Here is a 72089-nt window from a genome sequence, read left to right on the forward strand (position 1 = left end):
AGTAGCCCTTCGTTTTAGATATGATAAGTTACTTAGACCAGTTACATTTACTGATGCACGAATGGTGCAAATTTTGGATGTCCATCCTGTACAAAAAGTGAGAATTGAAGAGGTGACCGAGGGACCAGATCATGAACATCAGACTCGGGCAAATTTTCTGACAAGCGCTCAAAGGGAACATCAAGTGGCAGTGCTTGCATTGCAAACAAAAAGAGAAAATGTTCGTGCATTCCACGCTATGAATTGGGAGGCGCTTCAATTTTTGTTACCAGAGTTCTATGTACCCTTTAATATTAGAGAGCAAAGATGTTATTTCTCGATTCATGCTGAAGGAGATAAACATTTTGTTTGATCCTAAAACTGAAGTCAACGACAAAGTGCTCAGATGTGTTCTAAGGTATACTCTTTTCTCTGTCCTCCCACAATTTTTCATTCTTGGCTCTTAAAGTTTATGCCTCACTCTTGATATGTTTCCTTGTGAAGTTTTGTTATTTCGTAATTGCCCGAGGATGTACAGCATCGAGTGTTCCAGATTGATTCACTGGTCTCAACATTGTTGCTAGTAGAGTCAGTTCCGTACCTCGATGTGCTGAACTGATTTCGGGAGGTCCAGCTAGACGATGCTCGAGTATTTTTTTTGGCATATCATGAAAAGTGAGTTTGTCTCTCTATCTCTCTTGCATGATGTTTATACGAATCACCATACATGAGTTATATAGTGCTTCCTTTGTGGATTGAAACTAATAGAAATCTATTTGGATGTGATGCAGTTCAATTGGAGTCTTGTACTAGTCGATGTGCAAGACAATGTCATTTACCTTGCAAATTCGACATCTGGTGTCCATGGCAATGTTTTGCTGTAAGTTAAAATCATTATGATACATATTATTGTTTGAGTTAGAAGTCCGGATTGATCAGGATAATGATTGGTCTTTGTTTACAGTGGTGTCAGGAAACTAATGGTAGCTTATGATAGCCTGAGCATGGACATCGACACCCTGGATCGATCGACCATTCGAAGGGTTAGTGTCCCAAAACAAGAAGATGGTTACAGCTGTGGGTGGAGGGTTGCACTTAATGCATTGTTGCTGCTATGGAGCATTTTTCAGCTCCCTTCAGAGGATGTAAGCATTTTTCAGCTCTCCCATACGCATGCGTACTCTTGTTTATCTTCTTGTATATTGTCATGTTGATCTTATTTATGCCTTGATGAATTGTGATGGCTGTTTCCATCAATGTCTCGCTACGTGGACCTACACGTCCAAACGTTTAGGGAGGAAACGATTGCGAAATTGATCGAGTTTGCTGAAGTTATGCCTCAAGACGGCCCAGTGGACTTCATCCCGCCCAATCCACGAGGGGGGATAGGCCCCCCTAAGCCTCTTACATGGGCTCCGTACTTGGGAGAAGAGCCATGGCTCCATCCTGAAGCCGATACCTATGGGTTCCAGTAATAAATAGTTTTTTCCTTCTTCCAACAAATGTACGTTTGTAAATATGCAGCTACACATGTACATTTATATTTTTTTGCACATATTTAGTGTTATTGGAGAGAGAACATCAATTTTAAATGCACTTTTAATTTGAAAATCAGAGGATCAAATTTGCTATTGTGTTCCTTCACTGCTTGTTTTTTTACTTTAAGCCTTTTTTGTGTACATAAAAATTCAATTGGGAAATTTTTTGCCTTCATTACATTGTTTTAAACAATAAAGCATTACAAAAGCAATGTTCTGAATAGATAAGTTTATTGCATATGGAAAATACATTGTTCCCGTATACATGGTCACATCATATATCTTCTAGTGCCTCCAATTCATGTGGGGCTGCAACATCTTTACAAATGATCTGATGCTCTCTTCTTTTACTTAGCTTCCGACCATCGAGCTTGAAGCAAAATTGATATGGAGGATTCTGAATAGCTACTTCTATTTCCTTCCTAACATATTCGAGAGTCCAATTCTCTTCCACTTCTAATGTCAATGATGGGTGACCCTGTCGAATCATAACTATATCTATCAAGCAAGAGTGGCTGCCATCTCTTGTATCTTGGTCCATGCTTTCCCAGTTGTTGTTGATCCATCGCCACCTTCTATAAGTAAATGACATGCACAGATGTTGCCTGGCAATATAGTATCTGATTCCAAAATATCATTAGGATAATTTTTTGAGTATACTCAAAAAAGCATTGTAACTGTTTCACAAAAATACATTTGAATGTTATAACACTCATCGAAATGCAATGTCAGAGGTGTTCAATCGACATTCGATCAAATCATCTCCCTTTGATGATTTCACTCTCCAACCTTTGTCAAACAAATGATCAAACCAGGCTTTATCTATATCTTTGCACACAAAAGTTGTTCTAGTTTTTCTCAATTGTTTACAATCAGAAAATAAATCAACAAAGCATGCAATTGGAACAAACAAACTTAAGTGGACATTTCTTGCACCAATGCTAGGCTTCATATAGCACATTTAATATCATTAAACATTTTGGTCTTGTATGACTCTATCACTTCTGTATCAAGCAATGGCCACTCAGGACTATCAAGTGCGGGCAACAGAATACGTTTCAACTTTCCATGTCGACTCGATTAAGTGGGCAAGGTATAAAATGAGTCATAGAAATATGTTCTACTTCTTGCGAGATCACTTGGTGCACGACCTTCATATTGAAGTTCCCCCACCTCACCATGTACGACATTCAAGAATCCCGTCAAGCATTGTGTAGGCTCCCACTCCTGAATATTGGATGGGTACAAATCTGTGCAAGGCAGAAAAATGTATATCAATCACCTTATTTGCAACATTGAAATACAAAACACAAGCACTTACAATGTGGTCTGTGTCTTGGAAGTCCTTCCAATGGTCCCATGATCTCTTTTTGCATGAATACATGCTGGATCAACACTTCTTTAACAGTTTTCCCTCCTAGTGCCATCTTAAAGTCAAGGATCCTTCCTTTCCAATGTTTGGCCAAGTCTTCAGATGCCTTTCCCTTCACTCGGTAGTGGCCACGTTTTCCTGGCTGCATAGTGACCCAAGAGTACTTCCTGTATACTTGGGGAATCCATTCTTCGTTCTCATCTTTTATGTTATACAACACAATAGATGAGATACTGCTCCTTGCTTGTTTCAGTCCACTTTCAGGTGCCATGAGAGATTAACAGACGTATGAGAAAGAAGAAGTAGCAGCTAACCACTTTTGTGGATCAAGGAGGGAAGAAGAAATGAGGGACGGTGTGTTCTTTTGGGTGCCAAAGATGTTTCGAGATTCAAAAGTGGAACCAAGTTGAGGGAATAACCACAGGAGAATGTGTATCTATCTATTCCAAGCATTCAAGCATTAGTTCTAGGGGTGGTGGAAAGAATTTTTTAGTGCTCCACGTCTAACACAGGAATGTGGAAAACATTCTTTTATTGTGTTAGGTGTGCTAACAAAAAAACGGTTTTAAATATTTTAAGACAAGGTGATGGTTGTTTTAATATTTCATGAAGATAAGAGTTTCTCCACGTTTTAGGTGGGTTTGTAGAGAGGTCCCACCACCGGTGAATATCGTTCGTAGATTTCATGTCACTCAATCTATGTGTCTATTATTATATTATTATTGAAACAACCCTCTTTTGAGTCCAGAATTTTTCTAATATGTGATGAGATAAGATGTGAATCAGATAGATGATTGGATGAATAGATGTGATGTGAATAGAGGTGAAGAGATGTGAGGTGAATAGATGTGATGAGATAAGATGTGAATCAGATAGATGATTGGATAAATGTGATGTGAATAGAAGTGATGAGAATATGAGGAGAATATGAGGTGAATAGATGTGATGAGATAACATGTGAATCAAATAGAGGATGATTGGATGGATGGATGTGATGTGAATAGAAGTGATGAGAATATGAGGTGAATAGATGTGATGAGATAAGATGTGAATCAGATAGATGATGATTGGATGGATGGATGTGATGTGAATTAGAAAGATGTGAATGAATGGATGGATGGGTGTGATGTTAAAAGAGGTGATGAGATGAGAGGTAAATAGATGTGATGAGATGTGATGTGAATTAGATAGATGTGAATGGATGGATGGATGTGATGTGAATAGAGGTGATGAGATGTGAGGTGAATAGATATAAGATGTGATGTGAATCAGATAGATGGGAATGAATGAATGGATGGATGTGATGTGAATAGAGATGATGAGAATGTGAGGTGAATAGATGTGATGAGATATGATGTGAATCACATAGATAGGAATGAATGGATGGATGGATATGATGTGAATAGAGGTGATGAGATGTGAGGTGAATAGATGTGATGAGATGTGATGTGAATCAGATAAATATGAATGAATGGATGAGATGTGATGTCATGTGAATCAGAATGTAAATGAATGATATGAGATGTGAGTGAATGTGTATATGAAGAATGGATGTGAATGAGTATGTGAAAGAATAGATAAGGCTGTGTATGTGAAGAATGGATGTGAATGTGTATGAGAAGAATGGATGTGAATGAGTATGTGAAAGAATGGATATGGATTTATGTGAAAGAATGGATATAGATATGTATGTGAAAGAATGTGCTGCTGTGATGTAAAGAGATGAGATGTGACATGAATATATGTGGATGTGAAGTGATAGATATGAATGAATGATTGGATGGATGTGGATGAATGAGATATGATGTGTATAAATGAGATATGATGTGGATAGTAGTGATGTAATATAATGGTGAGATGAGAATGAATGTGATGGATATGAATGAATGTGATGTGATGAGATGTGAATCGGGATAGATGTGAATGAATGAGATGTGAGGTAAAATGAATGAGATGTGATGTGATTGAATGTGATGTGGTCTGAATGGATGAGATGTGAGTGAATGTGATGTGGTCTAAATGGATGAGATGTGAATGAATGTGATGTGATGAGATGTGGTTATGGGTAGATGCGAGTAGATGAGATCTGATGAGGATAAATTGAGGAAAGATGTGATGAGATGAAAATGATGTGATTGGATGAGAATAGGAATACTTATGAAATGGTTGTGGAATTAATTAATGTGGTTTGATATGGAGTAATGTGGAAAGATGAGAGTTCGTTATAGAAACTGTATTTTTAATAAATTACTTTTTTATGTCAAGAATGCTGGAGAAGCATTTTGACCATCTTGTGAATGAGGTCGTGGGGAGACCTACTTTGATAAAGTGGCAACAGCTGACGGAGAGTCATTGGAGGACGTCTCACGTATAGCAAGGTCGAGGTCTTAACCAACCTCGGCTCGATTTAAATGGTGAGCTTCTGGTACAGTGGATGAGGGACCAAGGAAGCGGCCTATGAGTGAAGCGCTAGGTCACCTGCAAAGGATCCTAGAGGGTGCTCTGGGTCACCGACGATACACACACGTGTGTCGTGGTGGAAGATATTGGAACAAGGAGTAAGAGTTGTTTTCTGAATTCGGACATGGATCTGGTTGATTGACCTTGCTAGTCCTCAATGGATGAGTCCATGGATCTGGTTGATTGACCTTGCTAGTCCTCAATGGATGAGTCCATGGCTCTTTTATATGGATCCGCTGGTTGATCTTGCTGATCTTCAATAGAGATTCCATTTTTTATATGTGATTATACTGCCGGTTACTACTATGAGCTAGGAACTATCGAAAAGGCGCTTGAGTGGATAGGTGGTGAGCATTCTGGTTGGCCAATGATGCCATAGGTACATCGATGAAGGAATGATTGGAAATAAGGATTCAACCGGAGATTTTGAGGATTATGATCAGTGACACAATGGTTTCATTAAAAGATTGTTTTTTTTAAGATAGTTGATTCTGTGAAAAAGGTAATTTCATATTGGGTGTGTAAGTGGTGTGACTAGTTTTAAGTTTGCATGAATATCTGGCTAGGGGGCCTGGGAACTTTTTTCCCTGGTACCCGAGAAAAAGCCTAACCAAATTCTTAATTGGATCTCATCACTACAGTGGTTGGACGGTTGGCTAACCCACAGGACTGGATGGGGTTAGGCTGGACTAATAGATCCCTAAATTGAGACTCTCAATTCTGTTGTGGCACGATAGATGAATTAAATCCCGGACAAAAATTGTTCTATGGAAAAGAATCAATGTCTGTGCCTCTCAATGAGGAAAAAAACGCTCGTCTCTATGATCCAAGTGCAATCTTTTTCCTGATCTAACTATGGGACCTACGAGTTCAGTCAGATCAGTTCAATTAGTAAAGGCTTTTGACTACGTTAAAGAAAACTTTATCCTAGAGAAATTGCTCGTGCTTTTTGGGCAAGATCGAGTTCGGTTTTGGAAGAACTGATGGATTAGTCTCTTGTCCGGATATCCGTGGACGAGGCCCCGAGTGTGGGACCCTACCCCGCGCAAGAAGTGTTACTTCCGTTGCTAGCACCCTTGATTTCATTACGCGATGGGGACAGGGATCTTACAGCTGGTATTAGAGCGAATTGGCTAATGAAGATCAACCGAGAAGCCAAAAATGTCAAAAATTTATGAAGCAGTAAAAGATTGTAATTGCGTGATAAAATTCATTCATACTGAAATTTATAAATTAGTAATTGGGTCTTCAAATGGAAGTACCGCAATTGCATGGAATCCGTGACTTACTTGAGACCTAGACATGATGGTATTTACCTTATAATTCCAAGGATCATGACTACCCATATATACCGAGGGTATAACTACAACTCTTTACTGGCAGTATATACGAGTAAATTTAAGACTTGAAATTATAAGCATAAATGCTAACCAGATGATGAATTCGAATGTGGTTGATATGATTTTTTAACTCTGGTTGAGAACTCATGAGTTGATTTGGATTATGATTGAAAAATAATGATTCCTAAATTTTGATTGAAATGTAATAAGCTAAGCAAAACCATAACGAGAATGAATGGGACGAGTCCCTATGATGATGTTCATAACTAGAATGATGTTAATGACTTCAACAAATCACTATGAGATTAGTGGATTGTGTTGATAGATTGCTGCTATTAACACTTGACCTGGTAGATCAAGTTAAGGGATGTCAAATTAAAAATCTATATAATTGAAAATTCCCATGGAGGACTGTTCAAATAGAAAGTTCAGTCTAATGGACCATTATTATGATAAGGATTTGAATTTTATAATCTGAGTGAATTATTATCTAATGATGAGTTCTATATAAGGGATCTTTATCCCATGATTCTGTTGGGTTCACCAGACTATAAGGAACCCCAGAATCAGTTGGATCTTAAGGAAAAGAGTTATCCGCTAATTTTTCGAGATGAGGACATCTAGCATTTTTTAAGTGCGGTAGGATGTAAGATTCCTCCCTCCAGCTTTTGAGGTGTACAAGTGGAAGAACCTCCCCTTTTGATCTAATAATTATTTCCCTCTCTAAAATAAAAGAAAGATCCTGTTTTACCTTGTTTTGGCCTAGAGAGAGAAAATGTCTAGAAGGAGGTAATTCAAAATTGAGATATTTTTGGATATAAAAATCCTCCTAGTGTTTAAAATGATTTTCCCTGAAACAAAAATTCAAAAATAACCTTCCAATGTGCAATTGGAATTAATTGAAAATAGGTAAAAAGGACCTTATCTTGAGGGTCCAAATTTTCTGAAAATTTTGGATTAAGGTTCGTATGGACCAATAAAATTAATCCAAATATAGGGAGGAGATAAATTGAAGAATAAAATAAAATCCCCCAAAAATGAGGAAATACTCACATAAGATGAAGAGTTGACTAAGGACAAGGTTTATTAGTTAAAAAAGAAGAGATATTTAGAGGAAATGTTACATTTTTGACACCTCAGTGTGGGGAATTCACCTCATGAAGGAGGCACCTATTTCACATGTGTGGATGAGTTTTAAACCCACAAATAATGAGATATTTTCATCTCTCCTCTCTCCTGTTTCAACTAGATCCAAAAAGTAGGCTAAACTGACCTAAAAATGGTCAAAAAGTGACCAAACTGATCTGGAAAATTCTAGAAACAGTGTGCTTGGTTAGAGGCTCACTTTTTCCTATAAATAGAAGCCTCTCCCTTTGTAAAAGCTTAATGGTGTTTATGCACTGTTACTCGGCTTCTGTCTTGAGCCATTTAACATTGAATTTCTTGATAATTCAATTGTTTTTTGAAGTACCACCCCAATCATGCAGAAAGGTGGAACCAACAAGACTTGCCAGAGCAAGAAAGAAATAAGAAGAGCCTAGTAAGACTATGGGAGGACCTTATCAAGATGAAGCTAAACATTACATTAGACCAATTTTGCTCGTACCAAACTATAGGAAGTTGGTACCTCAAGAGGAGCTAGCAACATCATAGAACTAGAAGCCACAATAGTTGACTACACCAATGTGGAGAAGGTGGTAGACTATGACACCAAATTGTGACACAACAGTTCTCAAAGTCATGGTCAAGCTAAGAGGACAAACCATACCACGTCATTTTGGATTGAGGATCCAATGTGAATATACTATCAAAAAGCTTAGCCAAGAGAATAGGCAGAATGTTAATACAACCAACAACACCATCCCAGGTGAATATACTATATCAAAAATCCTATCCAAGAGAATAGGCATAATGTCAATACAGCCAACAACACCATCCCAGGTGAATATATTATCAAAAAGCTTAGATAAGAGAATAGGCATAATGGCAATATAGCCAACAACACCATCCTGACTAAAGATGGCAGATTAAAGAAGAGTCCAACTCTTGGGAATTGTGAGAGGAGAGAAGATAGAAATAGCAAGATGTGCCTTCCCTATGGTGTTTGTGGTGCTCAAAATGGAAGAGAAATCTAGAGCCTTCCCAATGTTATTATAAGAAGACCATGGCTAAGGAGTGGAAAGATTAAGCGTAATTGGGAGACAAATTGGGTCACCATTCAAAAGGGCAAGAAGAAGATTAGAGTCTCTATCAAGACCAATGATGACAGACTGAACTCGACAACTAGACCTCTCTATGCTAAAGGATCAAAATCCCTAGAAGGATTACAGGATAATGAAGAGGAGCTGATCTTGAGGGAAAATCTGGATCTATTGTCACTATTTGAGGTGAATGTGGAAAGAATCATTCGATCATTCAAAAATATAATCCTCAGATACTGACAATCTAGCTGTTGGGCACAGGGAGATGAAAGCAACATGAAATCATAGGTTCAAAAAGAGAATCCCAAAGATCCACTTCAGAAGAAAAAAGGTTGGCAGTCTTGAAAGAAGAAAAAGAAGGCAGAAAGTATCACTTGAGAGTTGAGGAGGATGAACTCATTGAAATCAATTTGGGTAATAATAATGAGCCCAAAACTATCAGGGTAAGTCCAAAGATAAGTTAGGAACTAAAAGATAAATTGACACGACTGCTCAAAATATACAAGGATATTTTTTCCTGGGACTACATAGACATGAAGGCCATTGATCCAAGCTTTTATCAGCACAAGATCAACCTTAACGAAGACATATCAAATAGAATAGGTATAGAATGAACCCAAACTATGAAAGATAAGTAAAGAAATAAATGGACAAGCTTCTCAATATAGGGTTTATTTATCCCATTGGCAAAGCCTGGTGGCTATCACCCATTGTGATAATACCAAAAAAGAATGGGAAGCTAAGAGTCTGTCTTGAGTATAGAAAATTAAATGCAGCCAAATATAGATCCCTCTCCGCTACCATTTATTGACTCACACTTCTAGATGTAGTATCATGACATTAAATGTACTCCTTGTTAGATGGATTACTAAGTTAGGTGGCTCCAAAAGATCAGGAAAAGGCTTCATTCATCATAGAATGGTGGGCATTTCCATCAAATGCAATTAATTTTCTGGCCTCAAGAATGCACCAACTTTTTAATGGATGGTAGAAGAAATCTTTGACAAATATCTCACCACATTTATGAGGGTGTTTGTTGATAACTTCAGTCTGTTTCGAAAGAAGTCTAAGCATTTGCATCACCTCATTCTATGTCTAGAAAAATGTAAAAAAGTAAGGCTAAGTCTAAATCCAGCAAAGTGTACATTTGTAGTAACCAATATGCCATGTGATGTTGGCTTTAATTGGCTTGGCAGTGGATCCAAATAAGGTGGAGGTAATTGTGAAGCTACAAGCACCAAGGAACATCAAGAAACTTGCCAGATTTCTAGGCCAAATCAAGTGGCATAGCAAGTTCCTAAGATTTTTAGCAGATGTTACAACACCACTATATTTCCTAATTGTAAAGAATACAAAGTATACCTAGTTTGGAGGATGTTAGGAAGCATTCATTTGCACCCATCCCATAGTAACCCAAATTTGAGCTACTCTTTCATGTATTTGTGGATGCATTAGATGGCCTGGGAGTGCATTGATGCAAGAAGAATTCCAAAATTTGAAGAAGATGGCATCTGCACCCATCGTGTATTTGTATTTGTATTTGTGAATGCATTAGATGGCCATTGGGAGTGCATTGATGCAAGAAGAATTTTGGAATTTGAAGAAGATAGAGGCATCTACACCAAAATTTAAGCTAATCTTTCATATATTTGTGGATGTAGGAAGCATTTTGGAATTTGAAAAAGATGTTGGCATCTCCACCCACCATCGTGTAGTAGCCCAACTTTGAGCTAATCTTTCATACATTTTGTGGATACATCAGATGGTCATTGGGAGTAGGAATGCATCGATGTAGGAAGCACAAAACGATTAGTTCTAGACAATGTATTACACAAGAAGAAGACTTGCAAAAGGTCAAGATAAACTACTCCACCATAGAGAAGGAAGCATTAGGGATTATCTACTCCATCAAGAAGTTCAAGAAGAAGACTTGCAAAAGGTCAAGATAAACTACTCCACCATAGAGAAGGAAGCATTAGGGATTATCTACTCCATCAAAAAGTTCAAGCATTACCTATTGGGAAATCTGTTTGAATTTTGTGTGGATCACAAGTCACTTTTGTACCCAGACATTTGTACCCAGACAAGACAAATTTACTAGGGAAATTGACAAGGCGGATGTTGGTATGATGAGATGCTGCAATTCCTAACATATCTCTCTTTTTCTTTTAAAGGATGGAGATCACATGAAAAATCTATTCTTGAGGAACAAATCATTCATCGGGATAGAAAGGCAGCTGTACAAAATGGGCATAGACCAAATATGAAGAAGATGTGTCCCAGATCATGAACAACAAGTTGTCCTAGCTGCAGTACATCAAGGTGTAGGAAGTGGAGGTCACTTCTCTGGAGACATAACAAGAAAACACGTCTTTCAAGCTAGCCTATATGGTGGTCCTGCACTTAAGGATGCTCACAAATTTGTAAAAGATTGTGACATGTGTCATAGAATAGGACAACTCAATGTAATAGACATGATGTCTCACCAACCCGTATTGCCTCTAGAACCATTCTTGAAGTGGAGATTGGACTTTGTGGGACCATTTAAACCTATAGACCAAAAAATAGGAAGGAAGTGCATCTTAGTGGAAAAATATTATTGCACCAAATGGATGGAGGCAAAGGCAATGAGGGATTACAAGGAAAAATTAGTTACTAAGTTCCTATATGAGGTTATCATGACAAGGTTTGGGTGCCTAGTTGAGCTACTAAGTGATCAAGGAACCCACTTCCTAAATGAGGTGATTAGAAAGCTGGTGAAATAACATAAGGTCATGGATAAAAAGTCACAGTATACTATCCACATGCAAATGGCTAATTCGAGTCAACCAATAGGATCCTAAAAGGAATTTTGATCAAAATAATGAATGAGAACATGATTGATTGGGACAAGAAACTTCACTTTGCATTATGGGCTTTCTAGATAGCCTACAGGAACATAACTTGCCTCACATCTTTCAGCATGGTGTATTGTCTAGAGGTAGTGGTACCCATTAAATTCTTATTGCCAGGTCTTAGGTTAGCTATCACACAGATAGGTTAAGTCTAGAAGACTCGTAGAACCACACAATTCAATAATTTACTAGAACTGGATGAAGAAAGCCTACTTAGTGCACATGGACCCATGAGATAGTACAAAAGAGAAGGAAGCTATAGGAGGCGGACATGAACAACAAGTTCATAGTCTTTGGAGAAGAAGGTGCTATCCCATTATTCAACTTCATAATCTTTGGAGAAGGAGATGTAATCCTATAATTCAAGAATGGGGCTACAAGCTAAAAATGAGGTGAACTAGACCATATAAAATCTAGATGAAGTTAGGGACTAGAACCTTTGAGCTAGAAAAATTGGATGGGGTAGTTGAAAAGAGAGTAGAGGGGAACACATGAGACACATGTAATCAGTCATTGCTCTCATTCCATCAACATACACCAAGTTAGAGAAGCTCCATAGGTTTCCTTCACTCCTCACTACAAAACACATCACTCTACATAATGATAAGTTCACATTGAAATAAATCTAATGCTAATGTCCATACACTTATCTAGTTGGGCATGGCCATTATTGTCTATGCACACACCCTGCACACACTACTAGACTAGTGTCCACACTGCTATCCACACCAGTTCTTGATGAGCTTGCATTCTCAACACTCTCCCTCAAGCTCAGCATGTCCATCTCATATGTACTCTAAGTCTATCTCCAAGTACTTAAACTTCTCTTTACCAAGTGGTTTGATAAAGATATCTGTAACCTGCTCTTCAGTCTTCATATATGTCAAATCTATCTATCCATCGAACACTTTCTCCCTGATAAAATGAAAGTATACCTCTATGTGTTTGGTCCTTGCATAATAAACCGGATTACTAGCCAACAATATATAGCTCATGTTATCAACAGGTGTATGACAATAGCTCCATCATGATGCTTTTCCAAATCACCAAATAGCTTTTTAAGCCATACACGACACATGCAGCCATAGCTGCTTCTGTATACTCTGCCTCTGTACTAGATAGAGAAACTTTGGGTTACTTCTTGTTGCTGCAACTCACTGCATCACTTCCCATGCTAATACATACCCACTAGTAGACCTCCTGTCTCATAAGCACTACCTACCCAATTTGCATTTGCGTATAAATACACCATCACATCCTTTCCATGCTCATAGAATTTTTACCATAGTGGGTAGTGGCCTTTACATATCTCATGATCCTCCTAATAGCATCCAAATGTGGCTTCTTGGGACTTTGTTTAAACTAACTGACTATTTCCACTGTATAGTATAAATCCATTGTAGTAATGTCAAGTAAACCAAGCTCCTAACCATCTTCCTATACATAGTAGCATTATCCAACTCATCACCAAGATCAGCCCTTAGCTTTATATTTTTCTCCAATGGTATCGTCATAGGCTTGCATCCAGTTATGTCATAATTTGCCAATATGTCCAAGGCATTTTGCCTTTGCACCAACCAAATACCATGTGATGTCCTTATAACCTCAATGCCAAGAAAGAATCCCAATTCTTCCAAGTCCTTCATGTCAAATTGGCTGCTTAATGCTACATTCACATTGGTAATATCATTCCCACAATCACTTGTGAGTGACTATCAAGTCATCCACATAAATGACAATCACTACCATACTATGATCTATCTTCTTCACATATAGTCAAGAGTTTGAATTTTCCACATGAAGTCCAATGCTCACAAGATATCTAATAATCCTATCACTACATACTCATGGTGCTTGCTTTAGCCCATATAATGCTTTCTTTAATCTACATACATATGTGGAAAAGTTTGCGTGTACATAAGCCTCTGGCTATTCCATAAACACTTCCTCTTATAGCTTTCTATTCAAGAATGCATTCTTAATATTCACTTGATGAAATTTCTAGTCTTTAGACATAGCCAATGAAATCATAGATCTTACTATAATGGTTTTAGGCCACTGGGCTAAATGTCTCATCATAATCAAGACCATGTGTCTGTGTATACATAACCTTTAGCGACCAACCTTGCCTTATACCTTTACACAGATCCATCTAATTTGCATTGGACTTTGTAAACCCATTTACATCCAATCACATTCTTTCCTTTTAGTAACTCAACCAGATCCCATGTATTTTTACGTGCCGCCAAACTCATCCCCATAGCTGTGTCCCATACTTCTTTTTCAATGGCCTCATCAAAACAAGAAGGCTCCACATGCTTAACCATAGATGTCATTTATGCATAATGTATAGCATGCCCACTATATATGAATCTCTGTATTGGATATCTCACTCTTTGTGACCTCCTCAATGGTTGTGGGTCACTATGAGCTCCATGAGCTCTAGCATGTGGTGGTACATACTTGTTATTCTTCACACCTGAAGTTCTTATAACTGGGATTCCCAACCCATCATCAAGACTCTCTAAACTCGATTAATCATAACCTGCATTCCCAATACCAATGCCTTCAACTTTCTTTTTATCTTTGTCAAACGCACTATTCTCAATCTTCCTGACCATGGGCTCATATTATCACTAGTAGACGTCTCATGTGGGCCAGCCATACTAGTGGACTTCTCCAAGGATAAATATACATCCTTATTTGCATCAATGTCATCAATTATGAAATTCTCTCTTTGATTATACACAAGTTGGCCGTCTATAAAACAAATATCACATCTCTACTAATGAGAACCTATTTTTTCACTAGGTTGTAGCATTTATATGCTTTTCTATCCCTACGCATACCCAATGAACACACATTTTTTAGCTTCTAGGTTTAACTTCCTCCTCTTCTCATCTAGCACAGGCACATAAGCAATGCATCCAAAAAATTTCAAATGTCCAATGTCGAGCCTAAAATATGTCATCCTCATCTTAGGAGTACTCTCATGTATGGTAGTGCTGTGTTGAAATATGTGCAATTGTGTATTTGTGTATCTATATGAGTATGTGTGAACATCCATAAAAAGGGTGTACACACTCATTTATATGGTTGTGTTTATGTGTGTGAACCACCTCTTATGGGTAGAAAAGTGTGCTTTTAATAAAGGTCAAAGGGTTTGGTATGTGGAAATGCATATATAGAGAAAGTCTTGTACTTCATATTATTAATCAACAATATCATATTGAATTGAATTGTGCAATATTATCTCCCTCAACTCATTATCAATCGCTCTTTCTCTCTCCCTCACTGTCTCGAGACTGCTTCTACGTAGCTATGGATTTCATCTTCGAGCCTCCATAGGCCTACACACAAACCCTAATCCTAGAGGCTCTAATCTTCAATTGTTACCAGCGGTTGGAGCCAACGAATTCAACATAGCGGCCACCTTGCAAAATCGGCTCTCCGTCAGTGGTTCTTCTGTTCGCCGTTTTTGTATTCTGTTCGCAATTTTTTCTTCTTCAAGGTTTTATAAGCCTTAATCAAAGACTTTAATAAGGCTTGCTATAAGGCTTAATTAAAACCCCTGACAACACACCTCGCATTTTTAATCTATTTGCACAGTCGCTTGCAACCGGCTCCTTCATACTGTTCGCCGAACAACTCTTACGATTACCTTGAACAAGAGCAACAACAACAACGTCTTCAACTATTGGTGTCTCAAGTGTTGTTGGTGTACCCACTATTGGTGTCTCAAGTGTTGTTGGTGACGTCCGTCGACACACTGATTCAACCCACGCAACTGTGCCTCAACTCCACCTCAGCCAGCCAGCGCCCTACTCAGCATTCGCCTCTGCAGCGCCTGCACAGTGCGCCCATCGCCATAACCAGCAGCGCTGCACCATCACTGCCTGTGCGCTCTAGCTCCTTGCCTGTGGACCAGACCACCCTAGCCTTGAGACAAAACCCCTCCTTTCACTGTAAATCCATACAACCCCAATCGGAAGGCAAGCGTCTGCAGTCACCTCATCTATCGGTGGGTACAAGTATTTTTTTTGTTTTGTTTTGTTTTGCAAATGCATATTCTGCTCCCCCCCTCACGTTCTCTTCTTACCTTTTACTGTCTGACACATACGTTCTAGGTATGGGTGGAGTATAGCTACCATGTTCTGGTCCCTGGAATGCACTTTGGGAATAAGAAACCCTTTTGCGTTCATTCTACCAACATTCTGTGGTTCTCATTCTCTTCTGCTAGATGCTTTTATTGCCCTAAACTTGAGCAGGAGGAGAAGGATGCAAGAATTATGGTTGAAAGAATCTATGACAAGAAGTTTGGCACTTCTAGTAGGGTTAAGGAGGATGAATTGAAAGAGATTAATTTGGGTACAGAGGCTAACCCAAAAATGGTAAAGGTAAGTGTCCATGTTGAAGGAGAATTTTTGAAGGAGTTGTTACAATTGTTGCAAGACTACATGGATGTATTTGCTTGGGAGTATTCTCAGGTGAAAGGTATAGACCCTGCATTACATCAACATCATATTAACTTGCAGAAAGATGCAATTCCGATTATGCAGCAAAGGTACAGAATGAATCCTAGTTTTGCAAAACAGGTTAAGGAGGAGATAGATAAGTTGTTGACAGTAGGCTTCATCAAGCCAGTGAATGAAGTGTCATGGTTGTCTCCAATTATAGTGGTACCTAAGAAAAATGGGAAGCTGAGAGTATGTGTGGACTATAGAAATCTTAATGCAGCAACTATTACTGATCCTTTTCCAATGCCCTTTTGTGATGCAGTTTTGGATACAGTTGCAGGGCATGAAATGTATAGCTTTCTGGATGGATTTTCTAGGTATAATCAGATTCACGTTGCTGAGGAGGATCAATACAAAATAGCCTTCATTACTGAGTGGGGTGCATTTGTGTATACAGTAATGAGTTTTGGCTTGAAGAATGGACCACCATCATTCAACTTTGTCGCCCATAAGGTATTTGAGCCATATTTGCAGGATTTTATGAGGGTTTTTATAGATGATTTTTCGGTTTTTGGCAAGAAAGACTTGCATTTGCTACATCTGAAGTTATGTCTGGAGAGCTGTAGACAGTTCAAAATGGCACTGAATCCTTACAAGAGTGTCATAGCTGTTAGAAGTGGGGTACTACTGGGTCATGTGGTTTCAAGTGAAGGGATGGCCATTGATGTAAAGAAGATTGAAACCATCCAATCTGCAAAGGCTCCTATCAATGTTAAAGAGTTGATGAGCTTTGTGGGTCAAATTAAGTGGCATTCAAGGTATCTCAGATATTTAGCTAATGTGTGTTTACCACTAACACACTTAACTAAGAAAGAAGTAGCTTTTGTTTGGGCTGATCCTCAGGAAAGATCATTCTAACTTTTAAAGAAGATGATCTCTGTTGCGTCGATTCTACAGTCTCCGGAGTGGTCTTTGCCTTTTCATATCTTTGTGGATGCATCTGATGTGGCCGTAGGAGCTGTGTTGATGCAGGAAAAGTCAGAGGTTGGTTTAGGCCAGTGTATTATGCCAGCAGAGTACTCACATCAGTTGAAAGGAATTATGCTGTCACTGAAAGAGAAGCATTAGGCATGGTATATTCTTTTAAAAAAAAATTAGGCACTATTTGTTGGGAAATAGGGTAATCTTCCATGTTGACCACCAAGCTTTGTTGTACCTAATCAAAAAGCCAATGCTAACAGGAAGGTTGGTTAGGTGGATGTTGCTATTACAAGAGTTTGATTTTGTGATTGTTCATACTCCAGGAAAAGACCATGCCATTGCTGATTACCTGAGTAGGCTAGAAACAGGTGAAGAACTAGTGGGTGTGAATGATAATTTACCAGATGCTCCATTATTTGAAGTTTAGCCTGCTATGTCGGATTCTTGGTATGACCAATTATTAACATTTCTGAACTGATGGCACTATCCCAGGGGAGTTTACTGCAGATCAGAGGAGGAAGTTTTCCTTGAAGAGTAGACCTTTTTTGGTAATTACAGGGGCATTATATAGGAAGGGCATTGATCAAGTCATCAGAAGGTGTGTTCCAGATTTTGAACAGAATGTTGTCGTTCAAGAAGCACATTCTAGTGCAGCGGGTTGACATTTCTTAGGAGATATAATAGGAAAGAAAATTCTCCAGGCTGGATTGTGGTGGCCCACAGTTTTGAAGGATGCACATGAGTATGCTAAGAGGTGTGTCATATGTCAAAAGACTAGTCAGCCAGATAATAAGGATAGAATGTCAGATCATACTATTCTGCCACTAGAGCCTTTCCAGAAGTGGGGGATGGATTTTGTGGGACCTGTTAAGCCTACAACAAGGAAAGGGTGCAGGTATATTTTGGTTGCAACAGACTATTGTACTAAATGGGTAGAAGCTGTAGCTTTGAAGGATAATAAAGCTTCAAGTGTTGCAAGGTTCTTGTATCACAACATAATGACCAGATTTGGGTGTCCTGTGGAGCTTGTAAGTGATAGGGGATCTCATTTCTTAAATGAGGTGATAGCTGAATTAACCAAAACCCATATGATTATGCACAAAAAGTCTACAGCTTACCATCCTCAGGCTAATGGGCAGGCTGAAATTACTAACAAAACATTGGTTGGCATTTTGAAGAAGATAGTGGCAGACAATCATTAGGATTGGGATGACAAATTGGACTCAGCATTATGGTCTTTTAGGACAGCCTTTAAGGTAACAACAGGGATGACACCATTTAGATTGGTGTATGGATTAGAAGTTGTGGTGCCTATAATGGAGTTTGTGGTGCCAAGTCTTAGAATCATAGCTGAGAAGATGTCTTCTAAACTGTTAGTTTAGCACAGGAGTAAATATCTGATGCTGTTAGAAGAAGATAGGTTGGTCAGTTCATATATTACTGAGGTGATCCAGAAGAGACGACATGCATGGGTGAGTATGAATGTCAAATTTAAAGTGTTTCAGGTTGGTGACTAGGTGATGGTGTACAACTCTAGATTGGGACCTCATCCAGGGAAGTTGACACTTAGATATAAAGGACCTTATCAGATTGTGGAAGATTTGGGTCAAGGTACCTTTATTGTTGCAGATGTCTTTGGAACAAGGGTAGAGAAGCCAATCAATGGTTTCAGGCTGAAGAAGTTTCAAGGGAAACCACCACATCTTGATTGGCCAGTTTCAGCTTTGGTGCATGTGGAGAAAGTCAAATCCGACTCACCAGAAGATAACACGGCACAGAGATGGATGTTCTTCAGGCAGAACATAGGTATTGAGAGAATGGCAAGGAGCTTAATTGTTGGCACAGGGTGTTTGGATCAGTTGTTACAAAGAAGAAAATTTGCTGAAGAATTTGTCAGGGTTGGTTTGACTGAATTATGCTGTGTCAGAAACTATTTCGTCGGACTTTACTGCCTCGGAGTTTTTAAAATTACTATTTTTTCCACAAGACTCCAGTTGGGGGCTGCATGCCCAGTAAGCTTGATGATTATTTTATGGAGGTGTGTGTGGAGATCTTACGTTAGGCGAGTTGGCACGAGTGTGAGCCATCACGTCTTCGTTTCCCTCATGCATCGCCCTTTCCATTTTTCGTCTGTGTTTTCAGAGCCCCTTCAGTCTCCCATGCCTAAGCCGAAACCCCTTGCCCCCATGCGACCTCTTCAAGATGAGGAATCACCAGAAGTGCTGAAGACGAGGCTGCGCCGCAAAGCCTGAGCTAACGCGTGGGTGGTGTCTAGCTCTGACGAAGACTTGGAGGCTTCTGCGGCGGCGGATAAAGAAGCTAGCATGCCTACAGCTATGTCAGTCGGAAAAATGATGTAGTCCTTAATGGACCCATTCATGGACTTCAAGGTCGAGCTCAACATTCAGGCAGATCGAAACACCAACTAGTTGCAGAAAATTGGATTACATGACTTTACTACTTTGCCATGGGATGCATGGAGGAATAATCTCTATGCAAAGTCACAGGTGGAGATCTTGAAGAAAACAAAAGGGCGGCTTTCCTCAAAGGTAGTTTTAACTCTTGAAACTATTGCTGAAGTGTTTAAGTTGCCCTTTTTTTCACAAGGTCCTATACCCAAGTGCACAGAGGACTCTTTGAAAAAGGAGTTTGGTCCTCGCGAGGGTGGAAGACAATATTATATGCTCAAGAATGTTAGTTACACAAGAAGGGAGCAACTTAAGTGGTATTTGGAAAGCCTGTGTTTTCTTCTTAAATTTGATTATATGTCCAAAGAGAACTATGCTCCTTTATGTTGGGCTGAAAAGGGTGAGCAAGTCAGTTGGGCCCATTGGTTGTATGAAAGGATGTACAGTGAAGTATTTGCGTCTGACAAACGGAAGACTCAGACTAACAATAGGCTGTGTGCTTACTTGGCAGCTTTGTTTTACTATGCTCAGAAAGTTGATGCAGGGGATGTGCTGTAACCAAACAAGGACAAAGATTTGGAGAGTAAGCAATTTCAGCATCATGCAGAGCCATAGGTTTTGCACAAATCAGAGATATCTGATTGGTCAAAGCTAGATAAGGACAAAATGGAGGTTTTTCAAAACTTGAGGAAAGCTGGATACACGGTACAAGAAGCTTTACCATTAGCTGACTCACCACAGTGTTCACAGTATTTCGGGGAGTTGGAGATACATTCTCCAATGGAGGTAATGGAAACACAAACACCAACTAAGTTGGGACTTTCACTTTGTCCAAGAGAAGAAAAGCTGATAGCAGCATCGAGAAGTTGGTGACTAAGTTTGATTTTGGTGGTGATGAACCTGTTTTTACTCCCTCTGAGTTACATGTAAAAGATGGAGTCATGGCTAATAAGATGTTGACAGCTATACAAGCTTTTATTGGTAAGCAACAGGTTCAGTTTGAACAACACAGGCAGCAGATGGTGGAGTATGGTGCAGCCTCTGAAGTGTTGCAAACAAAGGAGTTGTAGATACAGCAATTTCAGAATGAGCTACAGCAAGTGAAGGAGAAGCATAGTAAGGAAATGAAGGATATGTTGGAACATTCACTTAAAATGGTACAGGTGAAGAGGTCTTTGGGAATGTTCAAGGAATGGACACAGAACCTGGAAGAGAAGGTTGGTTTGGAAATGCAACAGTTGGCCCAAAGGAATATAGAGTTACAAGTTCATAATGATGTGATGAACTTGAGGTTGCAACCATTGCAGCTTATGGAGAGGCAGGTACTAGCTCAAGAGGAGTTGGACATTAATGGAGTTCTGATGGCAGAAGGTGATGTCACAGTACTAAAGCAGCAGTTGACTTCCAATATGCAAAATATGTGGAGGATAATTCAAGAAAGACTGTCTTTTGTATTAAAGTATCCTTATGATAAGTTGCAGACAGGTTTCATTACAGAACATGAAGTAATATTAGTGGAAGAGATTGCTCAATTAAAGAAGGAAAAAGAGTTTTGGATGTAGAAAGTGCAGGATCTGGAGAAAAACCAGAGTTACAAGGCCCAAGTAGCAGAATTGCTGGCAGAAACAGTTGAGATAGTTGCAGACCAAGAACTTGAGGTTGGGATGTATGGTGCAGAACAGATGCAAGTTGCTGTTGAGCAGTTCTCGAAACCAGTTTTACTACAAAGTATGGAGGTAGCAGAAAAACAGACAAGGATGTGCAGGTTGCTGAACCTGATGTTATGAAGGAGGTGGACCAGACTTTTGATGTTGCTACAACTCTTTGATGTAGTAGCATGCTTTTACTTTTGTCTGCCATTTTGAACTGATCAAGGGATGTGTGCATCCGCGTCAGATTTATTTCAAATCTACCACCGGACGTGCCATGTGTTGAAGGCATAGTTCCCTTAAGTTAGAATGTTGCTCAATCGGATATTTTGTAGTAAGTCGGATATGTAAAAAGTCAGAATGTAGTAAGTCGGATATGTAGCAGTCGGATATTTAGTAAGTCGGACATATGCTCAAGTGGTAGGTATATCTAATGACTTTCTTGGGAATCTTGGAAGTTAAGATAGGTAACGGTTACTCAAGAATATGTTTTGGAGAACGAGTAATGATTTTGAGCAAGGTAGAAAAGAAGGAGAAGCAATGTCATGAGGAGTAGTGAATCAAGCATAATTTTGAGTTCTTTTCTTATCTCTTGTGTGTAACCTTACTCTATCAACCCTCTGTCTGTGCATCACATTTCTGATATGTCTGAGTTTGCTGTTTTGGCCTAATCAACATGTCCTTTATTGAGCAATTGGGTCTGTTTATACTTTCTTCTGTGTTGTTGAACCCCAACAATGTCCTCTTGAATTAGATCTCCCCCTACCTCTAACACCTGCCTGAGTGTAAAATGCCTAGTCCCTTGCATGTCCACTAGTACTAGATAAAGTACCTAAACGAAGTTTCAATTCCTCCTATGGTATGGTAGGCTATAAGACCATTTTTTGTACCATTGGATCATAATGGCAAGTTGAGTGCAAACACAAGTGAGATTGTGGAGAATGCCACTATGGACAGGAAGATAGTGTAGGCATCTTGATCTACATGATAATCACTAGGCTAGACATGAACTACACATTTGGGTTTAGAGCATCAGTTTATGCAAAATTCTTGAAAGCCTAATTTGGATAGTGTGAGGTGCACACTACACTACATGAGCTCCATAGTAAATTATAGTCTCTTCTATGAGGCTGGTATATAGTTGCAGCTGTATAGATACATTGATGCAAATTGGGCTGGTAGCATCTTGGATAAAAGATCTACTAGCAGGTTTATGTTTTCATTTGGGAGTGATGCTATTACATGGAGCAAAAAGAAGCATCCCACAATAGTTACCTTGTCGAGAATAGAGGTAGAGCAACATGTGAGGTAGCTTGGTTACGTAAGCTACTTAGAGATTTGGGATTACATGTGGATAGGCAGGTTGTCATCTATCGTGACAACCTTAGTAGTATACAATTGGCCACCCACGAACACAATGTTTTATGTGCAAACCAAACATATAGAGGTCCATCATCACTTCATTATCAGAGAAATATCTTGGTAGGATATGCTAGGAACCCAGTTTTTCATGCGCGAACCAAACACATAGAGGTCCATTATCACTTCATTACCAGAGAGAAGGTCTTGGTAAGAGATGTATCTTGTGTATGTCAGCACAGAGGAACAAGTGGCTGACATTTTCAACAAGGCCTTAGGAGCAAAGAAGCTTCATATATTTGCACTATGCTTGGAGTCTTGGAGATGGAGTTGAGCTTGAGGGAAATAGAAGAGAAATCTACTCTTCAAGAGCTTGATCTGCCTAAACTTACTAAGGCTGGAAGAAGGAAACAAAATAAGGCTCTGTGTGAAGCCGAGCAAGAGGCAAGGAAGGCTAGTCTTTGTAGGACCCCATACACCTGAATGCACAACATCTAGTGCATTTCTGCTCACATATCTGTTACGTGGAAACACATGCTTTGTTTGCTTCCCAAATTGGCATGCTTCACATATTTTCTGCATACCTTCCACTTTAAATTTTGGCAGCCCTGCCACAATTCCTTTAGTTTGCATAGACTTCAATCTCTGCACATTCACATGTCCAATCCTTTTATGCTAAATGTCTGTGTCTGCAACAATCCTTGAACCATTTGCAAACATCATAGCACTCATCTCAGGCATGTCTACATCCAACGTAAACATTCTGCCCACTCTGTTGCCTTTTGCAACCAACCTGCACTTGTCTTTAAAGTCTTCAACATAACAACCATCAGGGTTAAACCTAACCTACAAACCCTACTCAATCATCTGGCCAACTGAAACCAGGTTCTTTGTTATGTTCGGAACGTGAAGTACATCTACAAGGTACTTCACTTTGCCATCCTGCATAGACAATGGCACATCTCCAACATGGGCAATTGGATGAGCAGTGTCATCCCCAAAACCTGGTCTTTCCGGGTTTTTCATCTCCTTGAACCACTCCCCATGACTCGTCATGTGGTTCGAAGCGCATGAATCCACATACCATACATTATCTTTTTGTGCTGCATCAACATTTTCAGACATGGCATTCACGACATGCTGCATAACAAACAACCTTTCATTATCCTCATTATTTTTACTTGAGGATGCATAGTTGTTTTGCTGCACTTTCCCATTTTACATGTCAGCCTGCTTCTTATAACATTCTGCCTGCACATGTCCAAGCTTACCACAATAATAGCATTCACGTGCATCATTATATTACCTTTGCCAATTTCCACGGCCTCTTTGACTCCCCCTGCCTCTGAATTTGCCTCTTCCACCCGCGTGTTGTTGTTGTTGTTGATTCTGGGACTGTTATTGTTGCTACTGCTGCTGTTGGCCATAATTCTGATTACCTGTTCGGCCACCTCCTTTACTGCGTCCACGGCCTCCTCTACCTCGTCCTCTTCCTGAACTCGTGTAGAAGGCCTGTTGCTCTGAACTGTTTTTGCTTTGTGAAGACTGTTGGTCTTCACCCAAGCTCTTCTCTTCGATAATCAGTATAGACACCAAATCTGTAAAGTTGGGAATGTTTTCCCGAGTCTGAATGGATGTCTTGAACGCCTTGTATTGTGGCCCTAGACCACGTAGACAGACTTCCACCTTGTCATCATCATCTACTGACACACCAATAGATGCAAGGGACTCCACAATACCCTTTATCTTCAGCGCATAGTCATTCACAGACATGCTCTTTTTCTCCACAGTATGAAGTTCATTCTTCAACTGTATCTTACGTGCCTTGGTATTTGTTTCATAGAGCTTTACCAAGGTGTCCCACGCCTCCTTGGGGGACTTGGCATCCTGAATGTGCCCAATCATGGTGTCTTGTATACTGATGGATAGCCAATACATAACCTTCCTGGCTCCTTGGTTCCAGTCTTTAAACTCTTTCACATCTGCAGCAGTTGGATTTATATCCGGTATCTCCGGTGCCTCTTCATGCTCACCTTCTATGTAGTCCCAATAGCCTTTTCCCACATCAGGAAATTCGTCAACCTGAACCTCCAAGCATGGAAGTTATTCTTATCAAGCTTCTCAGCCACAATCTGGGTTATCCCATCATTTGACATCTTGCCAAACACACAATTTTACTAGAAACAGCACTCTGGTTTTTCTGCACAAACTGCTGTATTTTCTGCAACGGTACTGTAGTACTCTCAAATGTCACAACCAGTGACATTCAATGTGCATACATACACCCAATGGCAACTGTAGACCTCTTTGCAGCACCCACAGTGTCTACACAGTCAATCTGTCTTCCTGCAATTCTTAAAACAGAGTTCTGCAGAGAATCGATGACTTACCCGCAGTGCTCGAAATCGCCTGCTTTCTGAAAAACGGAGGTCCAGACGCGCCCGAAACGCGTTTTTGGCGCAGAAAATTCTGTCCGATTTTCGATAGGACAATATAGTTTCCCTATAGCTTTACTCCCGCGAAGAAAGCTCCTCAATCAGAGATCGTTGCCGGTGCCTCCCGTAGAGCTCCCGACAAGGGTGTAGTCACCAACACAAAATTTAGGGAAGAGTAGTTGAAGCTCTTATCCTCGTACCGCTTCCTGTGGTTCTCTTGCTTGCAACTCAGTCCTTAGCATGAACCAGGCTCTGATACCATGAAAAGATGTAGGGGGGAGGGGAGCTTGAGCTCTTGCAAGCACACACACACACTCACAAAACCCTAATAGAGAACACACAAGGTGAGAGGCTGAAATCTTCTTCTTCTTCACTCAACACTCAACACTCAACACACCATATACAAGAATAAGAGTACACACAATATGAAAGGTACTCAGCCAAATACATACACGGGTTCTCTATAGTATGAACCCGACTAAATGAGCTGGCGCTATAACTATGCCAGTCTCTAGAATGGTTGTCACACAGCCTATCATCCCACTGGCCGCATATCACCCAAGATCTCACCAACCATGCCAGTGGTGTAAGTGTGGGGCCTATCCCCCAGGCGGGTCATCAGTGTCCACCCCCTCACTAGACGAGCTCGATATCTCAACAAATCAATGATTTCCTGTAACTCACATAACCTCGCATACGATCCAGTGTCTTAAGGTCATTAAATTGTAAGTCGGGGTAGGGCACAAGAAACTCTATCTTGAATACACTTAGAATGTATTGCTTCTTTGTATTGTCTTGATTTCTTGAGTCAATGCCCCAAATAGTTTTGAACTCAAGATTTACAAGGTGATGCATGCGTGCTATGATATGCTTCCCCTTGCTATCCTCAATGATTAACCCATCTGTCCTCCTCACACGATAAGGATACATCTCATAGGGTTGTAGGCATTTGGATCCACCATTGTGCCTGCACATCCTCTTATGGGGAATTGGAAGAAGATCTATTACTTCCCCCATAACAACCCCCACTAGAACCATGAGAAGAGGCATACATCCTATGTGATGAGGTCATGGTATGAGGTGACACAAAAGAAGTGGAGTGGTCTAGTCGCAACCTCCACATGAAGGCCCAACACCCTAAAACTGACTGGATCCTCCAATGGGAGTGGACCCGGGTATAGGAGTGTGTAACCCATGGAGTAGAACCACCCATTGGAGTACCCCCCATTAGTGTAGGGTTAATTGTGGAAGGAAGTGAGAGTGGAGAAAAAATATTCCACACATTCTCTCTCCCATACCGATGCGACAGACTAGTGGCCAACTATGAGATGCACCATGTTCGGATCATCAGCGTGGACACTCAACGATGGCCTGCTAGGCTTCTTGAGTCTGGATTGTCTCCCCACATGTCTACATTACAAAAACAAGGCTTAAAAAGCAAATCTATTATGTGTATACCTTACATGCTCAAAGCTTAAATAACATAAGAACCCATTAGAATTCTTATACTACTCGTGTGATAATAGAACTTTGTTATTAAGTTCTTCTAGAATACTACTTAGATAAGCAGGGTGGACAATGCCCCTTTTGGATCGTAGCTTTTGAGTACTTTCCACATGCTGCCCACTCCAAAGGTAAGTTTTCAAACCCCGGAACCGAAGGGTGCAGGCCAAATAAATGAGAAGAATAAGAACATTGGAGTTTACCTCAAGATATGAATGATGCTCGGGATACTTGAGTCGCTCTATGTAGATAGGAATGATGCTCTAAGAATTCTCAAAACTTTAGTAACACAGGAACACATTAGAACTCTTATACTTTCCATATGCATAAGTCTTATGCATAAGCTCTATGCATAAGCCTTTTGCATAAGCCTTATGCCTTAAGCTCTATGCATAAGCTTTATGCACTATGCTAAATCCTAAACCCGACACCATTAGGGTCAAAAATGAGATTTTTTGGGCCCTGTAAGAAAGTGATTAAGATGTTAATTTAGTAAAGGTTTTAGAGGTTAAATGTCTCAAAATATGACGGTTTAGACTAGATTCATGGGCTATTTCTTGTCTTTAAAGCATATCTTTGAATATATCTCAAAAGTCACGTTTCTGTCCCATAACTCCCTTGTAATTTGAATATTTTGAATCACTCACTGACATTTATGCAATTTCCTCCAATGTTCTTCCCTCCATGCCATTTTTCAAGCTTTTCCTGCTCATAACCTGACCCTAATACAATCTTTCATAGTAGCTAAACTACTGGCACAAATTTTTCCAATCTTTTAAGAACTAAAGTTTTGTTAACAATCTATTCTAATCTTTTACAACTTTCATTTGCATCTTTTGGAAGTTTATCTTGGGATATGTCTAATTTAGATAGTCCCTCCTAAAGAAAGTTTCATATGAATAGTAAGCTCAATCTTGAATATGCAACCTGGCACATGGAAAATCATGTCTTTGAAAGATGCAAATGAAACAAACCTACTTTGGATGGAAGGGAGGAAACACATCGACTTATGAGTTGATGGTAATCTCTACCCAAAAGGTCCCTCAACTAGAAGGTGTCCTTCTTTTTATTATGTTCATGATCTTATCCGGTTTATAAGAGAGTGTAAATGGTCTTTTACAATACTATACAAGGTTATGCCAATCTAGGAATGAACAAGCACATCATATTTTGAAACTTAAACGCTGCATTGATAAATTCTCAAACACATCTTATTGAGCTTGAAAGAAAACTCAAATATCTTAAATATTTAAATGAGTACTTAGGTGGTAAATTGCAAAATCTTAAAAACACACCCATTGGATTGCAAGAAAGGAAAAGGAAAATGAAACATATAAATAATTTGTCTGAGACTTTTGGGGAAAGAAAAAGAAGGATGAAATTAGCAAGACAATATGTCACTCAAATTTTTCATCCAAACATGTATGATTCTGAATAGAGTACAACTTTTGAATGAGAGAATGAATAAAACAGACATCATTAAAGTTCTTAAGCTACAAGATAATTCATCATTAAGAAAAAATGTTCTTAAAGAGTTGCTTAAGGATATCAATTCACTTGTAGATGCTTCACAAATCATAGATACATGTGACACAGTGGGTGGAAGTAGGAGGAGGGGATATCGGGCTTTATTTGGATTATGCTTTAAAAATTTAAGACATCTAAAAATAAAGGGTTTTGGATTGCCAAGGCTACACAATGTTGTCAAAGCACAAAATCAATTGAATCTAGAAATACCTAACTACTTTGGAGATTATTTCCATAGAGAAGGCTCCATGCCATTTGAAAACAAGAAAAAGAAATTCTATTATTGAATATACTGCTTCTAATAATATATGTATGGACCTAAGGAGAGAGTAAATTGCTATGATGCAGCTATATGAAATTAGTGTGATGAATGTAATGGGCATTTGAAATTTGTCTTAAAGTTGGATGAAGCTCAAATTCAAAGAGCCAAAAAATGGAGAGGGTAAGAATTTCTCTTATAAATAGAGCATTGGAGTATAGCCAAGGTATAAAAGATACCCCTGGTCATAGTGTGCAATCAGAAATGGAGCTGTGGTGGCCAAGTACTGGTAGAAAACCATTAAACATTGAAATGGCTTTTTTCTCATCCTCAAATTACTAGCATTAATGCAGGTGAATGTCTCAATGTTGATGGTGTTGAAATTCTTACAATTGAATGGCATATGAGTGCAGACTAAAGGCATTAAATCAATGTTTGGTATAAGTGGTGGTGCTAACACTAAGCATCCTTGTATTTATTGTTTGGCAAGTATGGGGACAAATGAGTGGTGTAACATAAGGGCTGTTGGAAGGCCACCCACAAGGATTATGTGAGATTTATCAAAATTCAAAAGTACAGAAATGATTTGGGATCCTATCCTCCCTATTCAACTCCAGAATGTTCATATTTGTACTGTGCATCTGAAATAAGAATACTAGATAAACTTCTTTGTCGTCACCTAGACTATGCATATTCAATAAAGCCTTAAAACATTGTAAATGAATTCATAGATAAATGTGAGGTATTTCTTTCAAAGATGGGTTTCCATGGTGGTCAAGTTCACCTAAGGAAAGACCCTAATCTTTCTGGTAAGACAGGTGATGTTCTTGTAGATGTATCAATGGGAGGATCAAAAGCTAGAAGATTTTTTAGCAATCATGAAAATAGGAAAATGCCATGTGGGAATGTTGAAAAGAGCTTTGCCAATTAACAACAAATGTAGCAAGTAATCCATAGGTAGAAAAAAAGAGAATGGAAGTGTGGATGCGATTTAATGAATTTCTCAAGCTTCTAAGAAAATAAAAAAGAACAGTAACATATCCATAGGATTTCAAAGAAGAAATCACAAATCTTATTCAAGTGATCAAGCTGTCATGGGGAGAAAGAGATATCACATATTATTTGGTAAGACAAAAAAGCCAAAGTCGCATGCTATTTCTTTAAGCCATTTTCTTTGTATGAAATAAAAATGGCTAATATACAATATTCTTCAACATGTAGCATATTCTTTATATTCATGGGCCATTCTTTGCAAAGAACCAAGGACCACATGCTACCTGGAGTACTCAAGGCATGGAAAAATCACATTATTAAGCATGTATATCATTTTTTAGGAGTACAAGGCATGGAGGAGGATAGACAAGGAGGATAGACAAGGAGCAATGCATTGAGAAAGAGCTATTCAATTGGTTATTTAGAAGACAAATTCAAAGATTGATAGCATGAATTTAGTAGGAGAAACAATGTCAGTTTTAAACATAAATATATTGGCAAAATAAGTTATATGTAGTACAAGCTCTTGCATAAAAGGTAGAGGAATAGAAACAAAGCTCATGAAATGTATGAAACTTTTTCACGACGTGAAATGGGTTAGACATTTCATGATGTGAAATGCTTAATCCTTTATCTTGTACCCATTGAAAATTGAAGTTATTGCCTTGGTATCTAGGTACTTGTCTTTCGTCACCTTCCCCTTGCCTTATTTCCAAGGAAAACAAGTCAAAACTTTGGAGCTTGTTAGTATTTGTTGTTGTAGACGCCTTAATTTGGAATGAGAACTCCTTAGTTTTCCTTCCATGTACTGGAGGAGAATATTAACGAAATCTTCGTGAACCTATTATTTTTCTTATGTATGTGGGTACACTTCTACATTACCTTTGTCTAGAACTTGGCCCCTCTTGATCTCTTTGGTGGGTGATGTTGCTGTGATGCACTCTCTTGTTTACTTTGGTGAATGGTTTTCCCAAACTAATTTTGGTGCTGCCTTGACACATGATATAGTGGGGTCCTAATTCTGCTTGTGCCTGTGTGTCTCTTCTTTTCTTGTGGAGGTAAACCCTGTATTGGATTTTTGGTTGTCCCTTATTAGTATCCATGGGTTGCTAGTAAGTCTTTTCTTACCCACCCCTTTTGAATGCTTAATGGTTCTCCGACTTGTCTGGGTTGCTACTTTCTCTCCATGGTCTGGTTCCCTTGGCTCTTGCATGTATCCCTATTATGTTGCCTTGACACCCCTAGATTTTGACATTATCATAATAGCCTTGGGCTTTGACCTGGGACTTGGGAATCCACTATTGCCTTGCTGGATACATATAGTGCTTTTGCGTCAGTCCTCTTGAGTGGAGAGGTTTGTTAGAGGTCGATGCATTTTCCATGGATTCTCTTGATTTATTTGTTACTGGCATACCCATGTCACATTCAATTGCTTGCTTTCCTTTATTCAAGGGACTCCATAATGGGATGGTCAAGGGTTCATTGCCATGGTGGAGTTGCACTTTTCTTTTCTCCCATTGGAGGAAACAGTTGGTGGTGCAAATACCTTCCCAACAAAGGGATTAATTCTGATGAAGATGTTAACATTTAAAAACCCCATGGTTTACATAACCGACAAATGCACACTATGAACCTAGGCATTAGTTGCCTCTAGGTGGGGTTTTTCCAGTGCTACCCAAGTTTTATAGGAAATCAAGTTGTGACTTGATTCCATATCTGTAAGATTCCTCCCAGGCTCCTAAAGATGTGTAAGTTCTCCTTTCGGTCCCCAGTGATCATCCCCTTTTCAAAATGCAAAAAGGCATTGTTTTCCCTTGTTTTTTGCTTAGAGACAAAAAATATTCTAGAGAGAGGTAAGAAAAATTTGAAATACTTTTGGATAAGTATTTTCTTCCAGCCAATAGGAAGTGATCCCCTAAAACTGAATTTTAGTCTGAAACTTCTAAGTTGCATTAGATTTGGATGGTGGGTGGACCAAGGAGACCCCTAGTTCAAAGTTCTAAGCCTTATTAAATTATTTTTAATTTAAAAATGTGATATCCTTATCCATTAAGTTTGAAAAATAGAATTTAAAGAAAAATGGAAAAATTTGGAATTATCCACAAGAAAATATTAAAGAAATGCTCGCATGAGGTGGAGATTTCATAATCATGAGTTTCTGATATGTAAAGGAGACTTTTTGGAGGCCTTTTCACACCTCAGTGGAGTGGGAAGAGAGATTCAAGGAGGCGCCTAGAAGTCCCATCAAACCCCCATTTTTTAGTTAAAAAATACTCCAAAAGCATGGGATATTTTGTTAACCTATGAGACGGACATTGAGACATACTATGTTTTACGTCATTAATTTAAATATTCTGAGTCATGGGCCGGGCTTGTCGGCACCATATGTTAAGGATGAAGGGATTGGGTGATCGTCGATGAGAGGCGCACCTTGAATATTAGTAGGATAAGGGTTAGGATCGGCCGGCCATGTATGGGCACCCAAGTGTGAACGGCCAAGTCACCTATAAGAGTCAAATGTAACCCTAAAATCTTCATTCTCATGTGTTGTGAATACAAGAGTGCTCTTGCCTTATCTCTTTGGTTTCCTTCTCCTGCGTGTGTGTGAGAGAGAGAGAGAGAGAGAGTGAGAGAGCGATCACTGTGTAGCGGCACGGCGGCGGAGAGGCGGTAGAGCGGCGACGGCGGCTCCTTCTTCACTGCGACGCGGGAATCCTTCAAGGTGGCGGTTGAGCGGTGAGTGACACACCCTTTGGCATTCTGTTTGAGCTTCCTTCCCTGGTTGTATGCTTGCAGCCATTCGTGGCTCGCATACGGTGTCCGGCAAGTCCCCAGCGCGACAAAAGTGCACATTTTTGGCGCCGCTGCCGGGGAGTTGCCCTGCACCAAGCTCCAGTTTGCAGCTCGGGCTGCTGCGTGAAGTTTAATTCACACTGTAGGAAAGCGACTGTGTGTTTGTTGTTGAGTTGTTTCCGTTTTTTGCAATCTGTTTCTGTAATTTGTCTTCTGCATTTCTGTTATTTTTCCGCTCCGCGTGTGGGCGTGTGATCTGTTATCTGGTTTTCTGCGTGTGAGGGGGGATTTCTGAATCCCCAGACCTGTGCTGTGTGCGAACTGCGCCGCGGCCAAGGCTGAACCCTAAAGAAACCCTAGAAAACTTATCTCCCAAAAAAAACAGAAAATAAAAAATTCAAAAAATTATAAAAAATAAAAAATAAAAAATTAAACAAACGTGTGGAGAGGAAAGGTTTTTTAATTGGAGAAAAAATTTTTGAAAAGAAAGAACCCCAATTGACCCACAACCCACGCCTCGATCTCGGTCTTTTGATATATATATATATAGGAGAGTGAGCCTCCATAGCTTTCTTTCAAGTGAGAGCTTATGGGAAGTTGTGCCCTATATGTAGCCCACTCCCCAAGGAGTAAAGTGAGCATGTGGGATAAAGCCCTCACCCTTTCCTCCACAAGCAAATAGGCTTTCGCCCCTTCCCCCCAAGGGAAACGGACTGTTTTGAGGACCACGAGAGCTCTGGATAGGCGAACACAGTGCTGTAAAGCACACTAGGACCCTTTGAACGATACGCTCGTTTCGAGCTATCACACGCCCTAGTCTAGGTTTGACCATAAGTAAGGGGGTCAAAAACGGGTTAAAAACAATCTAAAAACAAGTAAAAACGGGGTGCGAAACACCTAAGAAACCACTTGTGTGAGTTTCAAGGGTAGTTACCAATGCACGTAGGGTACCCACGTCACATGCATCTACATTCTGGTCGGGTGCTAGAGCCTGGGCCACTAGAAAGCATTTCAGTTTACGCAGGCTCACACCATCCCTCCACGTTAGCATCTTGGCCTTCGGCTGGAACCCAAGGGAGTGCAACCCAAGATCCACGAATAGTGGATAGTGACTCGTCCTCTGACTCAGAAGCCATGGAAGGGCACCCTACCAAGAACCCTGAGGAGACAAGCCAAAACATGCCAGTGTGGGCCCCACAACCCGGATCTAGCATGTTTAGTCGTCTTTAGTAGAGCTACATGCTCTGAACATGCGACAAGCGAAGTAAATGAGGAAGGAGGGGTAGTAGATTCGCCATTCACATCTTATGTAGACCCTACCCTCTCCCAAAGAGTGTCCATGTGGATATTCTACCCACTTCATTTAATGAGGGCCCTACTGAGCTACCACATTCCGATGCTCTTTCTAAAGTAGAGGTCCCTAGAAGCCAATCCATAAGAAGTGACATTGCATCCACTTCAAGAGAACCGTTTGGCACACCAAGTCTAGATGGGATATTTCTCAATGAAAATTGGGAATATGATCTACACACAGAGACTCTAACGGACCTATACACAGGTTACGCGTACCATGTAGGTTGGTTAGAAGTCCTACGATCTACATCTAGCGCCACTAATCTAGAAGAGCAACAGCAAATGATATGTGAGATTATTCATAGAATTATCCAAATTGAGAGGCAAAATAGGGGAGTGAACCTAGTTTCCACTGGCCCTATGAGATTTTTGGATACGGGCAAGGCCAAACAACCAACCCTATCACAATTGGTGAGTCCCATAGACCCTTCGTATGTTGTTTCGCCTGGAGTCTCAATGCAGGTTGAGCCCACGAGTAGTAACTTTAGCTTTCCAACCTTGGCTCAACTTTCCATTCAGGAATCCACAATGCCTACCCCAATGATGAGCATAGCGGAAAATGCACCTGTTACCGCTGTAGTTAGTACGACACCGCTACCTAGTGGAACAGTACCTACAACAGTGCGTGCCAGTGCCTATCAACCATATGTACCTATCGCTACTCATGCTCATGTAGCTCCTACGCCTCTTAGTATGCCAATGGCATATGCTCCACGACCACCTTATCATAACCATTATCCAAGAGGAGCTAGGCCTAGTCACATATCATATCCTACGTCATTTGCCAACATACTCAGACCAACGCCAACTCCTATCAGCCAGGCTATCCCAAAAGTGCCTCCACCAGCTATGCCTGCTCACTTAGGTGATCTCGCAGCATTTGCTCAGACGATCGGACGATCCATTACGGAAAACATGCGGGGCATGCCTGAGAGAGAACCTAGAAGCAAGGTAGTACAAGTGGCTAAGCTCACTCAAAACTTCAGTGGTAACGAAGATGTGAGGAAGCACATTGAAGTCTTTGAACACGTGTGTGATTCCTTGGAAGAGCATAATGAGCTGCATAAGTGTAAAGCCTTAGGCTTAACCTTGAGTGGGAAGGCCGGAGATTGGTATCAAACCTTAAGGGTTGAAGAGCGCACTCACTACCCCACTCTCAAAAGATTGTTCTTGAAAGAATACATACGTGAGAGTGTGCTTGGGGAGTAGCATCTCAACTCCAAAAAGCTGAACGTGAGGAAGGGGAGTCAGTGAGAGACTTTATAAGTCGATTGAAGCATCTAAATTCTCGCTGCACTCCCGATGAACGCTTCAATAACAACCAACTCCTCGATAGATTCATCCGAGGATTGCGCCACGAGGACATTTACAATGGCCTAGTCATTAGAGGTCTTACAACGTGGGAAGCAGTCCACTGCCAATGCAATCCAGTTAGAAGACAACTTGATGATTGCAAGTAAAAAGGTGTCTTCAGAAACAAAATCCGTTAGTTCGCAAGTATCTGGGCACGAGCCAATGACGGTAAAACCTATTGCCAAGGAGCCCAAGATATCTGAAATGTCTATGACCGACCTTACTAAGGCTCTCCAAGAATACTTTAGGGGTAATTGAGCTCCTCAGAATAGCCATATGTACCCAAGGAGAGAGCAACAATGGTGTTCGGTGTGCTTAGGACCATATAGCACGAGTGAATGTCCCACATTCATTGTCAAATTCAACGAGAATTGCAATGCATGTGGTAAGTATGGCCATCAATCTAAAGATTGCCTAGTACTTAAGCGAATGTTGGCAAATCAGGCACCACTAGCCTGGTCAAACACACCTCAAGTACCCGCGCTAATGCCTGCACAACCTGTCGAGCAACTGTCACAGCACATAGTTCCAAGGAATCCGAATGTAGTCCAGTCTTTGCCGTTACCACCGCCAGTGCTAGGACCACAACCTCCACATCCAAGGATTACCCCTGTAAACCAAATGGGTTGTGAGGCACATAGTGCATGTGGGGATTATGAAGAGGAGATAGACCCCACTGCTCCATACGGGATTGATACGTTTGAAATGATTTCCCAGTACTACATGGAGGATCATTTCGGGCAAGTTAAGCCTGTATATCAAGCGGCTGCTCTCGCCACAAGAGGGCAAAACCTTAATACCTTGGCGAGGAGACCACCTCTTCAATGCTACGAGTGTGGTGGACCGCATCGTGTAGCAGAGTGCCCTAATAGGCTACAGAAGATCGCTACTCATATGCAACCAAATCAAGGGAGCACATCGGGAATGCCGGTACTTACATGTAATCGTTGTGGCATAGATCATTTGATTGCTCAATGTCCACATAATCCTAATGCACCCAAGATTACGCCATTGAATTTGGTTGAGGTCACCAACCAAGCACGAGGAACCACACCCGTTGTACCCGCGAATGTAGTTACACGGTCAATGCTTCAAAATCAAAACTACATTCTTGAAGAGAGGGATATTGCATCAATCGCTCAATCAAAGAAAAAGAAAACACGGCAGAAGAGATCGCTTAATGCCACGAGCTCCCAGCCTAGTTCAAAGACTAACATAGGGACAGGAGACGACCCCGTGTATATGAATGATCCTGAAGATGATTCTGATTCAATAGAAACCATGGGGACCAAAGCCACTACCTTAAGGGAGGAACCCACTCGGGAGCTCAATGAAGGAGAATCAAGCGAGTACATAAATAAGGGAAAACAGAAGGAAACTTCCTCGGTCCCACAACCAAGTCAGTTTAATGCCCTCTCGACCACCCAAACTGACTGAGACTCCCCAAGACAAGCCACGTGGGCCAAAAACCCTCAAGAAAAAGATTGGAACTTACCCAAATCCAGTTGAGGAGATTGAACAAGTGCAACACTTAAGGGGTTTGGTGGAAGAAACACAAAGAGAACTGGAGCCAAACTCGAGAAAAATCAAAATTCCAGACACAGTGTTTCCTACACAAGTTCAGCCTCACAGGAATCATAAACCGTTAGCTGTACCTAGTATTATTCGGGAAGAAAGTGAGGATAGGACATCAGGAAGTGGGCAAACACCCTTTTTGCTTGAAAGAATGTTTAGTGAGGGAATGCCTGACCCCATCGAAGAGGAAGTGATTCCATCTTCACCAGTCCCTAGTCAAGGGGCGATGTCTCGAAAAGTACCGTTGAATGTGTCCAAGTTAATGGATTTCATGTCCTCTGAAATCAGAACCACGATTATCTCCAAGTTATACGGAGATCCTGAGCTATTCTTAGCTCTTCGGGCATTTCTCAATGGAGAACTAAAGGCGGGGCTACCACAATTTACAAATATGGATAGACCCAACACGCTTCAAGATGAAGGGGAACATTGGGATCTACAACCCAACCTAGATGAAAACTCGGTCGTTGAAATACCTGTGAACAAGTTGGGACAGTACTTTGAAGGTGACGAATCTAATGCCACCCTCCCCATTACTACCAGGGATTAACTCTAAAGGGAATCCTTGATGGTGGTGCTGGAGTGAGCATTGTGACTAAAAACTGTTGGGAATCTATGGGAAGGCCTCACCTCGAAGTCACAAACATAGTGGTTAAGATGGCAAACGGAACCATAGCTAAACCTATTGGAATGTTAAGGGACCTCAAGATCAAGGTCCTGGGATACAAGGTAAAACATACCTTCATTGTAATGGATTTCTCCAAGCATCCTATGTCATATCAAATGATCTTAGGACGTCCTTTCATGAGGGAAGCACAAATGGTACATGACTGGTCGAAAAACCATGTCTACCTACAATTCCAGGACTCTGTCATTCGAGTTGATCTTGAGAATGGTCGTGCACATCCTTTAGGAAGCAAGGTTATCATTGATAATCGATCGGATACCACTATTCATTCCGCCCCATTAAGGTATTGCTATACATGCAAAAAAGAGACTGATGATGGGAAAGATTCTCCTTACATGGATGTCCTACCGGGTATAACTGAGTCGGATAACGTGGATTGGGTACACCTAGCGGCAACCATAAACACATGGGGAAATAGAGACACAAGTTGGGTAACACCTGAGGGGCAAGATATGCCACCGTTAGTGCCAATAAACATGATAGGTGTTATGCACTTGACCCCTGATGGCGAGAAAGTGGCAAACTCCACCGACACTGAAAGTAGCGAAGAAACTGACCCTGAGCCTGATGGGGAAAATGAATCAAATATTCACCCAAAGGTGGAAGCAAGGTGCTCAAGGCCTAGGACAGTGACCTCTTACAGTTCATCCGAAAGTGAGGGGGACACAAGTGAAGATCGACCAAGTGAGTCCGAATCTGATAGAAACAAAAATCAAAAACTTGGTAAGAAGAAAACGAGACATAAGCGCCAACGCTATCGAGCTAATGTACGCACTGCAATAAACAAGGAAAGATCCACTGCAGAATGGCTTAGTTATGTAGGAGCCATTGATGCTTGATGCTCATCGGAAGTTAGCGGATAATTGGGGACAATACCTCCAAAGTGTCATGTGGTGTATTCCACAACCTCATGACGTCGCCCAATTAGAAATTGATGAGAAGCCAAAACTAAGTCGTACTGCAAGGAGGCGGCAAAACCAAGAGTTGGCTCAGCAGCAAAAGGAAGCAGAATTGAAAGAAAAAAGCGTGGCACAACAAGAACCAGTAGACTTACACCCCGCACCCGAGCATTTCAAATCATTCACCACAGGGGAACGTAAAGTGGTCTACACAAAAGCCCAACGAACGCCTACCAATGGGAGTAGCGGTGTCTACGATGGCCCTGCGGTAGTTAAGGAGATAGACTTAGCAGATCCGGGTGAGGAGTCTAAACCAGTTTTTATTGCTCAAGACCTCACCAAGGCGAAAGAAGCTGCACTTACGAAGCTTCTTAAAGAATTCAAGGACATATTTGCTTGGACATATCATGATATGAAGGGTGTCCCACCCTCGGTGGTGCAACACACAATTCCAATGATTAGCACTGCTAAACCAGTCCAGCAACGTCCCTACCCAATGAATCCTAAGTACGCAAAGATTGTACAAGAGGAAATTGAAAAGCTTGTAAAATGTGGATTCATATACCCTATTGAGCACTCAGAATGGGTTTCTCCGATAGTCATCGTACCAAAGAAGAATGGGAAACTCAGAGTGTGCGTTGATCTCAAAAAGGTTAATGCAGCCACCAGAAGGGATCATTACCCCCTGCCATATTCTGAACATGTGCTTGAAAGAGTGGCAGGCAAGGAGGCATATAGCTTTTTAGATGGGTACTCGGGTTACAATCAGATCACAATTGCAGTCAAGGACCAAGCTAAAACAGCATTTATCACGGAGATTGGAGTGTTTGCCTTTCGCGTCATGGCTTTTGGCTTGACCAATGCACCTGCAACATTCCAACGATTGATAAACACGGCCTTTAAGGAATATCTAAGGGACTTCTGTGAAGCTTTCTTAGATAATCTTTGTGTTCATTCCTCTTGGGATGAGCACTTGATGTGTTTACGAAAAGTATTTGAAAGGTGTAGATTATATCGCATCTCCTTGAATCCTTTCAAATGCCAATTCTGGGTTAAACACGGAGTTATCTTAGGGCATATAGTGTCCAAAAATGGGATTTCCACTGACGAGAGTAAAATCAAGGTCATTCTGGAATTACCCCCACCCACCAACTACAAGGGAGTCCAACGCTTTATGGGCCACGTTGGTTATTATCGAAGGTTTATTCTCTTCTTCGCCGAGATAGCTCGACCATTGTATAAGCTTCTCATCGAGTTTATTTGGACCGAAGAATGTGACCGTGCCTATGAGCTATTAAAGAAGGCCTTGGCGAGTGCTCCAATCCTGAGAATGCCTAACTGGGATTTACTCTTCCATGTGCATATTGATGCATCAAACTTTGCTATTGGGTGTGTTTTAGCTCAACCTGGAGAACACAAGCTAGACTACCCCATTAGCTTTGCCAGTCGCCCCGCCAGTTGAACGATGCTGAGATGAACTACACCACTACGGAGCGAGAAGGGTTGGCAATGATATATGCAGTAAGGAAATTTCGTTCTTACCTCCTTGCCACCAAGTTTGTTTTCTATGTAGATCATCAAGCATTGTTGTATCTGGTAAACAAACCATGCTCCACAGGAAGAATCACACGATGGCTATTGATTCTTCTTGAGTTTGATTTCACTGTTGTTGTGAGACCTGGCAAAAAACATGTTATGGCTGATCATTTGTCTCGCATACCTAATGGTGAGGCTCCTACGGGGGTTGATGATGACTTACCGGACACTTCCCTGTTCATGGTGGAGACAATGCCTGAATGGAGTGAGAAGATTGTTAACTTTTTGGTTAATGGCTTTCCACCCAAGGAGCTTCGTAAAGATCTAGCTCGAAAGCTAATCAAAGAATGCGAACCCTATTGCCTGATAGCCGGGACTCTTTATAAAAGAGGAAAGGATGATGTTCTTAGGCGTTGTGCCCGAGAGGATAAGTATCTATACATTTTACAAGAGGCACATATGGGCGTAGCCGGTGGTCACTTCTCAGGAGACTTAACTGCGCGAAAGATCTTACAATCAGGGTATTGGTGGCCCACTATGTTCCAAGACGCATCACTCTTTGTGAAGGGTTGCGATGAATGCCAACGATATAAGAAACCCCAGAAGAAAGATCAGATGACCCTACATCCGATCAAAGTAAACCAACCATTTGAAAAGTGGGGTTTAGACTTTGTAGGTCCAATTAGTCCAACGGCCCGAAACACACAATCTCGCTATATTATTGTGGCCACTGATTATATGACCAAATGGGTTGAAGCAAAAGCGACACGTAAGGCAGATGCGAGGACAACAGCCAAGTTCCTCTTTGAAAATATAATCACACGATTCGGTTGTCCTTTTGAACTTGTGAGCGACAATGGTACGCATTTTATAAATGAAGTGATTAAGGAGCTCACAACAAATTTCATGATATCCCATCATAAATCTACTCCTTACTATCCGCAAGCGAATGGCCAAGCCGAGAGTATCAACAAAACTTTAATCTCTATTTTGACAAAGACAGTTGAAGCTCATCGCACGGATTGGGATCTAAAGCTTACGACAGCTTTATGGGCCTATCGTACTGCGTACAAAGTGGCTATTAATTGCACACCATTCAAAATGGTATATGGCCAAGAAGCAGTCATGCCGTGGGAATTTGTCATTCCTAGTCTTCGTGTTGCTACTCAAGAGGGTTGGGATGGTAATCCCTTAGTAGAGCGTCTATATATCCTTGAGCGGCTAAACGAAGAAAGATAATTGGCTGTATACAATGCCCTTGTGGAGAAGGATAGAAGGAAAAAATGGTTTGATCGCCATCTAAAGGACAAGGACATCAAGGTTGGGGATAAAGTCCTGATGTATGGAGTGCGAAACGAAAAGAAGAAGCTCAAATATGCTGGTAAGGGACCATATAGAGTATGTAAAATTACCCGGCAAGGTACCATCAGAGTGGAGACTCTCGACGGAGTTGAAACCATTGGATTCCTTAATGGGAGTAAATTCAAACGATACTATGACCCCCTGAGCCAGGAGGAGTTACATGCAATCCATCAAAAGAAGGCAGCTAAAGAACAAGCTGAGCTTAAAAAAATACAAGCGAGAGTCGAAGCAAAAGAACGTCAACAGCGTGCTAGTAGGCGACAACGAGAAGCCAACTTGGGAATTACGCAAGTATTTTTCGAGGAAGCAGAGGAGGATGCACTGGAATCTGACCCACCTCTAAGATACCCAATTGAGTTACAGAGTCCTTACGGGGAGGTGTTGTATAATGCATTATTGGATACAGGAGCTCAACACAATTTGCTATCATATGGCGTGTGGTGTCAACTGGGAAAACCACCTTTAACCAAGAGTTCTATCCAAGTTCAAGGAATCAACAAGAAGAAAACTCCTGTCTCAGGAATTCTGCACACTCCGGTTGCTTATGACAAGGGAACCATAATTCAAAGCTTTTTGGTTATGCCTGCTGGTACCATGGAAGGGACTGTAATCTTAGGGCGCAAATGGTTGATGGCCACCAAGTGTAATATCGATTGGGCAACTAGACAAGTCACAACACAAGAACCAACACTAGGTCTGACCGCTTAAAATCCCGCACCTAAGTCATCCACTCAAATATTAGATAATGAAAAATCACAAAGTCCAGTGGCAAAACCATCTTCGATTGTTGGCCACCCCTCTAACGCTTCAACGCCAAGAGTGGAAACAGGCAAGGTGGTCCCTAAAGCTTCGCTTACTATGCCAAAGAGTACATACAAATGGGTCCCCAAAGCTTCGTTAACAGCTACTTCCCCTGCTCAATCTCGTTCAGCCACCACCAAGAAGCCTCGTAAAAGGAAAGCAGCTACCCACCCGAGAAAGGGCAATGTAACATCGCGATGGATCCCTAAAAAATTATTAGTAGCCCAAGGGTACTACGAGGGAAATGACCAGATTTGGGTCCCTAAACATAAGCTGAATCCCTCTACATCACCTGTAAAACCTTGCAAACCAATTGTTGCCACCCCAACGATAATTCAAGATCGTGGTAAGGGAAAGGTAACAGAGTGCTCCACACCACTTCTTCCAGAGTTAGTTTGGATTCCCAAACGATATCGATCATTACCACCTAGCTCAGGAAGGGGGGAGCCACATGAAGCTTCTAGCTCCTCATGCCAGGCACACGCTGATATAGAAGTTTCTACATGCTCTACACCTACTCTTGCCAACACCCAACAAAAAACCGATGAGTCTACGTCTCCCCTTGTAATAGTATCATCGGAAACCATTTCCTCCATTCGTCAATGGGAGCGTACACTACCATCTCTGCAATTGGATGTGGCCACAAGGGTCATAAAAAGCTATCTGCCCACATCACAACCTATGACCCGCTGGACAAATTGGTTCCAAGAGGCTGCAACATCATTGCAAATAATATGATCTACCCAAGGAAAGGGGGAGCATGTACTCACGCTCGACATTCTAATGCTTCCTCCTTAACCTTCTCCCCTGACCATGTAATTGCCAAATTCAAGGGGATGTATATATATAGCTTCATACATTTTTTTTTAACAAAGAAAAGAAAAACAAAAAATAGTAAAAAGAGCAAGAGCACAAAAACAAGAGAAATATCCGTATACAATCAAGAACTAGATTGACCTGTCACTCATAAACCTACTGATGCTATATCTGTGGATATGGCAGATGCCCGATCATCATACACTTCATCCACTCCTACCTTTGGTGAGAGGTATCATCTGTACCTTTCTCAGATATTCCACATGTGCTATCCTGTAATTGAAACTGAATGGGATCATATAGATGTACTAGCCAGAGAGAAAAATATTGAGGAATTAGAATGGCTAATTTGCCTATTGACCATGACTGACCCCTACTCCGTAGAGGACATATCCCCGATAGCCCAATGCTTTCCTTTTCCACAAGATGACTATCCTCGCATGGTTACATTTTTGATGAGTTTATGTGGATGGGAAAATGAAAAGGAAATATCTGACAATGATGAATGGACGGATGAAACTCATGGCACTACTGAGGTTGACCTTATTTGTTTGGATGATGCGGATAGAGGCTTAGCCTTAGGGCTAGAGCCAGGACTCTACAACATCCTCTTACCGTATCCTCAGTAGTAGTGTGGTGACTGGTAGGTAGGTTAGCGTTTTCAAGTTTTTTCTAGTTTAGATTCCTTAAACAAGTCTTGAAATTTTCACACTGATGTGCCTCTCGAGGTATAGTGCTTGTTAGTTGATTGTACAGGTTGAAAAGTTTGAGGTGGGTTTGCTTTCAAGTCCTGAGACTGCCGCAACGTTCATCAAAATATATCTACATCAAATTGCAAGCTGTCTCGTCAAATCAAGGAGATCTCCAATTACAGGTGTAATTCTTCCATACCCACTCTCTTTCGTTTTTACTGTTCAATTAATTGCATAAACTATAATGCATGACCACATGGAAATTGTCAATGTACTACTTAGTTTTTGAAGTTGCTTGCATGCTAGTGTAAATCATTAATGAGCTTAACTTTATTGGAAATATTCCTAGGTAGCATGACGTCTTTAGTTAACCTTGGAATACGATTGTCTTAGGTCTAGGGTCAAACCATCTTAATGTTTGACACCTGGCCATGTGTGTGTTGACCTCTAGGACATAGCTATTACCCCTTTGTCGAAAGGATGCAAGACAAATTATAGTTCAGGAGCGAAGATCAAAACAAATAGATTATTTATAATAAAAAAAAGCCTACAATAAATGGCAATACAAGTCTATGATGTGCTTTAATGTTGGCCTATCGCCTTATTGTAGGCGAGGAGTATTCTACTCCAGACCGATGCCTTGGTTGGTAGGGGGTAGCCTTGCCTAAAGTGAGCTAATAGATTCCTGGATAATGCCTTGTGTTAAACATGGTACCAGGATCGATGTTAGTTTTGCCTTAGGAAGGTCGCCATTGTGTGTAAAAATTGTCACGTGCATTTTTTTTTTTTTTAAAGACAAAAAGCTCCTGTAACTCTGATGTTTCTTGTGTCCCTAGGCTTGTGGTATTAACTTGTTCTTAGAGTAGACACAGTGTGGTCATCTGTTTATTTATTAAGCTTGGTTATTTTCCTTAACTTAGGCCAGTTATAAACCTTGATTAACCTTTGACACCTTGCTTAATCTTGATTTACTTTCAATAATTTTAAACTCCTGTTAATTTGCTACACTAGCTCATTCATGTGACCCTTAAACTAAGTTCTCATAGCAACATCCATTGTGGTCTAACATGCTTGAATTTATACACTTTATATCTTTTGAATTCCAACATACTTTCACTCTACTTCCCTGTTTTGTAGACGGTCAACAACAACCCTCTCGAGCTTACCATACCATAGCTTCCGAGGACGGAATCTACATCAGGAAGGGGGCATGTTAACCTATGACAGACATTGAGACGTACTATGTTTTACGTCATTAATTTAAATATTCTGAGTCATGGGCCGGGCTTGTCGGCACCATATGTTAAGGATGAAGGGATCGTCGATGAGAGGCGCACCTTGAATATTAGTAGGATAAGGGTTAGGATCGGCCGGCCATGTATGGGCGCCCAAGTGTGAACGGCCAAGTCACCTATAAGAGTCAAATGTAACCCTAAAATCTTCATTCTCATGTGTTGTGAATACAAGAGTGCTCTTGCCTTATCTCTTTGGTTTCCTTCTCCTGCGTGTGTGTGAGAGAGAGAGAGAGAGAGTGAGAGAGTGATCGAGCACTGTGTAGCGGCACGGCGGCGGAGAGGCGGTAGAGCGGCGACGGCGGCTCCTTCTTCACTGCGACGCGGAAATCCTTCAAGGCGGCGGTTGAGCGATGAGTGACACACCCTTTGGCATTCTGTTTGAGCTTCCTTCCCTGGTTGTATGCTTGCAGCCATTCGTGGCTCGCATACGGTGTCCGGCAAGTCCCCAGCTACGACCTGTGCGGCAAAAGCGCACATATTTCATCTCTCATCTCTCCTCTTCCAAAAACTAGATCAAAAAGTGGGCATAACTAGTCTAAATCTTTTCCAAATTGGCCCAAACTAAAGCTGGAAGCCACTAGATCCTAGTTGGGCTTTGTTGGTGGCCTCCCCCACCTATAAATACAACCCCATTCCTTTGTCTTTTCATTCTAGTGTATTCTCATGTTGATGTTAAGTTCATTTTAGTGTATTTCCATCATCCCTCTTCCTTGCCTCTCCATTGTGAAGCTTTATTGTGAAGCTTTGGTACTTCACTAAACCTCTTCTCCTCTTGAAGGCTACTGTTAAGGCTCACCCTAACCCTCCTTGAAACACATCCAAAAAGAGCTTACTGGTTGGTGAACCACAACTGTCGTGAGAGGATCTTTCCAATGGCCGAGCTCGTAACCCTTGAGGTCTCCAAGCTCTACAACTCCTTGAGAAGCAATTCCACTGCATCTCCTGTGAGCGTTATCACACCGCCGCATTGCACTACGGGTCCACGTCCCTCCTCTCACCTCACTTCACTCACACACACTCACTAGCATGCATTAGGGAGAGATATTAGCAAGAGCGAGACTCAATTGCACAATGGGAGAGTATCCTGTATTATGAGAGAAATTCACTTATATACATGGCCATAAGTGTTCACACTCACTTAAACTATGGCCGTTCGGGAACTTTAGGCTCATAAGAGGCCTAATGCTATTATAATGACTACTCTCATCATATATCCATGAAGTACATCACTTAGGACTTCATCCTAACTTGCTACCACACGCTCTTGAAGCAAAAATTGCCATAAATACTCCATCGCCACACCATTACGGGCGCCCATCCAAGTTGTAGCTTTGGACACTATTGCTTGATATCTTGATTGTATGACCCTTTGGTGTATCTATCGTGACTCCTTGATGTAAGATAATGGTGGTAGCTCTTGTGAATTGGATTAACATTCCCCCTCTTCTCTTGGTGGCCAAGCCTCTTCCTTGATGGCTACACATTCCCTTGCAAGATAAAGAATCAAGCTCACACCAAGGGTAAGCCTAAACAATGATGCTTATACTATCTTCTTCTCCTCTACATGCTTTGAAAGCATGAAGATGCATGATTCTCTTCTTGAAGTATTGTTTTATGGATTAAGTAGATGATTAATATCTTTCTTAAGCATTAGGAGTTCTTCTTTTCTCTTCCATATGTTTTGAAAGCTCTCTAATCCATGGTTCTTCTCTTAAACCATGTGGAGTTGGTTTATATGCTAATTTTTCATGCCTATGCTCATGATTAATACTCATGTATAGAATGAAGATAATCTTTCTTTTTGGTTATGCATCCATGAAGGATGAATCTCCTTCTTCTCTTCTCTTCCACATTCTTGGAAGCATGTTATTTTCATGGTTATCTCTTTAAACCATGCTTTCTAAATCAAGTAGATGATTAATGGTAAAGATGTTAACCCTCATACTTAATACTTTATTTTAAGGTTCATAATGATGTTTAGATGCATATATGTTTATGCATAAATATTATAATGCTAAAAGAGAAAGTTTCAGGATACTTTATGTATAAATATTTATGTATTTCTATGCATAAATATTCTAAATGCTAAAAGAAGGATTTTCAGTGTATTTTGTGTATACATTCATAGTATGTGTATGCATAAATGTTTAGATGTCAAAAGAGAAATTCTTGTTATATTTCCATAATTATATTCATGCATATGAATAATTATCTAGATGACAAAAGAGGATGTGTGAATGTATTCTTATGTACATATATTCATGGTATGCTTATGCCTAGAAATTTTTTAGATATCAAAAGTAGTAGTGTGAACATATTTTCATGTGTATATTCATGGTATATCTATACATGAATATTTTTATATCAAAAAGAGGAAGTTTCATCACATTTTTATATATGAAAATGCATAATTAATTTTAGCATCAAAAGAGAATGTTTCATTATATTTCCATGTATATATTTATAGCATGTTGATGCCTAGGTTTAAATGGAAAAGAGAATGTTTAAGAATATTTTCATGCGAATATTTTAATGAAATGATGCATGCATATTTATTGAAGGATAATTTAGAAAAGAAATATCCATGTTTAAATTCCATTATTCATGAGTAGAATTATTGATAGTTCTTTTATATCTAAAGTAGAATGATTTTTCATATTATTGGATGTTTATCCATGCGATTAGAATTCACATTTACTTTATGAGATAAATGGAGAAATATCTGTAGGAAATAAATCTAGGGATAAATTCAAGCATTTTGGTGCACAAAGGTGGAATAGTAGATGCCTGCCTCGTAAATTAAGCCAAAGACTTGTGACCATTCCCATTTCTTCTATACGAAGAAGGGATACCCACCTGATTTAGAGAAGTTTCCCCTAAGACCTGAAATCTTCTAGAAATAAGTTAGAAATTTGTTTTGATTTGTATTTGATGGATGGATCACCGGAGATATGAGATTCATGATTTTTATTGAGGAAGTCTGGGTTTTAAATGAAAGGTCTTGTGAAACCAATACTAGAGATGTTTTCTCGTGAAATAGCTTTTCGTGAGATGAAAACAAACTCAATGGAATCCTACTTGCATAGAAACTCTGTTTTTTTGAAAAGGACTATCTTACGCCAGAATGTTGGAGGAAGCATTTGGTTTATTATTTAATCTAAAGGAGAGTTTATGTTGTAACAATCTCGGTAGGGAGTCAGTGAAGGATGTCTCTCAGGCAAAGCCTGCCAAGGTCTTGACCAGCCTCGGTACGGTTAAAAATAGTGCGCTCCCATGCAATGGGCAAGGGATCAATGAAACGACCTCTGAGTGAAGAGCTAGGACACCTAAGGAGGATCCTGAGGGTTCTAACCATATGGTGCTAGGCTCTCGATTACCAAGGACACCCAGGTGTATGTCGAGGGAGATTTCAAGGAGTTGGAGCAGTGTACTATGTATATATTTAAGTAAACTGGAAACTATGAAACTGGATCTCGTTGGTTGACTAGCCGGTCTTCAACGAAGAGTCCAGAAGACACTTGATTGGAAAACAATGGAACTAGAATACTAAGGATTATGATGGGAACATTGTGGTTTTATTGCAATTCTATGTTGAAAATAGTTGAATCTGAGAAAAGGTAATTTCATATTGGGTGCGTAAGTGGTGTGTCTTTTAATATTTTTACTTGAGTGCCGGCTAAGGGCCTTGGGAACTCTTTTCCCTCTAGTACTCGCCGGGACAAAACACAACCAAATTTTGATAAAGAGGGATCCCACCAATACAGTGGTTGGGCGGTTGCCTAAACCCATGGGCCGGTTGGGGTTACGCTGGATCGGATCCTACAACAATAAAGTTTAATTATGTTCAAAGTTATGATAGTTGAAGTCACAGGATAATTCTTATTCTATGGTGGGAAAGAATCAATGGCTCTGCCTCACCACTTGAGGGGAAAAAATCGTTGATCTCTATGAACCAAGTGCAAGTCCCTCCTTTGATTCGGCCATGTGACCCACGGGTTCGGTCGGAATACAAAGGATAGTTAAGGCTCTTGACCCCGTTAGATAAATTTTTGTTAGAAGATTTTCCTGGGGGAATCGCCTATGCTTTCTGGGGGGCGAGGAAAGTTTTTCAAGGTTCGGTTTTGGAAGAGCTGTCGGACTAGTCCCTTGCCTGGACATTCGTGTGGGTGAGGCCCCGAGTGGGAAGCTCTGTCCTCCATGTGAGGTTGCTACTTCTGCTACTAGCACTCCAGAGTTCGATGCACAGAGAGGGCAGGGTCTCACAGTTGGTATCAGAGCGTTTGGTTGAAGTTGATAAACCAAGAAGCAAGAAATGTCAAAAATTTATGAGTTAATTACCAGTGAAAGATTGTAATTGTGTGTTGAAATTCGTACGAGTTGATATTCAAAATGGAAATCCATAAATTAAAAATTGGGTTTTTAGATGGAAGTACCACATTTGTGTGGAATCCCCGACCTTGCTTGAGGTCTAGATATGATGGCATTTGCCCTATAGCACCAAGGACTGTGAAAACCCGTATATACCATGGGTATAACTGCAGCTCTTTACTGACAATATATGCGAGGGAATCTAAGGCCTTGAAGTTATGAGCGTAAATGGTCTGTTGGAAAAAAAATAAAATTCCAGATGATGATTTCATTTTTTGAATGCTGGTTGATATGATTTTAGAATTCTGGTTGAAAATTGATGGATTGATTTGGATTTTGATTGAAGGAATTATTTTCAAACTTGTTAAGTCTTAGAATCTCGGAATGAAGAATAGAAAATTTAATGATGTATCATTTTGGCAGAATCATGAGACATGCACATCGTGGGGTAGATAGCCAGATCCTCACGTGGATGAGGATGAGCTTGACCCTGACGTTCGTAAAGCTCTACAAAGATCTTAGCCAGGTCCCTTCAAGGGTGAAGGGGAACACTTAGGTGAGGCCGTAGAAAAGTGGATCGAAGCTATGGAGGAGTACTTCGATATCACATGTTACAAAGATAAAAGTAAGGTGGCTCTTGCTAGGCTGAAGATTGTAGAGACAGCCAGAGTAGTGTGGAGTAACCACTGCGAGTCAAACCGCTTGGATTAGAACACCCAGACATGGGATAATCTCAAGATCTACCTCAAAAAGATATTTTGTCCTCCAGGCTTCTCGAAAACAAAGATAAATGAGTTTCTTAAGTTAGCCTAGGGGAGCCGAACTATAGAGGAATATCACCTAGCATTCACTCTCCTCCTCAAATACTCCCCACCACTACTGGGGATGAAGAACAGCTGATGGCTAGGTTTATTCAGGGAATGAATGAACCCTTGGATACCTTGGTGAATAATGCTAAGCTAGTTTCTATGGGCCGAAGCAGTGGCAAAGGATTTCACCAAGGCCTTTGTTGTCAAGGTCCTGTCGAAGCCAGTACCCTTATCTTTTAAAAGATTCCAAACCCCAAGAAGTGCTTCTAACTTTCTGCCTCCTAAGAGATAGAAAGGTCCTAATCAAACCCAAGATACGGGAAGTTTCAGAATGGAAGGAAGGCCTTTTCCTCGGAACACATTCTCTGGAACTCCGGCTCTTTCCATGATGCAAAAGGAAGAGCTTAGAAGTGAGAACATATGTTTTGGCTGTCAAGGTTTTGGGAACCAGCTCAAGGCTACCCAACTCCTTCTATGTCATTGGGCCAAGGAAGCCAAGGTCTTAGAGTGCCGAGACCGACCCCTTTGTATCAGTCTAATCAAGGTCCCTCTCGCCAAAGTCAGGGCAACCCTAGAAGAATGCCAGCTCAGCCCTGCAACCTTAGTGCAGAGCACTAAGGTTGCAGGGCAAAGCACTCTCAGGTCCCCCTCCCAGAATTGGAGTGCAGAGCACTCTTAGGTCCCCCTCCCAGAATTGGAGAAGCCAGAGAGAGAGAGTTCCACCCCAGACATCAGCAGCCAAAGCCGCCCCACAAAAGCTGATGTAGTGGAGGAAGAAAGAGGACGGATTCATGCTACCATTGAACATCAAGGGCAGAATCGTCAGTTCTCTATCATTCATAATCCAGCAGAGTACAAGGGTAAGCACTTTAAGCTTTTGATTGATTCAGGCAGTACACATTCTTTTATTTCCCCAGGATGTTTGCGTAAGTTAGTCCTAGATCAGAAAGCAAGGAAACCTATGCAAGTAGAATTAGCTAGTGAGAAGATTCTTTTCACATGCCATGAGACAAACCATATTCAATTTAATCTAGATGGGAATGTAACAGACTGCCAGTTCAAAGTCTAATGTTTGGGAATTTATGATGGAATCCTTGTTGGAATGGATTGGCTCCATAAGAATCAAGTTGACATTCACTGTCACAACGGAACCATCTCTTTCCCCTCGACCTTCATAGGAATAAAGTTCAAGGTACTGGAATTTTTGGATCCACAGTTAGTCAAAGCTTCTAAGTTGCTGAAAGGACTTAGAAGAAGTAAGCAATCTATGTCGTTAAAATGAATCCAGTAGTAGGCAAAGAATTTGAGGCTAAGGAGTCAGAGTGGTTAAGTGAGTATGCTGATGTATTCCTAGAAGAGCTGACTGAGATGCCTCCGACTCGTGAAGTAGATCATGAGATAGAGCTAACCCCCGGAGCTTAGACATTAGCCCAGTATGCATACAAGAAGCCATTCCCAGAAGCCATACAACTTAAGGAGTAGTTAAGGCAGTTGTTAGAGCAAGGATTTATAAGACCCAGTGTTTCACCTTGGGGTGCACCCATTCTCTTTCAGAAAAAGAAAGATGGAACGTTAAGACTTTGTATTGATTACAGAGGATTAAATCAGTTGTTGACAGTCAAGAATAAGTATCCTATCCCTAGGATTGATGAGCTTTTAGATCGATTAAGTGGAGCCTAGATCTTCAGCAAGATAGATCTCAAATCCGGATATTACCAGATCAGAATCAAGAATCAAGATATCCCAAAGACAGCCTTCAATACTCGCTATGGGCATTATGAATTTACAGTCATGTCATTTGGTTACAAATGCTCCAGCCACGTTTAATCGCCTCATGCAAGATATTCTCAGAGAATACTTGGATGAATTTGTTCTTGTCTTCTTTCGATGACTTTTTGATATACTCTAAGAATGTAGTAGATCATGAAGGTCATGTGCGTAAAGTCTTAAAGATCTTAAGAGAGCACAAACTCTTTGCAAAGAAGAGTAAATGTACCTCCTCAGTAGATCATGTTGATTACTTGGGATTTACAGTATCTAAGGATGGAATTTCTCTTGTCCCTTCTAAAATCCAAGCAGTCCTCGTAGATTGGCCAGAGCCCAAGACAATGAAAGAAGTTAGAGGATTCTTAGGATTAACTGGGTGGTATCGAATCTTTATACCCAGGTATGCTCAGATAGCATCTCCTTTGACCAACCTTCTCAAGAAGAGTACCCTATTTCAGTAGACTTCTTCATGTCAAAGTGCTTTTGATAAGCTGAAGGCTACCTTAGTAACCAACCCTGTTCTTAAATTGACAGATTTTTCCATACCCTTTGAAGTAGTAACAGATGCCAATTGCTTTGCCTTAGTTGTACTCATGCAGGAAGGTCATGCAGTAGCCTATGAATCTAGAAAGCTCAGAACGCATGCGAGAAATTATGTTGTCCATGACTTGGAGTTACTCTTAATAGTTTATGCTTTAAAGCTGTGGAGACATTATCTCTTCGGACAAAGATTCACCTTGATGATAGATCATCAAAGTCTAAAGTGTATCTTCACTCAGGAGGATCTCAACATGTGTCAAAGAAGGTGGATGCAGACCTTGCAGGAATTTGATTTTGAGATTAAGTACCGGCCAGGGAAGGAAAATGTGGTAGTAGATGCGCTCAGTAGGAAAGACTCCTAACATTAGTGTCAAATCCATTGGTCAGTGAAGCAAGAGAGAAGATCATGTAGGATGATTTATTTGCCCCTATTGCTACCCTACTTATGTAGGAAAGCAAGAATCCTCGAGAGATGAGTCGAGTTCATGGGTACAGATTGGACGATGGATGCATGTATTACAATAATCGGCTATGCATTCCCAATGATGAGGGAACAAAGGGAAAAATTCTGGGAGAAGCCCATGACAGCTCGATAGCTGGACATCCAGGTTTCATAAAGACCTACATGTCTGTAAAGAAGGGTTTCTTTTAGCCATGACTCAAAAAGGATGTACTTAATCATGTGCATTAGTGTTTAGTATGTTAAAGAGTCAAGGCAGAGAGAGTTAAGATGCCAGGAAGTTGCATCCCTTAGACATTCCACAGATGAAGTGGAAATGTGTCAGTATGGATTTTGTTACTGGACTACTGTGAGTGCAATCAGGTTACAACTCCATTTTTGTGGTAGTTGACAGACTAACCAAGGTTGCCCATCTGATTCCAGTAAAAGAAACCTACACTACAGTAGATGTTGCCAGAGTCTTACCAGATTTTCAGGTTGCATAGATTACCTAGAAGGATAGTGAGCGATCGAGATCCTAAGTTTACATCAAGGTTCTGGACTGCATTCTTTGAAGCAGTGGGAACTTTTCTAGATCTCAGTACAGCCTATCACCCTGAGATAGATGGCTAGATAGAAAGAGTAAACCAAGTGATAGAAGATATCCTTCGGTCATGCTGTGACCGAGAACCCAGGAAGTGGTTAAGCTACTTGCATCTAGTTGAATTTGCCTATAATGCCTCATATCACCAGAGTATCAGGATGAGCTCTTTCAAAGCTCTATACGGACAAGATTGCCTTACACCATTAACTTGGTCCGACCCATTGATCAAGGTTGAGATGTCCAGATAGATGCTGGATGATATGGAGCAGTAGATGCAGTCAGATGCTGGATGATATGGAGCAGTAGATGCAGTCAATCCGTAAGGATATTCAGGTAGCTCAGGACAGATGCTCCATATCATCCAGACAGATGCTGGATGATATGGAGCAGTAGATGCAGTCAATCCGTAAGGATATTCAGGTAGCTCAGGATAGATAGAAGCAGTATGCCGATAAGAAGAGAACGGATAGAGTGTTTGAAGAATTAGATATGGTCTTCATTTGAGTATGACCCAAAAGAAGTTCTTTATCTCTAGGGAAGTACAAGAAGCTATCTCCTAGATATGGTCTTCATTTGAGTATGACCCAAAAGAAGTTCTTTATCTCTAGGGAAGTACAAGAAGCTATCTCCTAGATATTGTGGACCGTATGTCATTATTACAAAGAAAGTAGGAGATCTAGCCTACGAACTTCTTCTACCTCTACATCTGAAGGTACATAATGTGTTTCATGTCAACTTGCTTAAAAGGTATGTATCTAGCCAGAGTCATATGCTAGATGATGAACAATTGGCTTTTCCAACTCAAGGTAAGATGGAACTCCAACCCAAAGAAATCCTAGATGTTCAGGAGAAGGCTCTCAGGAATAGAGTCCTTAGAGAATTTTTGATCAAGTGGAAGTTCTACCCTTTAGAAGACGCCACTTGGGAAAAAGAAGATAAACTGGTAAAGGATTACCCCCAGTTTGTGAGATGAGGGAATCTCGCATTTTTTAAGTGGGAGAGGATATAAGATTCCTCCCTAGCTCCTAAAGATGTGTAAGTTCTCCTTTCAGTCTCCCTAGTGATCATCCCCTTTTCAGAATGTAAAAAGGCATTGTTTTCCCTTGTTTTTGGCCTAGAGAGAAAAAATATTCTAGAGAGAGGTAAGAAAAATTTGAAATATTTTTGGATAAGTATTTTCTTCTAGCCAATAGGAAGTGATCCCTTGAAATTGAATTTTAGTCTGAAATTTTTAAGTTGCATTAGATTTAGACAGTGGGTGAACCAAGGAGACCCTGTGTTCAAAGTTCTAAGCCTAATTAAATTATTTTGAATTTAAAAATGTGATATCCTTATCCAATAAGGTTGGAAAATAGAATTAAAAGAAAAATGGAAAATTTTAGAATTATCCACAAGAAAATATAAAAGGAATGCTCACATAAGGTGGAGATTTCATAATCATGAGTTTCTTATATGTAAAGGAGACTTTTTGGAGGCCTTTTGACACCTCAGTGGAGTGGGAAGAGAGCTTCAAGGAGGCGCCTAGAAGTCCTATCAAATCCCTATTTTTTTAAAGCATGGGATATTTCATCTCTCCTCTTCCAAACTAGATCAAAAAGTGGGCATAACTAGTCTAAATCTTGTCCAAATTGGCCCAAGCTGAAGCTAGAAGCCTCTAGTTGGGCTTGGTTGGTGGCCTCCCTCACCTATAAATACAACCCCATTCTTGTGTATTTTCATTTTAGTGTATTCTCATGTTGATGTTAAGTTCATTTTAGTGTATTTCCATCATCCCTCTTCCTTGCCTCTCCATTGTGAAGCTTTGGTGCTTCACCAGATAATCTTTCTTTTTGGATATACATCCATGAAGGATGAATGTCCTTCTTCTCTTATCTTCCACATGCTTGGAAGAATGTTATTTTCATGGTTATCTCTTTAAACCATGCTTTCTAAATCAAATAGATGATTAATGGTAAAGATGTTTACCCTCATGCTTAATACTTTATTTTAAGGTTTATAATGATGTTTAGATGTATATATGTTTATGCATAAATATTATAATGCTAAAAGAGGAAGTTTCATGATATTTTTATGTATAAATATTTATGTATTTCTATGCATAAATATATACTAAAAGAAGGATTTTCATTATATTTTGTGTATACATTCATAGTATGTGTATGCATAAATGTTTAGATGTCAAAATAGGAAATTTTGTTATATTTTCATAATTATATTCATGCATATGAATAATTATCTAGAGGATAAAAGAGGATGTGTGAATGTATTCTTACGTACATATATTCATGGTATGCTTATGCCTAGACATTTTTTAGATATTAAAAATAGTTGTGTGAACATATTTTCATGTGTATATTCATGGTATATCTTTACATGAATATTTTTATATCAAAAAGAGGAAGTTTCATCACATTTTTATATATGAAAATGCATAATTAATTTTAGCATCAAAAGAGGATGTTTCATCATATTTCCATGTATATATTTATGGCATGTTGATGCCTAGGTTTAAATGGAAAAGAGACTGTTTAAGATTATTTTCATGTGAATATTTTAATGAAATGATGCATGTATATTTATTGAAGGATAATTTAGAAAAGAAATATCCATGGTTAAATTTCATTATTCATGAGTAGAATTATTAATAGTTCTTTTATATCCAAAGTAAACTGAATTTTCATATTCTTAGATGTTTATACATGCTATTAGAATTCACATTTAGTTTATGAGATAAATGGAGAAATATCTGAAGGAAATAAATCTAGGAATAAATTCAAGCATTTTGATGCTAGACCATGACCACTTGAGAAAGGTGGGACATTAGATGCCTGCCCATCTCTTGAATCATAAATTAAACCAAAGGCTTGTGACCATTCCCATTTCTTTTGTACGAAGAAGGGATACCGGCCACCTTATTTAGAGAAGTTTCCCCTAAGACCTGAAATCGTCTAGAAAAAAGTTAGAAATTTGTTTTGATTTGTATTTGATGGATGGATCACCTGAGATACGAGATTCATGATTTTCATTGAGGAAGTCTGGGTTTTGAATGAAAGATGGCTCAAAAAGAGAATGATGATGACGATGAGCTAGAGACATGCACCCAGTGCTACACCATTTCAAAACTTACACCATTAATGAGCGGAAAGTAGTCCAACTAATGGCTAAAAGAGTTAAGGAGAATGGCCATTCCATGTCTTATGACATGGACCAATAGAAGTTAAAGAGGTAGACATTGCTGAGCCAGGGGAGGATCCCAAACTTGTCTACATTGCTAATGACTTGAAAGACTGCTCATAGTCTTTAAATGGACTAAAGAGTGCCAACAAGCATATGATCAGTTGAAAAAAGCACTAGCTAATGCGCCAATTTTGAGACCACCCAACTGGGACCTTGTATTCCCTGTGCACATCGATGCATCAAATTTTGCTATAAGGTGTGTATTGGCACAACCTGTGGAATTCAAATTGAATTACCCAGTTTGCTTTACTAATCGACAATTAATTGATGCAAAAGTCAACTATACCACAATTAAACGTGAAGGGTTGGCCATGGTATGTTGTTAAGAAATACAGACATTACTTATTGGCCAATAAGTTTGTATTTTTGGTGGATCATCAAGTCTTATTGTATCTGGTGAACAGGCCATGCATCACAGCAGGGAGGATCACATGATTATGGACCTATCGTACGTCATATAAGGGACGCGATATACTCCCTTTTGTCTAACTTATGGCATCGATGCGGTAATGCCTATGGAGTTCTTAGTTCCAAGCCTATGTATTGCAGTACAAGAAAGGCTCAGAGAGAATGAGAGACATTGATTGACTTGGAGAAACTTGATGAAACACGGCTAAGTGCATCACATGGGCTTATGGTCAAGAAACTATGAAGGAAGCATTGGTTTGACCATAACCTAAAATACAAAGAACTTGAAGAAGGGGACCTTGTCCTCGTATATGGTGTTGGAAGTACCAAGAAAATTAAATTGGAATACCGAGGGTTAGAACCCTTTAAAGTGTCCAAGATAACCCCGCAAGGGTCAATTAGAATTGAGACTATCGATGGGGTAGAAATGGAGGGTTACATCAACGGAAGTAAGCTGAAAAAGTATTATGGACCCCTGACCCAAGAAATGCTCGCCCAAGAGCATCTTTTGAAACAAAATAAACAGCTAGAAAAAGAAAAAATTAGACAAGCTCAAGTGGAAGTCGAGGCTAGGGAAGCCAAAACAAAACAAAGACTCCAGAGAAGAACTCTACATGTGAACATGGCTTCGCTCACATTGCTTGAAGATGATGACTTGAATATTGAACCTCCATGCCTAAGTGCACATGTCTCTACAAAGGGTATTCAAACAAAGAGCATTGCATTTGATTGATATTGTGAGACCCCTGCCCTCTCTGCACATCGAAATCTGGAGTGCTAGCAACGGAAGTAGCAATCTCACATGTAGGGCAGAGCTTCCCACTCGAGGCCTCACCCACGAATGTCCGGGCAAGGGACTAGGGAAATTCCTCCAGGAAATTCTTCTAATGAAAATTCATTTAACGAGGTCAAGAGCCTTAACTATCCTTTGTATTCCAATCAAACCTGTGGGTCACATGGCCGAATAAAAGGAGGGCCTTGTACTTGGTTCATAGAGATCAACGCTTTTTTTCCCTCAAGTGAGGCACAGCCGTTGATTCTTTCTCATAGAACAAGAATTATCCTGTGACTTACTTCAACTATCGTAACTTTGAACATACTTGAACTTTATTGTAGGAATCCACCAATCCAGCCTACGGCCCATGGGTTAGCCAACCGCCCAACCACTGTATTGGTGGAATCCCTCTTTATCAAAATTTGGTTGTGTTTTATCCTAGGTACTAGCAAAAAAAGTTCCCAGGCCCCCTAGCTCGCGCTCATGCAAAAGTATTAATAGACACACCACTTACGCACCCAATATGTAATTGCCTTTTCTCAGATTCAACTATTTTCAAGACAGAATTGTAATAAAACCATAGTGCTTCCATCATAATCCTCAATATTCTAGTTCCATTGTTTTCCAATCAAATTTCTTCCGGTTGAAGACCAGCTAGTCAACCAACCAGATCCAGTTTCATAGTTTTCAGTTTACTTAAATATATACATAGTACACCGCTCCAACTCCTTGAAATCTCCCTCGACATGTCCTTGGTAATCATCAGCTCGACACCATCTGGTTAGAACCCTCTAGGATCCTCCTTAAGTTTCCTAGCTCTTCACTCAAGGTTGCTTCGTCGATCCCTTGCCCACCATTGCACACTGGGAGCGCACCATTTTTAACCGTATCGAGGGCTAGTCAAGACCTTGGCAAGCTTTGCCCGCGAGAGACATCCTTCACTAACTTCGTGCCGACTGTTGCAACATAAACTCTCCTTAGATTAAACAATAAACCAAATGCTTCCTCTAGCATTCTGGCATAAGATAGTCCTTTTCAAAAAAAACAGAGTTTCTATACAAGTAGGATTTTTCCATTGAGTTTGTTTTCATCTCACGAAAAGCTATTTCATGAGGAAACATCTCTAGTATTGGTTTCACAAGACCATTCTAATTTGTATAAACAGACATATTGACATGTGAAAATACGTTTAAAACATAATAACTCCCGAAATCTTATTTGTATTAAATCTCAAACGCCATAAAAGATGAGTTACATCCAAAATTCCATAATAGGCGAGCTACATCGAGTATGGAGTTACATAACATAAAACACAATAGGCCGGTATCTACTCATTCTCCTCCTCCTCCTCATCATAATCATCCTCCTCCTCCTCCTCATCATAATCATCCTCCTTTCCTCTTTGCCTACTGCCTCTTCGTCATCTTCTTGTATCACACAAGATTAAGTAATATTAAAACACAAACTATATAAATTTCTAAAAGCTTATAAAACCAAAATAATTTGAACTTTCAATAAGCATAGCTTCATATTTCAAAGTGATACCCTATTGTTGCAACCATTCAAATGTGGCCGAGATCCCATTGTAATAAACAAAGCTGTAATCCTCGCACGAGAAGAAGAATGCCCCACCACATTTTCCTACGTTAAACACACAATAAAATAGAACAATTTATATAAGATTTAATTCTTTGGAAACCAAAGTTTTGAATACAAAATGTTAAGAGTTCAAATACTTACAAACTGAGCGAGGAAAGATGGCCTTCTACCTAATCCAAGATGAGAAGCCCTCTTTTATGCATACATACTTGGGCTGCTTCTCTTTGTTGCTTGAATAGATCGGGATTTTCTTGATACGTCTTTTTGGCCTTCTTCTAATCCTTTTCCAACTCTCCTGGCAGCTTGATGCCACCACGCTTGATGACCTTAGCAATCATGAAAAGATGCAGGGGGGAGGAGAGCTTGAGCTCTTGCAAGCACACACACACACTCACAAAACCCTAATAGAGAACACACAAGGTGAGAGACTGAAATCTTCTTCTTCTTCACTCAACACTCAACACACCATATACAAGAATAAGAGTACACACAATATGAAAGGTACTCAACCAAATACATACACGGGTTCTCTATAGTGTGAACCCGACTAAATGAGCTGGCACTATAACTATGCCAGTCTCTAGAATGACTATTACACAGCTGTCATCCCACTGGCTGCATATCACCCAAGATCTCACCAACCATGCTAGTGGTGTAAGTGTGGGGCCTATCCCCCAGGCGGGTCATCAGTGTCCACCCCCTCAGTAGACGAGCTCGATATCTCAACACTCCCCCTCAAGCTCAACTCCATCTCATGTACACCAAGCGAAGCCCTGAATCTGCGGAGCTTCTCTGTACCCAATGCTTTGGTGAAGATGTCAGCTACCTGATCCTCTGTGCTCACATAAACAAGGTCAAGGTCTCCTGCCAAGACCTTCTCTCTGACGAAATGGTAGTGGACCTCTATATTCTTCGTGCGAGCATGAAAGACTGGGTTCCTGGCCAACTGTATACTGCTAATGTTGTCACAGAAAATGACTTGTCTATCCACTGATAGACCCAAATCTGCAAGTAGCTTTCTCAACCAAGCTACCTCACATGCTGCCATAGTAGCTCCTCTGTACTACTCGGCCTCTGTACTGGATAGAGCAACCGTAGGCTACTTCTTGCTACTCCAAGTCACAGCAGCACTCCCCAAAGAAAACATGAATCCACTGGTAGATCTTCTATCTGAGATGCTACCAGCCCAATCAGCATCTGTGTACCCATGTACACATATCTCTGTCCCAGTCTCATAGAATAGTCCACAATGCAAAGTAGACCTCACATACCTCAGTATGCGTCTCACTGCATCCAAAAGTGGTTTTCGTGGAACCTGCATAAACTGACTCACCAACCCACCAACAGCATAGCTCAAATCTGGTCTGGTGATTGTCATGTAGATCAAACTTCCTACTATGCGCCTATACATAGTAGGATCCTCCAAGATCTCTCCTGAATCTGCACTCAGCTTGCCATTCTGATCCAATGGCACGGAAATAGGCTTACAGCCTGTCATACCATACTTGGACAACATGTCCAAGCCATACTATCTCTGCAGTAATCCAATACCATGTGGTGACCTAATCACCTCAATGCCCAAGAAATATCTGAGCTGCCCAGATCCTTCATCTCAAACTTCTGTCTAAGCAAGATCTTTACATCAAAGATCTCTGCATCATGGTCCCCCGTAATGATCAAGTCATCTACATAGATGACAACAAGCACAACCCCTCTATCACCATGTCTTACATACAGCGACAAATCTGCATTGGCTACATGAAAGCCAATAGTGACAAGATATTCAGAAATCTTGTCAGACCATGCTCTTGGTGCTTGCTTTAAGCCATACAAGGCTTTCTTCAACCTGCAAACATGGTCGGGATGACTCACATCCTCATAACCAGGTGGCTGCAACATATACACCTCTTCTTGCAAATCCCCATGCAAAAATGCATTCTTTACATCCATCTGATGTAAAGACCATTGCTTTGACGCAGCCACTACTATCACAACTCTCACCGTTGCCATCTTGGCAATTGGGCTGAAAGTTTTCTCATAATCAATCCCATATGTCTGCGCATATCCTTTGGCTACCAATCTATCCTTGTACCTCTTTATGCTTCCATCACTGTTATGTTTAACTTTGTACACCCACTTGCATCCAATGGCTTTCTTGCCTCTTTCTTGCCTTCAGGCAATTGCACTAAATCCCAAGTTTCATTTCCATATAGTGCATCCATCTCCTCATCCATAGCTTTCTTCCAATTCACATTTCCAACAGCCTCATCAATGCATGTGGGCTCAACAACCTGCACAACCTTTGCCATATATGCATAGTGATGTGCCACATAACCATCATAGGTAAATCTCTGCACAGGATTTTTCACTCTCCCAGATCTTCGTAGCTTTTCATTCATGGCTTCCATAGCTTTCTGTACACCAAGTGTTCTTTTAGCTGGGATCCCAAGCTCCTCATCAAGGCTCATATCTGAGCCACTAGACTCTCCATCAACATGAGAATGCCCTGCAGAAATGTCAAGCATACCAAGGATCTCAACCACTTTCTCTTTTCCTTTTCGTGATGTACTAATCACATTTGCAGGACTAGTATTATGATGTAGCCTGCCACTCCATGGTCTATCAACAGACTCACTAGATGAGGACTCTCCTAGTCCACTCAAAGACTGTGATTGTTGACCTGCATTCTGTGCAACCACACTTCCACTCACATCAGCCCCAACAGCTTCTTTTTCAACAGCATACCAGTTGCTCATCTCATCAAAGACAACATCCCTGCTTACCCTCAACTCACGTGTAGCAGGGTTATAACACCTGTATCCCTTTTACTCAAGGGAGTATCCAATAGACACACATTTTTTAGCTTTCGGATCCAGCTTAGTTCTCAGCTCATCTGGCACATGCACATATGCAATGCATCCAAAGACTTTCAGATGAGACAAATCTGGTTTTCTGCCCCAGTAAACCTCTCCTCTGGAGTTACATCATGTATGGCTGCAGTTGGAGTCCTGTTCATGATGTATACTGCTGTAGAAACAGCCTCAGCCCAATATGTCTTCAATATATTGAATTAATATTTTTTAGGAAAGATTAGGGCTAATGCCCCAATCTATCCTAAATTAATTTTAACAGCACCGCTTAGTGGCAGAAATAGTGATGGTATTGTTATTTATCAACACCATTGTTGTGAGTGAAGAAAATAGCAATGTTGATGGTTTTTTATCAGTAGTGTTGAGCAATGGAAATAGCGGCACTATTATTTTTTATTGGTGCCGCTCATAGTGGGGGCAGTAAAAATAATGTGGGAAATGTGGGTGCTTATAGCATGGGATATAGAGGTGCTTATAGTGTGGGATATATTGGCGGTTATAACATGGATATAGTGACAATTATAGCATCAAAAAATAGTGGTACTAATAGTTATGCTTACACCTCAACACTTTTCTAGATGCTTCTATAAAAGCTACTCTATAACCGGTGCTAACCCCTCTTTTTGTGTAGTGATTGCGGGTGATTCTCCATGCCTCAAACCAATCTCTACCTCTTATCACAAGTGGTGAGACATTATATGGCACATACTTGGGAAGTGAATGAGGGAGAAATCGATGATGTTTGTCATACACCACCTTATTTAGTGTAGAGGGTCTTTCTAAAACACACGATGGTCCACAAATCAGGCATGCATGATGTCTAGAGGTTGCCAAACCTATTTTAAAATTGAGATGATTGAGAGGTGGAGATATAAACTTAAAGTTTAAAGTTTAAAGCTTAAAGTTATTTAGTTCAAGTATGTACCTAAGCACTCCAAGAACCCAGGATAGTCATGCATTGCCCAAAGCAAAAATCCTTTCACCTTTGCCTCACGCCTATTTATTTGCCTCGAGACACCATGCACTTTGATACCTCACCATAGTGTCTCAAGCTCCTTAATTAAGGGCTCAAGGTACACATCCATGTTTGCCACCTTATAATTTTATCATACAAGGAGAGCAAACATGATATGACCTTTCTTGATTTTCACCCATGGAGGGAGGTTGTAATTCACCAATACAATAGGCCAAGTAGACAATGATGTGTACTTGAAGCCAAATGGGTTAGCAGCATCCATGCCCAAGCCAAGACGTAAGTGACGGGGCTCATCTTTAAACTCTAGCCATTGATGCTCCACATGTTGCCATGCTGATGAATCAACTATGATCCTCATGGTGCCATCAGTTGAGCAATGAGTAGCATGCCATGTCATGAGTTCCGCAATCCCCTTACAATTAAACATGTGTTGGTGGATGCGAGAAATGATAGAGAAGCATCTCAACATTTTTTGAAAAATTTTGTATCCTTGCAAATCATCCCTATAGCGGCTCTCTCCACATTGTAGACATTGTGTTGCATCTTTATTAACCCCTCTAAATAGCATGCAATTATTGGGAAATGTGTGTATTTTGTATAATCCATATCTATCATAGAGAGCATTTTATGAGAGCATTTTATGAGACCCATCTCGTGAGTCTGGTAATAGATTTTGAGGGGAAAGAATCTTCTTGAGAAGCCTACAACATAATATGAGAAATCATGTGTCAACATATCTACAAGGAGAGTATATAAAACATGAGACATTTTCTATTTAAGAGAATAGAATGAGGCGATCTTACCTAAGAAGACTTGTGACACTTGCATCACTCCATCCATAAGTTGTTTGCAAGTTTAACAGCTCTAAGTTTTCTCATAGTATAGAGTGCAAACATCCCTCATACAAAGGGGTGCTTGCTCGGTGCTTGCCTCTCTATGCAAGATTTCCTCCTCTTGTGACATTGGAGCTTGCTCTCTATTATCTATGACCTCCTATTCAAAGAAGTCATTCACCATGTCTTCCATGATGAGATACTCTTCCTACTTATGCAAAAATAGTGTAGGCACCTCATTCATTGGTTGGTGAAGATGATTCTCAGCCATGCTTTCGCTATGAATCCTTTCCACCTTTCGTAATCTACCCAATGTCATTGAATGGTGTGGCATGTTATGTAACACTCTCCTATGTCTCTCCTCCATGTCATCATCTACACTTGATCCTGCCAATGCCTCATGAAGCCCATATGTCCAAACATGCTCAATTGTTATATGACGTTGTCGTATATATTAGCCGAGCTTGCATATCACATATACAAGGAATGTTTTCTCTCAACCATGCTTTGAAACTAGCTTTCGGCTATTGATCACTGTCAAACATCTAAAACCAGGCCAAAATTGATAATGTGTTAGTATAAAAACACATGAGGTATCAAAAAATGGCAGATAAAAAGTTGCCTAAGGTTTTGCTACTAGATCGCGTTTACACAAGTGAAATTTCACTACCTAGCAGGAGAAGTTAGCAACGAAATTTTATTGTTGGATAGTGACTTGGAAACTAAGACTCCTACCTAAATCGCTGCCGATGGGATTCCTTTCTACCTACCTCTCTTTGTTACACATGCTAGGACGACGGCTCTTTGTTACACATTCCTCCCACACCAAGTCCTTCCACCTCTTCCATCAAAGCTCTCTCCCTCTCTAAGGTAAGTTCCTCTTTCCTTTCTTTCTTTCTCCTAAGCTTTCATGGAAAGCTTCAATGATTTCTTCTTTTCTAAGATTTCATGGAAATCTTTAACATAGCACTCTATGTGAGCTTTTCTTTCTCTTTCCCTCTCTTTTCTTTCCCTTTCTCCCTTTCCCTCTCTTTCCTTTCCCTTGCCGTAACCCTAGCTCTATGCATAGGAGTGCTAATAGAGAGCTTTAATGGAGAGCTCTCCATCAAAGCTCTCTATTATGCTTTCTATGTAAAAGCTAGGGTTAGGGTAACATAAACCACTAGCTTTCAATCATTTATGCATTAGGATTAGGTTAAAGAAACTAACCTTGTTTTCCTCTTCTTCTCCTTCTCCTCTTTCACTTAGTACTTGTGTGCTAATATGTTAAAATGAAGTATACTTACTAACTTTTTGATTTATTTTGTTGCTATTTTGTAGGTTTATTCACTTCAATAACTCACAACTCTAGCTTTTTGAGGTAAGATTCCCCTTTTACTATTATTTTTTTATGGCTCTAGGATTTAGGGCTTCTTTTAGGGTTTTGGGGGTTTTTTTTTCTCTATGCATGTTGAGAGCTCTCAATGCATTCATAGAGCTCTCCATGCATTCATAGAGCTCTCCATGCATACATAGAGCTTTTAGGGTTTTGTATTACTTGTGCATTAGTTCTTAATATTATGCTAATTACTTTTCTTACTCTTTTGTTTTGTATGTCTTTCACCAATCCTCTCCTTTGGCTTCTCAAAAAAGAGCTAAGCTCTCTTTTTCCTTTCTTTGTTTAAGTATTTTCTTTGTGTTATTGCACCCTTGGGTGTGCCGGGTTTAGGGTTAGTTTAGAGTTCTTGCAAGCTTATACATAGGCTTTTGGCAAGCTCTATGCATGGAGCTCTATGCATAGGTTTTATGCATCGAGCTTATACATAAGTCTTATGCAAGCTCGATGCATAGAGCTCTATGCATGGAGCTCTATGCATAGGTTTTATGCATCGAGCTTATACATAAGTCTTATGCAAGCCTATGCATAGAGCTCTATGCATAGGCTTTATGCATAAGCCTTATGCAAGATCTATGCATAGATCTCTATGCATTGGCTTTATTCATAGGCTTCTTACATAGAGCTTATGCATAAGTCTTATGCAAGCTCTATGCATAGAGCTTGCATAGGCTTATTGTGCAAGGTCTATACATAGTCTTATTGAAGCTTATGCATAAGCCTTATGCATAAAGCTAGCAAGAGGCTTATGTATAATCTCTGTACATAAATCCTTTATGAAAGCTTTATGCATAAGGATTATGCATGAATATTACATAATGCTCATGCATAGCCTTATGCAGGATTTATGCATAAGACTCTATGCAAGCCTTATTATGCATAAGCTTGCATAAGCTTGCATAAGCCTTATGCATAAAGCTTATGTATAAGCTCTATGCATAAAGCTTTTATGCAAGGTTTATGCATAAGGCTTATCCATAAAATGACTTATACACAAGGCTTATGTATAAGCCTTATGCATAGAGCTTCAGCATAAGCATTATGCAAGATTTATGCATAAGCCTTATGCATAAGGCTTTATGATTTTTTGATGTGGAGTGTTGTGCATGGATGGAGAGTATACACTTTTTTGATGTGGAGTGCTAAGCCCTAAATCCTAAAGAGCCATAAAAACATAATAGGTAAAAGGATGATCTTACCTCACAAAAAGCTAGAGTTGTGAGTTATTGACGTGAATAAACCTACAAAATAGTAACAAAATAAATCAAGAAGTTAGTAAGTATACTTCATTTTAACATATTAGCAAAAGCAAAAGACTAAGTGAAAGAGGATAAGGAGAAGAGGAAAACAAGGTGAGTTTCTTTAACCTAATCCTAATGCATAAATGATTGAAAGCTAGTGGTTTATGTTGCCCTAACCCTAGCTTTTACATAGAAAGCATAATAGAGAGCTTTGATAGAGAGCTCTCCATCAAAGCTCTCTATTAGTACTCCTATGCATATAGCTAGGGTTAGGGAAAGGGAAAGGAAAGAGAGGGAAAGCCAAAAAGGGAAAGAAAAGAGAGGGAAAGATAAAGAAAAGCTCACATAGAGAGCTATGTTGAAGTTTTCCATGAAATCTTAGAAAACAAGAAAGCATTAAAGCTTTCCATGAAAGCTTGGGAGAAAGAAAGAAAGGAAAGAGGAACTTACCTTGGAGAGTAAGAGAGCTTTGATTGAAGAGGTGGAAGGACTTGGTGGGAGGCTATTTATATTAGATCCTCCGGTCAGTTTCCATTTGTTGAGAAAGTCTGATAGTAAATTGGAGCGTTTCTTCAACAGACTGGATGTGCTATTGTGCAAGATAATCATATTGCCTTATAATGAAGGGTTTGCTCATTTTCCTTTACCAAGCTTTAAATGAAGGCTTTAGATTATTTTTTTCTTATCATGCATTTTGCTTAACTATGGTCACCGGAGTGTTATTTGGATTGACCTTCTTGGAAGAAAGGCCATATTCATGAATTCTCTAAGATGAAGTCATGTTTTTAAATCATCAAATATTGAGATATTTCATCTCTCCTCTCTCCTAATTCAAGTCTAGTTCCAAAACGTAAGCTAAACTGACCTAAAAATGGTTCGAAAATTGACCAAACTGATTTGAAAAATTCTAGAATTAGTTTTCTTGGTTAGGAGCTCACTTTTTCCTACAAATAGAAGCCTCCCCCTTTGTTGAATCTTAATAGTGTTTTATGCACTGTCACTCTACTCCACCCCAGAGTCAAGAACTATAAATTTCTTAATAATACATTAAGTTTTGATCATTCCCTCTTCTAAAGAATTGGTGGCCACTCTTGTTTTGCAAACAAGAGTAGATCCCTCAAACCATCAAGCCAAAGGAAAGCTCTTAGAATTCTTGTAAGTTAGTAATTTTTACCTTTTCTTTATTCTTTTAATGGTTTTTCTAATCTTGTTTAAATTGAAAACTCTGATGTTATGCCTTGCTAGAAAGGCTTTCCCTCTCTCTCATTCTTAAAATCAACCCTTCTTTATCCTAGTTAAGTGATCTAATAGTGGGAATTAATCTTTTCATATTATTTCTCTTTTAAAAGTGAATTTGATTAGTTTAGAGTGCTTAAAACCAATTGGAGATGATTTTTAAGTAATTTTAAGTTAGGAAAATTTAAAAAATGATCAGCCATACAAAGGAGGTTATGGCGAAATTTTTCTAAAATTTGGTGAAATAAGTTTTATCTTTCATCATCCAAAAAGAGTAATCCCCACACCAATTCTGTTTTCTAAAAGTGTAATTTTGATTTTATGCATAAATAAATGCATAAAGAAATTTATTTTTATTGCAAAAGAGTTATTTTAATCAATTTTTATTTTATGCATAGAAAGATGCATAAAGAAATTATTTTTATTTCAAAAGAGTTATTCTCATCATCAATTTTCATTTTATGCATAGAAAGATGCATAAAGAAATTTATTTTTATTTCAAAAGAGTTATTTTCATCAATTTTCATTTTATGCATAGAAAGATGCATAAAGAAATTTATTTTTATTCCAAAAGAGTTATTTTCATCAATTTTTATTTTATGCATAAAGAAATTTATTTTTATTTAAAAAGAGTTATTTTCATCAATTTTCATTTTATGTATAAAAAAATGCATAAAGAAATTATTTTTATTTCAAAAGAGTTATTCTCATCAATTTTCATTTTATGCATAGAAAGATGCATAAAGAAATTATCTTTATTTCAAAAGAGTTATTCTCATCAATTTTCATTTTATGCATAGAAAGATGCATAAAGAAATTTTTTTTATTTCAAAAGAGTTATTCTCATCAATTTTCATTTTATGCATAGAAAGATACATAAAGAAATTATTTTTATTTCAAAAGAGTTATTCTCATCAATTTTCATTTTATGCATAGAAAGATGCATAGAGAAATTTATTTTTTTTTCAAAAGAGTTATTTTAATCAATTTTCATTTTATGCATAGAAAGATGCATAAAGAAATTATTTTTATTTCAAAAGAGTTATTCTCATCAATTTTCATTTTATGCATAGAAAGATGCATAAAGAAATTTATTTTTATTCCAAAAGAGTTATTCTCATCAATTTTCATTTTATGCATAGAAAGATGCATAAAGAAATTATTATTTTTCAAAAGAGTTATTCTCATCAATTTTCATTTTATGCATAGAAAGATGCATAAATAAAAAAAATATTTCAAAAGAGTTATTTTCATCAATTTTTATTTTATGCATAGAAAGATTCATAAAGAAATTATTTTTATTTCAAAAGAGTTATTTTCATCAATTTTCATTTTATGCATAGAAAGATGCATAAAGAAATTTATTTTTATTCCAAAAGAGTTATTTTCATCAATTCTCATTGTATGCATAGAAAGATGCATAAAGAAATTTATTTTTATTCCAAAAGAGTTATTCTCATCAATTTTCATTTTATGCATAGAATGATGCATAAAGAAATTTATTTTTATTTCAAAAGAGATATTCTCATTAAAATGGAATTTATGCATAGAAAGATGCATAAAAGATTTATTTTTATTTTGAAAGTATTATTCTCCTTAAAATTAAAATTATGCATAAATAGATGTGTAAAGAATCTTTATATAAAAAAAATAAGGATTCTCTTGCATTCTAAGAATGGATGTGATGAGATGGGATGTGAATCAAATAGATGAGAATGAATAGAGGATAGATGTGATGAGAATGAGAGGTAAATAGATGTGATGAGATGGGATGCAAATCAGATAGATGGGAATGAATGGATGGATGGATGTGTATGGATGTGGATGTATGTGAAGGATGGATGTGGATGTATGTGAAAGAATGGATGTGGATGTGTGTATGTGAAAGGATGTGTGTATGTGAAAGGATAGATGTGGATGTGTATGTGATTAGTATGGAAGTGGATGTATGTGAAAGGATAGATGTGGATGTATGGATGTGGATGTATGTGAAAGAATAGATGTGGATGTGTATGTGATAAGTATGAATGTGGATGTATGTGGGAGAATATATGTGGATGTAAATGTGATGGTTATGACCGAAAATTGAAGCGATGAGATGTGATGTAAATTGGATAGATATGAATGATAAGGGATGTGAATGAATGATATAGGATGTGAATGAATGTGATAGCATATGAATCGGGATGTGAATGAATGATATAGGATGTGAATGAATGATAAGGGATGTGAATGGATGTGATGTGATCTGAATCGGGATGTGAGTGAATGATAAGGGATGTGAATGGATGTGATGTGATGTGAACCGAGATGTAAAGGAATGATATAAAGGATGTGAATGAATGACAAGGGATGTGAATGGATGTGATGTGATGTGAATCGGAATGTGAATGAACGATAAGGGACATGAATGAATATGTTAACATGTGAATCAGGATATGAATGAATGAGATGTGATGTGAAATGAATGTGATAAGATGCAATGTAAACTGGATAGATGTTAATGTATGTGAAATGATGAGATATATGGGTAGATGCAGGTGGGTGAGATCTGATGAGGAAAAATGAGGAAATAAATGATGAGATAGAAAAAGATGTGATTAGATGAGAATGGGAATGCTTATGAAATGAGGTGGATTGATGTGCATGGATGTTCGAATGATGTGGATGGATGTATGGAAGATATGGATGGATGTGTGAATAATGTGGATTGATGTGGATGATGTGGATTGGTGTGTGTATAATGAGTGAATGATGTGGATGATGTGGATGGATGTATGGATGAGGTGGATTGGTGTGTGGATAATGTGGATTGATGTGCATGGATGTTTGAATGATGTGGATTGATGTGTGGATTGATGTGGATGGATGTATGGAAGATATGGATGGATGTGTAGATATGTGGATTGATGTGGATGATGTGGATGATGTGGATTGGTGTGTGTATGATGAGTGAATGATATGGATGATGGGGATGGATGTATGGATGAGGTGGATTGATGTGTGGATAATGTGGATTGATGTGCATGGATGTTTGAATGATGTGGATTAACGTGTGGATTGATGTGCATGGATGTTTGAATGATGTGGATTGATGTGGATGGATGTATGGAAGATATGGATGGATGTGTGAATAATGTGGATTGATGTGGATGATGTAGATTCGTGTGTGTATGATAAGTGAATGATGTGGATGATATGGATGGATGTATGGATAAGGTGGATTGATGTGTGGATAACGTGGATTGATGTGCATGGATGTTTGAATGATGTGGATTGATGTGGATGGATGTATGGATGATGTGGATTGATGTGTGGATGATGCGATTGGATGTGACTTGATGTAGGAATGATGTGATGTGATAGGGATCGATGATGAAAATAAAATTGAGATAAGATGAAAAAAAGATGGGGTCTAATGTGAAAGGATGCGGAGTAATGAGAAAAGGTAGAAATATTGTTGGAACTGTATTTATTTGTGAAATCTGTTTTTAAATGACTCTTTTATGTCAAGAATGCTGGGGAAGCATTTTGACTATCTTGTGAATGAGGTCGTGGAGACCTATCTATTAAAGTTGCAACTGCTGACGGTCATCGGAGGACGTCTCGCGTAACAAGGTCGGCCAAGGTCTTGACCAGCCTCGGTTTGATTAAATGGTGAGCTTCCGGTACATTGGATGAGGGACCAAGGAAGCGGCCTATGAGTGAAGTGCTAGGTGACCTGCGAAGGATCCTAGAGGATGTTGAAAGGGTGAACCAAGTAATCGAAGATATACTTTGGTCATGCTGTGGTGGCAGGGAACCCAAGAAGTGGCTAAGCTATCTGCACATAGCCAAGTTCACCTACAGTGCTTCACCGAAGTATTGAGATGAGCCCTTTCAAAGCTTTGTATGGACAAGATTGCTTAACTCCATTAACTTGGTCCGACCCATTGATTAGGGTCAAGATGTCCAGACAGATGCTTGATGACATGGAGCAACAGATGCGGTCAATTTGCAAAGATATAAAAGCTACCCAAGATAGACACAAGCAGTAAGAAGAGAACATACAAAAAATTCGAAGAAGCAGATATGGTTTTCATTTGAGTACGTCCCAAAAAAAGTTCTCTATCTCTTGGGAAGTACAAGAAGTTATCCCCCAGATATTGTGGGCCATATCTGATTACAAAGAAAGTAGGTGACAGCCTACGAGTTTCTTCTACCTCCTCATCTCAAAGTACATAATGTATTTCATGTCATTCTTCTTAAAAAGTATATACCAAGCCCAAATCATGTTGATGAAATCTTAACTTCTTCAACCCAAGGGAAGATGGAACTCCAACCTGAAGAAGAGATCCTTGATGTTCGAGGGGTGGTAAGGTGTGCTGAGATCCAAGAAAGTTCCTACTTCTTCAAAAAATGCAGTCCAGAATCTTGAGGTGAATTTGGGATCTCGATCACTTACTATTCTTCTGGGTTGGCCATGCAATCTGAAGATTTCTTTGAGGAACACTC

The sequence above is a fragment of the Cibotium barometz genome, chromosome 65, assembly GCF_041138505.1.
Source record: "Cibotium barometz isolate CiBa-2024 chromosome 65, ASM4113850v1, whole genome shotgun sequence".
Lineage (NCBI taxonomy): Eukaryota > Viridiplantae > Streptophyta > Polypodiopsida > Cyatheales > Cibotiaceae > Cibotium > Cibotium barometz.